General features: G+C 41.9%; 1 protein-coding gene across 2 annotated transcripts; it reads left to right on the forward strand.

The window, feature by feature from the left end:
* The first annotated feature begins 31,962 nt into the window (after positions 1 to 31,962).
* On the forward strand, positions 31,963 to 59,823 carry LOC111151770 (monocyte to macrophage differentiation associated). 2 transcript variants are annotated; one of them, XM_022509963.1, is made up of 7 exons: positions 31,963 to 32,224; positions 39,920 to 40,001; positions 44,295 to 44,455; positions 48,196 to 48,270; positions 50,206 to 50,307; positions 52,200 to 52,269; positions 57,910 to 59,823. In XM_022509963.1, the coding sequence occupies exons 1-7, from the start codon at positions 32,199 to 32,201 to the stop codon at positions 58,108 to 58,110; spliced, it is 717 nt and encodes a 238-aa protein (XP_022365671.1). In that variant the 5' UTR covers positions 31,963 to 32,198; the 3' UTR covers positions 58,111 to 59,823. The 2 variants fall into 2 exon arrangements, with proteins under 2 accessions (XP_022365671.1, XP_022365672.1); XM_022509964.1 differs by lacking the exon at positions 48,196 to 48,270.
* The last annotated feature ends 1,125 nt before the right edge of the window (positions 59,824 to 60,948 follow it).

The raw sequence follows: 60,948 nt of genomic DNA on the forward strand, positions 1-60,948 counted from the left end.
ATGCACTCCAAATATGGTACAAATAATTACTTTAGATTTTCCCCAAATCTAGTTTAGACAAATCTCTCTCCCTTTGCTCTCTTTCTTTGGCCTTAGGTCAGAGGTGAGATAATAATCTTTCTCAGTTCCTATATCCTATTATCCTTAGCCTATGTGAGGCCTCACTCCTGTTTAATTTTATTATATCTCACAATTTATTTTTTTTTTTAAGATTTTACTTATTCATTTGACAGACAGAGATGACAAGTAGGCAGAGAGAGAGGAGGAAGCAGGCTCACTGCTGAGCAGAGAGCCCAATGCAGGGGGCTCAATCCCAGTACCCTGAGATCATGACCCAAGCCGAAGGCAGAGGCTTAACCCACTGAGCCACACAGGCGTCCGTCACAATTTATTCTTTATATCACTGCTGTTCCTCTCTCCCCAGACTCTCTGTTGAAGGAGTTCACCATATGTGCTTAGGTGTATATAGATCTTTAAAACATATATAGTGCTGGTTTGCATATTTATGTGTTAAATATACATAAATGGTATTGTGGCATAGAGTGTGTACCGGTTCTCTTTCACTCAGCACTCTTTTAAAGATCTATCCATGGGGCGCCTGGGTGGCTCAGTGGGTTAAGCCTCTGCCTTTGGCTCAGGTCATGATCCCAGAGTCCTGGGATCAAGCCCCACATCGGGCTCTCTGCTCCACGGGGAGCCTGCTTCCTCCTCTCTCTCTGCCTGCTGCTCTGCCTGCTTGTGATCTCTGTCTGTCAAATAAATAAAATCTTAAAAAAAAAAATAGAGATCTATCCATAATGAGTTAATGTGTAGTCCTTTGTAACCTGTAAAGAACTCTACAAATATTTACTACTACTACCTCTAGAGGTAGTAATAATAGTGATTCATTCAAGAAATCTTTCTGAGCACCTAGTACGTTCTATGTACTTTGTTAAACCCTGCCTAGAGAGACATAATTTTTTTAAAAGACACAAATATAGTAAATGAATAATTGCATAATTAACTATATAAATATATAACTATATAAACATAAATATAAATATGATCATAGTAATCCTAAATTCATAAATAACTATGTGGTACGAGAGTTTCTAATAGGAGGTCCTAACTTTATCTTGAGACTCAGGGATAGCTTTTCTGAGATAGGGACACTTGAGCCAGTTTTTGTCCCATACGCTCAGGCTCATGAAAGACCCATTAAAAACCATATATATGTTATATATACCAAGTAGGTTTTCCATTTTTTTCCAAAAGGGAACATCTGAACCATAACAAAAACAACAAAAATCTAGGACTGAGCTTTGGAAAATTGGGTTTTCCAGTCGGGACTGCTTTGGAGGGATGAGTCAAACCCAGATGAGCAGGAGGCAACATTTAAAACTGGAATAATCAACAATGTAAGTCAACTTCTCATTCCATGCAAGTAGATGTCAGCAGCAGTACACCAGCATCATCAGAAGTCTGAATTAACCTCCTCTTGCCATACCTTTGTGACTGTGGTCTGTTTGTCTGCGTGGATGGAGGAGCAGTTAGAGACATAAGTAATAGAATGGCCAGACACAGGATTGAGTCATTCATTACTCTCAGCTTTGGTACTGGTGGCACCAAGAGGGGAAAAAAAAAAAAAATCTAAGTTCAGGAAACAGGACTAACATCCTCAAACTGACTAAGCAGCTTACACTGCATAAATTTCAATATAATATAACATAAGAAAGAGGGACAAAAGAGAAAAATGCATAACCTAAAAACAGAGCACATATCCAAGTATAGTCGCTCAGATAACAGGCAAATCCCAATTCTATTCCCATTAGCGTGGAGAGCAGTTTTTCCCTTTGGTGAGAAAGCCAGATAAAGATCTCAAATACTGTCAACAGGATTTTTTTTTAATGCAATCCTATGTAAACACTATTCTTCATTTAGAGAGCATTTGTGTATTTTCTAATAATGCAGACTTACTTGAAAACGGCCTGGTTGATCCTCTCCCAATCTCCTCCTACCCCATGAACTAATCTCTTCAACGTTGGGGGGAAAACACTTCAACTGCTTACTGACTAGCACGTCCTCTGGCTGAGGAAGTCTGAAATTGCAAACTGCTACTTAGGAGTCACCCAAATGTTTGATGTTTATTGGTGACTGAAAGATGAAAGATCATGGCCTATTCCAAATGCATTTTCAGCCTGTCAGTTTGCCCTTTTAATGGGTTGACATGAGTGGAGAATTAATAACAAAAATGAGTACAGGGGTGCCTGGGTGGCTAAGGGGGTTAAGCCTCTGCCTTCGGCTCAGGCCCTGATCTCAGGGTCCTGGGATCGAGCCTGCATTGGGCTCTCTGCTCAGCAGGGAGCCTGCTTCCTCCTCTCTCTCTCTACCTGCCTCTCTGCCTGCTTGTGATCTCTCTGTCAAATAAATAAATAAATAAATAAAATCTTAAAAGAAAAAGTTTAAAAAAGTGAGTACAAAGTGATGAATGTATCCTTAAGCCCCAAAGAGTCAACTTACATAATTATTGTTTAGTCTCACCACTTTGATTTGTTTGAATATGGTTCCCAGTAACAGATATTATTAAGCCTTCTTACTGTACTCAAGGGAGAAACAAAAGGGCACCTGGGTGGCTCAGTCATTAAGCATCTGCCTTTGGCTCAGGTCAAGATCCCAGGGTCCTGGGATTGAGCCCCACATCCAGCTCTCTGCTTGGTGGGAAGCCTGCTTCTCCTTCTTCCACTCCCCCTGCTTGTGTTCCCCTCTCTCGCTGTGTCTCTCTCTGTCAAATAAATAAATAAAATCTTAAAAAAAAAAACACAGAGAGAGAAAGAAACAAAATTAACAAGATTACAGAGCCACAGCTCTTAACCTCCCCTCTTTAAAGGGACTGCCAGTGGTTTAATAGCCATTTTGTTATTACATATCCACACCTACAAATCCATGTGGAAGAAAATAGGGCCCAAACCTTCCATCCAATTCTCCAAAGCATCTGTGGCTTCAGGAAAACTCAGAGTCACTACCCTAGATGTGGAATAAGTCATAGCTAAAGGCTACATGATAAATCATTAAAGGTGAAATGGCACTTCAAAGTCATATAGTTGGATTTAAATTTCTTTTTTTTTTTAAGATTTTATTTATTTATTTGACAGAGAGAGAGAGAAAGAGAGACCTCACAAGTAGGCAGAGAGAGGAAGGGAAGCAGGCTCCCTGCTGAGCAGAGAGCCCAATGCGGGGCTCGATCCCAGGACCCTGAGATCATGACCTGAGCCGAAGGCAGAGGCTTAACCCACTGAGCCACCCAGGCGCCCCTGGATTTAACTTTCTTATGCTTACAAATGAGAACACTGAGGCATCACAAGGAAAAGTGACTTGACTCTCATGCCAGATGGAATCAAGAAATGGGCCACACTCTTGTTGTGGAGGGTAAGCTGATGACTAGGAAAGAAGTATGGAAGAAAAGGAAGAAAATTACATTTGCTTGAGAGTGTCAAAAAAGACCTGATGTGGGATGTGGCCTTTGAAATAGTCTCAACTGGTACACTTGGAGAGATCTGGCTGGAATGGCCAAGATGTTAGCAGATGGAGTTATGAGTGTCACCTGGAGAAGAAACAGGAAGGTTAAGTTAGGGATGTGTGAGTCTAGCTGTTGTGCCCATGTGCCTCATACAGGACGAGAAAGAGTTGGGACTGGAAAAATAGGTAGATGGTGGCTCTATTGTGAGTGGCATCAGAGACCAGATGAGAACTTATGCTCCCTGCACAACCCGAGTTAAAGAATCCACAACGTAGGGGTGCCTGGGTGGCTCAGTGGGTTAGAGCCTCTGCCTTACGCTCAGGTCATGATCCCGGGTCCTGGGATCAAGCCCTGCATTGGGTTGTCTGCTCAGCAGAGAGCCAGCTTCCCTTCCTCTCTCTCTCTCTGCTTCTCTGCCTACTTGTGATCTCTGTCAAATAAATAAGTAAAAATCTTTTAAAAAGTAATTTTGTAAAAATCCACAAAGTAATTGGTAATTACTTTGATAATTGCCAAAGACTCCTTTAAATGCTAATATGTTCTCAGCTTTGGGAAACACTCACAGAAACTACCAGTGGGGTTATAAATCAGCACAATCTCTCGAAGGAGGTGGTTGGGGCACCAGCAGCAAAATGCTATGAAAGGTGCATAGTTTTGACGGGGCAGTCTTCCTTCCAGGAGTTTATTCTAAGTAAACAATAATGAATGTGCCCAGAGATCTCTCTCTAAGATTATCTTATCAGTTAGTAATTAGACATCACCCAATGTCCACACATAGGGGACAAGTTAAGTACATTATGGTCCTTCCTCTAGCTAGAAAGAAAATGATCATTAAATATCATGTCACAGAAGAGTGGTTAATGAGAAAATATTCGTGATAACTTGTGAAGATTTTTAATTTGCTTTCACTGTTTTACCTTCCCCATTGGATTCTCAAACAAGAAGCTAGAGGTTTTGAACTTGCCTGTGTGCCTTATCTGCATAGACTTTTCTGACCCATTTTGAGAGAAATAAAGTTGCAAAGCAGTTAAATGTACTATTGTCACGATTGTAAGAAGGTATGTAAATATATTTATATAGACTGAAATGTATTCATCAAAAAGCGAGTAGTGGTTATCCTTAATTGTGAACTTAACATTTAAAAATTTTTACTTTGTTTTCTAGGTTAAAAAAACAGTTTATAATAATATTAAAAGCAAAACAATATTGGTGCTATTTTTTAAAGAGGGTAATCCCTGAAGGTTGTTTATTTTTTAGTGATTCCTGACCCTAGCAGTTCTTTCTCTTCTGTAATGCATATCAAAATGCCATCAACACTCCGTTTCTCAGATCTTCCTATCTTCGTCTATTTAATTAGGGGCTTCATTTACTTCTCAGTACTCCCCCCCCACTTTGAGAGAGCATCTCTATAAAACCAATTGTTTAATATGAGTATTCCAAAGGCTCCCATCGAACACATATCCAACACCTGCTTCCTAGGAAAGTTACTTCTGGTTTTGTCAGAAGTTCCACTGCTGACCAGAGGACACTGAGGGAAGAGGAAGTAGGCTTGGCTCTAACTTGTGCTGATGTCCTTCACCTGACTTCTCGTGGCACAGGGAACTGAACAGATTATACCAGACAGCAGATCCTCAGGGTACCATGCTGGCAAATATTTCCTAGAGAAATCAGGGCTCTGCTACTGATCCTCAGATAGGGGGAAAATGCAGGTTTTTCCTACAGGTATCACCCAATAAAGATCTATCTCATTGTCGTGCTTAAATAGTCTTGACCAACTATTCTGAACATCAGTAGAGTTTACGGTTAAAGCCTGGGTACCTGCCATTAACAGTAGACTGGATAAAAACACTGGACAAATACTGTGCTAAATTCCCACATGTCGGGGGAGGAGGGAATGATGAGGATTCCCAGGGAGCTGGTAATGTTGTATTTCTTGTTCTCGGTATTGTTATAAGGTTTAGCTTCTAAAAATCCATTTAGTGTTCATATGTGCCCTTTTTGGTATATATGATATACTGCGATTAAAAAAAAAGTTTTAAATAAAATTTAAAAACCAACCTGGGGACCCCTACTGACATTCTCAAAGCATGTCCCTTAGTTGGACAAGTACCAAACTTTCAGGAGACCTGTAGGATAATTTATATGGTTTGAGGGGAGGGCCTTTTCAGAGTGAAGGAAAGCAAGAAGGAGAGTGGAAAACAGGAGTGACCTATATGCTTGAAGACCAAGTTCTGTGGGCTCAATTTTGAGGAAGTGCCCAGCTGGTGTACTTGGGGGCCGGGCGCGGTACGGGTGGGGAGAGCTGGTGACAGTGTGGGAACAAGCTTCCCATTCCCAGTCATTGCACAAGAAACTGGGATCACTGAGCAACTTACTTTTTCTCTCTAAACTTCAGCTCAACCAACTACAAAAGGAGGATATCTGATTTCACTAACAGTGACCTAAGGGCTTTGTCCTCTCTGGGGCTTTATGTTCAAGGAAACACATGAAGTGGTGGGGGGTGGGGTGGGGTTGGTGTAAGGCAGAGAACTAAACACAGCAAGGACTGACAGATTCATTTTTCTTATTAGAAAGCAAACATTGCTAGGTCGCTCTCAGGTCACCCAGAGGCAGGATATAGCTGAGTGATGACGAAGCCCACTTTCCAGAACAGGATGGCCACTATGTGAGCTGAGCACTTGGAGCCAGCTGAGCTGGAACCTTCTAGTCAGATGTTTCCCAGCAAATTCTTGGTGCAGTTCAGCCCCATTAAAAAGCCAACTACTTGGTCCGTCCAGCCTGTCTCCCCACCGGACAGTGTTAGTGATCTACGGGCCAAGGTCAGAGCTCCTACTTCTCCCCCCTGGGGGTTTTCCTTCCAGCTTCACCATCTAACCCAGTTCTATCACCAACATCGCTCTGCTCTGTCTATGCACAAAACCAGGCTTGCACACATGCATGTACAGTCTGGAATCAATGTGCTGTTTTCAAACAAACATGCAAAATGGTGGAGCTGTTGTGGAAAACAACACAGAGTTTCCTCAAATAATTGAAAATTAGGACTACCATATGATCCAGCAATCTTACCTCTGGGTATTTATCCAAAGTAATTGAAGTCAGGATCTCAAAGAGATAGCTGCTCTCCCTTGTTCATTGCACCTTTATTCACAATAACCAAGATATGGAAACACCCTAAGAGTCCATTGACCAATGAACACATGAAGTGTGATATATATGTTCAATGGAATATTGTTCAGCCTTGAAACAGAAGAATATCTTGCCATTCGTGTCAGTATGGATGAACCTAGAGGACATTATGCTAAGTGGATTAAACCGGTCACAGAAGGATAAATATTGCATGATCTCATATATGTGAAATGTCTAAAATGGTCTAACTCCAAGAAGCAGCGAGTATAATGGTGGTGACCAGGAGCTGAGAGGAGAGGGAAATGGGGAGTTGCTGTTCAACTGGTATGAAGTTTTAGTTCTATAAGAGGATGAAATTCTAGAGATCTGCAGAACAACATAGTGCCTACATTGAATAATATTGTGTCCTATACTGAAACACTTGTTAAGAGAGTAGATGTCAAGTTAAGTGTTCTTTTTTTTTTTTTAAGATTTTATTTATTTCACAGAGAGAGAGAGATCACAAGCAGGCAGAGAGGCAGGCAGAGAGAGAGGGGGAAGAAGGCCTCCCACTGAGCAGAGAGCCCTACGTGAGGCTTGATCCCTGGACCCTGAGATCATGACCTGAGCTGAAGGCAGAGGCTTTAACCCACTGAGCCATCCAAGCGCCCCTCAAGTTAAATGTTCTTAACACACACACACACATACACACACACACACACACACACACAAAGTGGGCAGAGGGTCAGGAGAAAACTTCTGGAAGTGATGGATAAGTTTATTACCTCGATTGTTGTGATGTTTTCACAGAGGTATGCACATGTTTAAGCCTACTAATTATATACATTAAATATGTATAATTTTTTTAGAGTCAAAGTTCAGATATTGTATTAGTTTCCTGCGCTGATGTAACAAATGACCACAAACAGTGTTTTAGAACAACAGAAATATATTCTTTCACATTCTGGAAACCAGAAGTCTGAAACCAAGGTGCGGGCAGGATCATCTCCAAAGTCTCTAGAGGGAGAATTCTTCCTTGTCTCTTTCAGCTTCGGGCATCTCCAGGAAGCCTTGGCTGTGGCCATATCATTCCAATCTCTGCCTCCCTCTGCTGTCATTTTACCACCTCCTCTTCTGCCTCAAAACTCCCTCTGCTTCTCTCTTACAAAGGTATCTGTGATTGCATTTGGAGTATAGGCTAAGCTCCTGCTCTCGAGTCCTAACTTAATCATGTCTTTTGTCATATAAAGCAACATTCAATCTTTTACCACATAAAGTAATACTCAGTTTCTGGGAAATTGGACAGGGACATATGTTTTGGGGGGACCATCGTTAAGCTTGCTACAGATATCAATTACCACTCCACCCCAAGTATGTCCTCATGCTGTTTTCAGATATTCATTCTTCCTCTCTGGACTCCCCATGCCAACATGACTTCTGTCTCTTTCATTTTTCCTTCATAGAGCCCCATAAAAGATTGCATAGGGGAGGTACTTTTACAACGAGTGCTGCTCCCACACAGAAATTTCTGGAAACCCTTCAGTAAGAGTATCCTGGGCATTTCCCTTACAACTCAAAGATTGGAAAATCAGCTAGACATCAGCTGATTTGCAAAGCAACAAAAAAATGTACTCGGCTATGCATGAAATGATCAGGGCTTTAGTCCCTACTCTGTACCAGTCTGTTTTATGACCAGAGAGGCAAGGGCATTTGCTTTCTAAAGAGAGGGGCCTAGCATAGCTGGCTTCTAGAAGTTCTTATTTCTAGGGGATTAGAAAAATGATTTTTCTCTATTCATCTCAGGTTCACTGACTGGGGTCCTGCAAAATGGAGTGGCAAAGACAGACTAACAAGAGAAAAACACAGCCATGTATTAGCACGTATATCACACATACTCATAGCAGTATGCAGTGATAAGTAGCTTAAAGGGGTTGGTTAGAATTGGGGCTTACACAGGGGCACCTGGGTGGCTCAGTTGGTTAAGTATGTGCCTTCAGCTCAGGTCATGATCTCAGGGTCCTGGGATCAAGCCCCTCGTCAGGCTCTCTGCTCAGCGGGGAGCCTGCTTCCCCCCACCGCCCCCGCCTGCCTCTCTTGTGATCTCTGTCAAATAAATACATAAAATCCTTGGGGCGCCTGGGTGGCTCAGTGGGTTAAAGCCTCTGCCTTCGGCTCTGGTCATGAGTCCCAGCGTCCTGGGATCAAGCCCCGCATCCAGCTCTCTGCTCCGTGGGGAGCCTGCTTCCCTCTCTCCCTCTGCCTGCCTCTCTGCCTACTTGTGATCTCTGTCTGTCAAATAAAAAAAATAAAAAAAAAAAGAATTTGGGCTTATATAGCATTTAACAAAAGAATACTAAATTTGTACTGAAGTGACAAGACAAAGGAAGAGAACTTTGTGTTTTTTGGGGGGCAAATTGTTAAAAGGTAACCATGTCGGGGGAAATGAAATTTGTTCTGTCGACACCTCTGGTGGCAACTGGGAACTGAAAAGGGCCTGCAGAGTTGTCTCCAGTGGTTGAGAATCACTCTGCTCTTCCTAGCAGAGGGGCAGGGCAGAAGTTTTCCTTGTGTCTGGCTTTTCTTAATTACGGACAGCTCAAAATAATCCTTATGTCAGAGTGGCATATTTTGGAATGACAAACTCTGAAGACCCTTCAAATTCAAGATTAAATATGTTCTTTCTCGGGATCCTATGAAGCACATATTTCTTCTAAGTTACAGAAGAAAAGCATAGCCCTTTGCCCCTCCTACCACAATGCAGAGGAAAGCATCTGCCCTAGAAAGAAGAAAAGAGTTGAAGCGAGATAAAAATCTTCCTTTTCCAGTCCTGATAGCCCAGATCTGAACACTTGAGGGTTTTGCAATAAGGAGAGTCAAGTTTCAAAGATCACTATCTCTGCAGTAAGCTCTGTTGCTGTTCTGGAAAGTTAACAAATCCTTCAGCTAACAAATATTCTTAGGCTTAGCGGCACATAACTGACTGGACAACTGTTTCTGTCTTCCTCCCGCATACTGCCCCCCTTCATCTCCCCTTCCCATATCCCAGCATATCCGAAGGAAAACTTCCTCCCATAAGTCATTTAAAGAGCCAAGCCATCAATTAGAGACATAGTAACAGAGGATCCCCATCACACTCCCTTGTGTAAATTCTAAGGAAATAAATGAACTTCTATAACCAGGAAAAAGGAAGGAAGTAACATTAACTAAGCACCTACTATGTATCAGACCTCTTCTGGTTATCTTATCCTCACAACAAGCCTGTGGAATAGATACTATCAATCCCTTTAAAAGATATGGACACACACACACACACACACACACACACACACACACAGGATATGGACAAAACAGCCCAAAGGGGGAAAACGACCTAAGTGCCCATTGCCAGGTGAGTAGATAAGAAAAATGTGGGATACACATACATTGGAACATTACTGAGCCTTAAAAATGAATGAATGCTGATCTGTGATACAACATGGATAAGACATTTAGACATTATGCCAAGTGAATTGAATCAGACACAAAGGGACAAATATGATATGATTCCACTTACAAGAGATACCTAGAATAGACAAATCCACAGAGACAGAAAGTAGGATAAAGGTTACCGGGGCTAAGGGGTGAGGAGAATAGGAGTTATTGCTTAATGGGTACAGACTCTCTGTTTGGGATGATGAAAAAGTTCTAGAAGTAGATTGTGGGCATGGCTGCACACGCTGTGAGTGTACTGAATGCCTCTGAACTATTCACCTACAAATAGTTAAAATGGTGAAATCAAAGCCACATATATTTCACTATAAGCCACATATACTTCACTATTGAAGGGGGGAAAAAAAAAGATTTGGAAACTGTGAGGTTAACTATCCCAAACCACACAGCTCTTTTAAGGGGAAGCCAGGGTTTGAAACTATGTCTGACATGTAACAAATTATCATGTGGTGAAAAAAAAAAATCAGTAGATAATGGTAAGACTGATCTTCAGACAAAGCAGAAACTGCAACAGAATTAACAGTAGCTTTTCGGGTCTACTCCAAGCTAACTTCCTCAGCTACATTTGTGTTTTTTTTGGATGATGACTAGGTGAATGGAAAGAATGTTAACACATCACTCTTTGACTATTACCTAACCACATCCTCATTAAGTCTCTGCTATGGATGACCTCGTCTGTTGTGTTAGCCCCTGGTTGTACCTCTGTTTGAACTTTGGGAATAATTAAAGAATGAAAAGAAAAACAAATATGGCTCATAAAGCCTACAAATCATGGTCTTCAGGAAAGTAAATATGGTGATTCCCTTTAGCCAGTGTCCGAGCCTTTTGAGAAGTCACTAGACTGTATAGCTCTTAAGCTCATGTTTGTCTCCCATCCCAGGGAGCTGACACAATACCTGTCCAAGAGCGAGATTTTGATTTTTTTTTAAATTAATTGAATTGAAATTTCAACCCCAAACCTGCCAGGAGACACTCTGTAGGACCAGCCTGGATGCTCAGTAATCCAAATTCTTTGGTGGTTGTTGCTATGCCCTCTCTACCACCATCATAACAAACAGATTAATTCTCCTTTTTGGAACCATGTCCTGGGCATGTTTATCAAAGGGCCACTGGAGAAGTTTTAAGTACTGTATCCTTTCCTGTAATAATAATAGCTAATGTTAACAGCCTGACATGATGTACCGACCAAAATAATACAAAAATGGAATACCCAACATAACCTATGAAGCACTGTATTTTTGCCTAAAATAGGTACCCTGAATCTAATGAGGTCTTTAGACTTAGTTTCCAATTTATGGGAAATATTCAAGGCAGAGGAATAAGTTAAAATAACACCACAAACAATTAGATAATGACAGAATGTAAGACATTCTTCAACACAATTGGCCTTATTTTAAAACATTAGTGCCATAGAAAGTAAAATGGGGAGGGGGCTGCTGTTCTAGATTATGAGAAACTAAAGAGATATAAAACCAAATACATGGTGTGAGCCTTCAACGGATTCTCGTTAAAAAAAAAAAAAAAAAAAAGAAGAAGAAGAAGAAGAAGAAGCTACAAAATGGGCAATTAAAATATCTGACTATGGACTGGAAGTTAGGTATTAGAGAATTATTGCCCATTTTCTTATGTGCGATCCTTCTTTTTAGGGCATGCATGCTGAGGTATATAGGGATGGAGTGTCATGATATCTAACCCTTATTTTCATGAGGTTTATATAAAAAAATATACACACATGCACACACATGCCTATGTGTAAGCAAAACAAATATGACAAAACATTAACAGCTGTTAGATCTGGCTATTCAGTTCTCAGGTGATCACTGTATGATTATCTCAAGTTTTCCATATATTTGAACATTTTCAAATAGAAATTTATTTTAAAAAATAAGCATCAAAATTAGGGAAAAAATTAGTTTGTATTTATTGAGTGTGTACTATGTATCCAGCAATGTTCTAAGACTGTATAGTAACAGCTCATTTAATCTCCAAAACAACTCCATGACACAGGTACTAATATTCTTCTCACGTAGTGATGAGGAAAATATTCATTTATACAGTACAAAACTCACAAGGAAAGAACATGGGGCTGTTTTCAAGGCCATTTCCCAACATGGCTGAAGTGAATTGTTTCACTTACAATAAATGCAAAAAAAAAAAAAAAAAAAAAAAACAAACAAAAAACAAAGACAAGAGGCAAGCTTGGAATGAAAACCCTCACATGGAATTCCAGATTACTGAGTGCTTTCCTGACCCAGGAAACTCATGTCTTCCTTTTTTTTTTTTTTTTTTTTTTAAATCCCTTAAATATTCATTAATGCAGCTATCATTGCTTCCATCTTTTAGGAAGCTGTGGAACAAAATGACCTCAATCCTGCCAAAATTTTGTCCAATTTTTCATTTAGGGGTCAACTCCTTCAGTTTTGATAGCAGGAAACAGAAGCAGTCAGGCCAAGGCTGTAACCATTTGTCTCACTGCAGCCTCCAACGGCTGTGGGTCCCTGGGCCCTTCTCTTGTGAAATGAAGAGTCTGGCCACAAAAAGCATGAGATCCTTTCCAAATAAGCCTTGCTGTCACCAGAGCTTAGAATAATCAGTGTTACAACCAATCTGTTTTATTTTGTTCAATTAAGGAAGTTTTTTTAAAAGTAAATTTCTCACAGAGGGGTACATTACTTCCCTTCTCAAGTTTAATGGTTCTATTTTAAAAGTGTTTTCTGTGGCCATCTCCTGACCTCTTTTTCATCCCACCAGTCCGTTTATCTGATAACCCCTTGTGAGCTGAGGCAGGAGACTGAAGATGCAAGCCCCGGGGGGTGGAGGGCGGCAGGGAGGACAGGAAGCATTTTAAAATGCAAGTCTGGGGGCGCCTGGGTGGCTCAGTGGGTTAAAGTCTCTGTCTTCAGCTCCGGTCGTGGTCTCGGGGTCTTGGGATCGAGTCCCGCATTGGGCTCTCCACTCAGCCGGGAGCCTACTTCCCTCTCTCTCTCTGCCTGCCTCTCCCTACTTGTGATCTCTCTCTGTCAAATAAATAAACAAAATATATTAAAAAAAAAAAAAAAAAAAAAAAAAGCAAGTCTGTCCCGCGGGTTAGAAATGGTCTGGCAGGTGAAGTTCAAGTCTCAACTGTCTTTACCTCCTCAGCTTGGTATTCCATGGAACTGTACTACGTAAACCTTCAATTACCTACAAGTTGGGCACAGTCAGATTGGTAGGTGGGTTTACAGGAATTCTGCTACAATCTATTGGGTCTCTAAAACTCTATCAGCCAAATAGCCTATCCATCTTCAGTTCAGAAAGAATGGCCAAACCCAACTCTGCCAAGTGGTTACAGGGTTTGGGATTTTAATCTTATAACTGAATTGTTGAAATTGGGCCCTGGGTTTGATTTCTACAAGTTTCATGCAGGTCTCTGAAGACCCCGTATTGCCTCTGGAAACCTCAAGGCAAACTGCAATGCATCTGAGCTTGCCAGAATTGGGCCATGAGGACACCAAAGCAGGAGGCTAAGTCCCATCCCCACCTCCGCCAACCCTCCACCCATCCTGCTGCCACCAGCCCTACCCAGCTCCCCCACGGAGAAGTCCCTGAACATTTTCTCACTTAGGAAAAGGTTTTTAGCAGAAGTAACTTTGCATTGTGATCGATCTTTCATCTTTATTTCACACAAACACTTTCAAGAACACTTTTTTTTTTTTTTTTTTGGTAAAGATTTTATGTATTTATTTGACAGAGAGAGAAAGAGCACAAGTGGGGGAACAGCAGGCAGAGGAAGAGGGAGAGACAGGCTCCCCACTGAGCAAGGAGCCTGATGCAAGGCTCTCTCTCAGGACCCTGGGATCATGACCTAAGCCGAAGGTAGACACTTAACAGACTGAGCCTCCCAGGCACCCCTCAAATACACTTTTAAGTAGAGGCATTTCAAATTTTCTTCAGAAGGGATTTCAATTTAAGGTTTCCAGTTATCTGTCCTTACTTTTTAAAATATGTAGTGTATCTGTCAACTTCAAGATGTAGCACTAAAACCAAGAAGCCCTCCAGGGTGGAGGGTGTGCTTTCATCACCATGCCTTACAGCCGTGGGAAACGGACCTTGCTCATTGCCAAGTGTGGGTGGGAACATGGAAAGAAAGGCCTTGTTCTCCTTTGATAGTGCCATCCTTGCTCAAAGGCCGACCCCCCTCCCTTTGCCCAGAACAGCCGCACCAGTATTTCTAAATCAGGACCAAAGGCAACAAAGTGTAAACTCTACATTCCATTCCTTCTGTAGGAAAGCTCTGTGAAAGTTCCCTTCTTGGAAAGGGGGGAAGGTGGAGGAGTGTGTGGGCAGCTGTCCCAGGAACATGGTTTCAGGGCAAATTCTCCTAGCTCCCCATGGAAAGAGACTTCAAAAGGCAGCCTGTTAGAGTAATGCGTTGTGTCCCAAAATGGGATCCCATGTACACTCTGCTACAAAACACTTCCATTTTTAATTGAGGTTGGGGGAAATGCATATTAGTAACTCTCTTGGAGATTCATGCTGTGCCTTGATGTGTTAAAGCCTACTATAAGGAAACCTATTTCTGTTAACAACGCAAGATTTCCGAAAGCCATTTGACCGTATAGTCTTTTTAAAATCTCTTGTAACACCTATTAACATCTGTTCTGAGAAGTACAAATTGGGAAATGCTGGTTTAATGGAAAATTGTGACCTTTTGCATCAGCAAATCTAAATGGGAGTCACTATCTATCATCTCCTTGCTGTGGGGCCTTAGGAAATTTACTTGACTTCTCTGAGTCTCTGCTTTGCCATCGTTCAAAATAAGTGAATAATTCCAACCTTACAAGGGCACTGAGGATGAAATAAGTAAAAGTGCGTGGCACCCAATGGGAGCCCTAATGATACCTTGTGGAATGCAGGTGGTGGTGCACTTTCCAGATCCCCTTCTGGAATAAAGAAAAGATTTGCTTTCCCCAGTTGCAAGGAATGCTGCCAGGAGGCAGCCCTCAGCTCTCAGACCTCTTAAGGAATTGTCTTGGCTGAGGAGAACCATCTGTTCTAAGGACACGTCCCATCCTCAAGGAAGCTGTGGAGGGGTGGGGGTTCCAAAGGTCTGACTCTCTTGCCCAGTTTTGGGGATGTCCGCTTCAGAGCTTCCCCCATTGGGTTGGCTAAGGCCTCCCTTGAGACTACATTGTAGCCTATCTTCTCCTTCTCCCCCGATCCTACTTCCATTTCCTCCTCTCTCCCGTCCCTTCCCCTCCACTCTTCTCTCTCTTACAGGTGTTAATCCAAGAGCAGTCCCTAATAAACCTTCTGTACCCAAATCTCCACTCCCTTCCTGGGGACCCTGTCAGCACCACTGTGATTTCAATAGCCCACCTTCCATCAGGACTTGGATGGCAGTAAAGAGAGGCATAGCGCAAAGATCCTCAGGAGGACCCAGATTCATGCATCTAATTAAGTTCCTTAAAAGAAATGCATCTCATGTCAAGAAAATGTCCTTCCCATAAATGACTCTGACAGGCTCCCCCAGGAAGCCAGGGGCAGACAGAAAATATTTTGGGCTTGGCAGGCCATATAGGTTATGTCATAACTCCTTAACTCTGCCACTGGGACATGGAAGCAGCCACAGACAATATGTGAGATAAATGACCATGGCTGAATTCCAATAAAAATCTACTTACAGACTGCAGACTGCATAGGGCCAGAGTCCATGCTTTGCCAACCCTTGCCCTAGACTCTTGCTATTCAAGGCAAGTTGGTTCTAGGATCGTCAACATCACCTTGAATCCTGCTTTAAAAAATGTTGACTCTCGGGCCCAGACCCAGAATTTCTGAATCAGAATCTGTCATTTAGCTAGATGGTCAGGTGATCTCTAATATGTTTGATTTTGCACAGCAATGCTAGATAGTTCCCGTTACGGCAAGGTCAGCGATGAGTGTCACCCTGAGCTGGTTAGTTTCTCTCTGTTCTATAATGACAGGGGACAGATTGGAACCCAGCCTGTACCAGCAATCTTGCAAAAGTATGCCACATTAGAGCAGGCTAGCTCCATGTCCCCCTTCACTGGACAAACCAAGTAAGTTCTGACTTCCCAGCTGGAGCCCAGGGGTTAATTAATATGAAGGACACACATTTATCAAAAGATCTATCTAATCGAGCTGATACAGAGAGAGGGGCAAGAGGAAGAAACCTTCTTATCTTTGAGGGAAAATTGAGTCAAGGAGATCATTCTGATTGTCAGACCCGAGAGCTCCTCCTCCTGATTCATGGAGTCCTGTTTTTCCAGTAGGGACTCTGTAATATTGCATTAGTCAAATGATTCTGCAACATCATTTAAATGACATAAAATGTCTGCTTGTGCCTGAGCATGATTCCGAGGGCGGACTTGTGCCAGCCCATCTGTGCCTCTGGAGAATCTATCCAGAATTAATTCTATTAGAAACAACAGGCTCGCTCTGGCAGGAGAGCTCTGGAAAGGGGATATAAAAGGCCTGTGTGCTAGAAGAACTGTCCTCATAAGGGACCTCACCGGCATAAAGGCTGATATATCTTCTCATTCCCTCCACTTGTGCCCAGAGATGCCTTCTACGCCGAACTTTACCACTGATTCCTCTAACACAGGGGTTGGCAAACTTTTTCTGTAAACGGCCAGATAGTCAAGATTTTAGGCTTTGTCAGCTCTAAGGTCTCCGTTACGACTGCTTGACTCTGACATCGCAGCACAAAAGTAGCCGTAGACAATCTGTAAATAAACGGAGGTGGCTTGTTTAATAAAGCTGTCTTTACAAAAGCAAGCAGTGAGCTGGATTTCACCAGCAGATTTTAGCTGGCTGATTCCTGCTCTAGCATCTGGTCTAGACTACCACTCCTCAAATTTGAATGTGCATAGGAATCACCAGGGTTATCTTGCTAAAATGCAGAGTCTGATTCAATTGATGAATGGAGCCTTACTTTTTAATGAGCTCCCACAGAATAGTGATGGTGGTGGTCTTGGAACCACACTCTGAGTGGCAAGGACTGAATACAGACCAGTAGTTCCCAACCTTGGATGTACCCTGGAATCACCTAGAGAGCTTCCTATCCTCACTCCCATCCCCGAATTCTGATTTCATTGATGTGGGCTGTGGCTGGAGCATCAGGATTTTTAATAGCTCCCCAGGTCATTTTGATATGCAGTTAAAATTAAGAACAGTGCTTAGCAGGTGAATGAACCGCTCAGCAGTTTCTTTGATGAACATTAAATTCACTGTTCAGATTTCTAAAATGGCACATTTGTTCGGAGTGAAGTTATCCCTTGAGGAAAGAAAATATCTCTACCCAAGAGAAATGACACTATTACGTGTAAAGCAAACAACTCCCCAAATTAGCTACAAAGGATTCAGTTTAGAGTACAGATGCATGGATAAGCCTTATGGAGTGGACAAGCCCCTTTCTCTCAGATTGGGGCAAGAAGAAAAACACAAGATTTTATAAGGGTAGAGTCTAAAAATTGAGGCATTCATGTCAACTGTTCTATAGAGGGAGAGATAATCACCCAGCAAACAATTTCTGAGCACTGAACATGTCCCAGGGAAGGTCACGTGCTGAGTGTGGGGAATGGTGTGAAGGACTTCGATACTACGATATCTCAGATTCGTTTCTAAGAACATTGGGAGAGAAGGCAGAGTGGGGGACAGACAGACCTCTCAGCACCATAATGGGCCAGTTGCAGTGAGAGACATTTTTCAGCTGATTGAAAGGAAGAATTTGCTGACAATAAAACTGTCCAAAGTTGTCACTGGCTCCCATCAGGAATGGTGAACTCCTAGTCAGTGGATGATTTCAACCACTGGCAAAATCAGCACTTTTGTCCACAAAACCTATGGATCAAGCTGAGCTGGGTGTTAGTAGTAATTTTGGTATTAGCTGTTACACGGCCAACCTTGGCCAACGAATGACTTGGAAATTACACTCTAAAATACAATCAAGTCTGTCTCGGTAATAACACCTGTCTTAATTATTTGCATTATTGATTCCCTCAGGATGGGAGAAAAAGGTGTGGCACACAGCTGCCGTACCAGGAATTGTACACAACCTACAAAGATTCCTACCTCATCGGCAGAGGTAATGTATCTCGCACGTGAGCATTAATCCCTCAAGTGTCGAGTGGTGGGGAAAAAAGGGGGGGCTGCAAACTGCTTGCGACAGATGGTAAAGTGGCCGGCGGAGCCAAGAATTGAATTCAGGGAAGGGATGTTGAACGGAGCAACAGTTTAAAGTCCTTCCAACTCCAAAAACTCAGTGATGCTAAGAAAACACCCATGCTTCCATTTGTTCTTTTGGTTTCCAAAGTAAAAGTTCCATATGAGAGGGAGAATGAGTCACTGCATAATTTATTCAGGGCCTGAAGTCCTTTGGGGAATTGCTTTCTGGTCTTCAAGGCAGGAATGTCTGCACTCAGCAAAGCCCCCCACCCATCCCAAGTCTGGGTAAAGGTTGCATTTTTGATCTCTCAGCTGCAGAAAAAGTTCTCATATAAATACCTAAGTTTCCCCCGTCTCATATCTTCATGATTATCAAAAGTGTCACCCTGTACATAGCTTGCAATACAGTATTTTCCTGAAAGCCCAGAATTGTTGTTGCTAACGGGAGGCAATGTGACAGAGTAGTATGCCCCCGGGGTGGGGGGTGGGGGGTGGTTGTCAGGGATCAGTTTTATGGTGTTCTAGGTGGCCACCTTAGATAAATTGCTTTCTGCTCAGTGCCAGCCTCATCGTAAATAAAATGAGGACAACAATGTCTACCTCAGAGGGTTATCATAAAGACATAACACAAGTCAGTTACTTAGATTAGCACCTGCCAAGTACAAAGGTGAGTACTCAGGCTATGTTAGCTATTACAGAATTCCCATGTTCTAGGAGGTAGAAGAAAGATCCGCTTACATGGACACACTTTAACAACACATGTGGCCAACAAAAGAACATAAAACAAAACCAAAAATGGACAGCGGGTATTTAATTACTTCTCTTTTAGAGGTTCTAACTGTTCATAAAGTGAAGAACCAACTTTTAGACTTGGCCTCAAAGTCCTTCGTGGCTTGATGCCATTTCTACACATACAACACATTCTTCTCCTTAAGTCAACAACTTACACTCGAACCAAATCAGACCACTAACTGTGGTCCCAATGGGCTCCATATCTTCCTGTTTCTGAAAACGTACTCATAATATTTACTCAACCCCAGGGGTGCCTGGGTGGCTCAGTCGGTTAAGCATCTGCCTTCAGCTCAGGTCATGGTCCCTGGGTCCTGGGATCAAGACCCGAATCAGAGGGAGCCTGCTTTCCCCTCTCCCTCTGCTTGCGTGTCCTGCTGCTTGTGTGTGCTCTCTCTCTCTCTCTCTCTGTGTCAAATAAATGAATAAAAGCTTAAAAAAATATTTATTCAACCTGTATGTCATAAACTTTTTACACACCTTTGCTGGTCAGTATCTCCCCATCCTTCATCATCCAGGCTAGATAAAACTTGCTTTCAGCAATGTCCACAATAGCCAAACTATGGAAAGAAACTAAATGTCCATAAACAGATGAATGGATAAAGAAGATGTGGTATATATATATACACATATACAATGGAATACTATGCAGCCATCAAAAGAAATGAAATCTTGCCATTTGCGATAACGTGGATGGAACTAGAGGGTATCATGCTTAGCGAAATAAGTCAATCAGAGAAAGACAACTATCATATGATCTCCCTGATATGAGGAAGTGGAGATGCAGAAGGGGGTTAGGGGGCTAGGAAAGGAATAAATGAAACAAGATGGGATCGGGAGGGAGACAAACCAAAAGAGACTCTTACCGTCACAAAACAAACTGAGGATGGCCGGGGGGAGGGGTATAGGGAGAGGGGGGTTGGGTTATGGACATTGGGGAGGGTATGTGCTATGGTGATTGCTGTGAAGTGTGTAAACCTGGCAGATTCACAGACTTGTACCCCTGGGCTAATAATACATTATATGTTTATAAAAAATAAAAAAAATTTAATAAAAAAAAACTTGCTTTCAAACCTCAGCAGACAGAATGTATCTATTCCTCTCTGTGGTGTCTTAATGCTTTATGGCTCCATTACCATATTGGTTTAGAATTATTTGGTGAAGTCCACCCGGTTTTAAGTGTCTGAAAAGACAGAAATTGCTCCTTATTCATTTTTCTATCCCACTCTCTGACCCCACCCCACCATTACCACCTTTGCAATAGGAAAGCACATAAGTGGAATGGAACTTGGGAAGAATTCCTAAGGTGCCCAAGTGGGGCAAGAAAAAGGAGATGGCTATAACCCAGGGGCTGTGAGCGCTTATTAAAATTGGATATTTGATGTCTGAGAACAAATTTTTCATATACTCAATATTAAGGGTTTTTTTAGGTGCTGATCACACCCATCTCCCTTCCAAAAGAACTGCCCCCACACCTCACAGCCTCTGATGAAATGGTTCATGAGGCAATTGTATTTGTTCTACCATAGTCCATCCTCCAGCCCGAGCTGATTGGATCAAGGCAGTCAATTCATAGAAAACCTATTTCCCTGTGGTCTCAGGAGGCAAACTGAGCTCAGCCAATGGCTCTTTCCAGAGAGAATTTCAAATTGGGACTTGGAAATACTCAGCCGGGAGGGGCGCCTGGGTGGCTCAGTGGGTTAAAGCCTCTGCCTTCGGCTCAGGTCCTGATCCCAGGGTCCTGGGATTGGGCCCCGCGTCGGGCTCTCTGCTCACCAGGGAGCCTGCTTCCCTTCCTCTCTCTCTGCCTGCCTCTCTGCCTATTTGTGATCTCTGTCTGTCAAATAAATAAATAAAATCTTTAAAAAAAAAAAAAAAAGAAATACTCAGCCGGGAGCTATAAACACCAGAGTTGCTATAATAATAACAACAACATAGCCGTATTTATTGAGCGTGTACTACATGTCATCACTACGCTGGATGTTTAAGGACATTATCTTACTTATTTCTCACAATATCCTATAAGGTCGAGACCTCTATTTTCGAGATGAGGGAACTGGAACCAGAGAAGTTAGGTGGTAAATCAGGAGTCAAACTCCAGCAATCTGTCTCTACAGTCTGTGCCCCTGATCTCTGTGCTGAAATGTTTGTGTCTCCAGGGCAGGGCAGGATGAAATGTCCTGAAGACCCAGAGTTGGGGCATCCCTTTGAAGGTCACCGGCAAGATATGGAGGAAGCTGAGCAAGTCAGCCTTCCGAGGAAAACACAGAAAGGGCAGCAGGACCAGCAGAGAGAGCTACATAAATGAAAGATCGCGAAGCCACAGAAAGACCTCATTTCCCGGCAGCTATAAAATTCCCAGGGGCTTGGCAATCCTGTGTTTCCTGCCTTAGCATTTCACGAACCCGACTGCGGATGTTAAATTGACCTTTGAGTGAGCTGAATCAGTTGGGGCCTCTGTGCCATGAACAGAACCCCATGCACGTGTTCAAAGTCTATGCCACCCTTTTGAAAGTTCAGCCTGCGGACTCAGAGGTCACACTCGTGGACTGGTCCTCCCCCTAGCTCCGCTGCCACCCTGCAGACCCTCTTGCTCAGGAAAGAATTCCTGACTCACAGTCAGATTTGGTCAATAAAAACACAGGACACCCAGTTAAACTGGAATCTCAGTTAACAGCAAATAATTTTTTAACCCTGCCACCTGGTTAATGGTGTGACCTTGAACTGGTCCTTGATGTGTTTGAATCTCAACAGCTTCCTTTAATTAAAAAAAAAAAAAAAAAAAAGGGGGGGGGGGAGGGGCTGCCAATAACAAAACATTTGTCCTGCCTCCTACTTCAAGCCAAGAGTGTGGCTGTGGTTTACCTAAGATAGAGTAGGTGAAAAGGCTGTGCAAACAGGGGGCATTTTTTTTTTAAGCCTCGCATTCCTTAGGGCTTGTGTGTAAACCCTGGCTTTTATCAGTGGCGCTGCCTCAGTCAGTAAAGAGAAAGGTACTGTTATCACCATGGTGTTTCCCTCACTCGTGTCTCTGTTTACAAAGTCACAGGTATTGCTAGAAAAATACATTTTTTTTTCAACCTCAAGGTTAAAAAAAATCCAACTGAGGAAACTTGAAGATCAGCTTGGCTTTATTATTCACAAATCGGCTAGCAAACAGAAAAGAACTCCACCAAGCTGGAGAAAAGGAAAGGCTTTTAAACGTGGAAAGGGGGCTCCAAAGGGCAATTATTAGCAAAGGATGAATTGTTTCAGCCACCGTGTCCCTTCCTCACGGGGGATGGAAAGGATCTATCAACAGGTTATCTCACTACTGCTGACCAGGTAACTCCACGTTGACTGGTTAAAGGTTACATTCCTAGAGGGTTAAAAATGCAATTCGGTTAGGTATTAAGTCTTGTTTTGCTGTGGTGGGGGTTAGCATAAATAACTCCATTTGGGGTCCAGCTGCCTCCTTTTTAACATCACTAATGAGTCAGCTCTGGAAGCATCAGTCTCTTTACCAGTAAGACAGATCTATTTTTCCATGGCTCTGTTTACAGCAGCAGCAGAGACGCTCTCCTGGGCTGACTCTCCACAGTCTTGGCTCTGAGTCTTTCCATGTTTCTCTGCTTTGCCAAACCTTATCTGCCCTGCCAGCTTGGGCCTAGATGGCCCCCTTCCCTATCCCTCAACAAGGATTGTGATTCCTGTTCAGGGGATGCTTAACTATTTGTTTGGGGAGAAACTTGCGTGGCAACAAAGACATGGGCCAGATGGATGGATGTTAGCTTGAAAGTCCAGGCAACTATGACACTCCCTGATACCGTTAAGTTTATCAGATCCAGAGGGGTTTTAAATATAGTTTGGGTGTTGTTTGTGTTGGTTGTTGTTTTTTGGTGGATTTGTTTGTAAATGAACCATGTCTCCCTCATAAATATTACTTTGTGGGGTTTTCCCAACTTCAGAAAGGCTTAGTGTCTCATCAAAACCACAGAACTCACTAAATCATGGTCTTCCTATGTTGTAACTCACAGAGACATGACCAACATTTCCTACAAAGAAATTATAAGATAGCTGATGCTTTTGCTTTATGAAGTTATGGAATGGGAAGGACCCTGGGGGAGGGGTGTGTGGAAATCCTGAGATGGGGTTGACAAATGAAATACAGAAGGCTGAGTTGAATTTGAATTTCAGATAAATAACGAATAAACAACCCATATTGCATGGGACAGACTGATACTACAAAATTATTTGTTGTTAACTGAAATCTTTATATTAAAAAGATTTTATTTATTTGACAGAGATCACAAATAGGCAGAGAGGCAGCCAGAGAGAGAGAGAGAGAGAGAGAGAAGCAGGCTCCCTGCTGAGCAGAAAGCTCCATGTGGGGCTCGATCCCAAGACCCTGGGATCGTGACCTGAGCCGAAGGCAGAGGCCTTAACCCACTGAGCCACCCAGGCGCCCCGTTAACTGAAATCTAAATTTAACTGAACAGCTTGTATTCTTATTTCCTAGATCTGACAACCCTACTCAGTTCTGGCTCTTTCAACAGGTAACATTTAAATTCTCCGGTCCTCAGAATCCTCTGTAAAATGAGATAGCTGAACAAGATGAACCCTGCATCTCAATAATGATGTAATTCTATGACTCAGATACTAATAAGCAACCAAATGTGAATCTTGGGTGAATTATTTCAACTCTAGGAGGGTCAATTTCCTCATCTTCAGAATAAGGATGATGAAGTCCATGTTAGATAGACACCTGCAGCCAGCTCCTGCCTGTGTCAAGGACAAAGCCCAACATTGGTTGAAGAGGTGAAAACAGATTTTCTGTAGTAACTACTGACAGAAGGGGAAAGAGCTGAGCTGCATTCCGATCTTTGCAGAGGTGGCTGGGCGTTTAAAGGCAGAAGGTGGGAGGGGTGGGGATGGGGGAGCAATGAGCGCTCCAGTAGAGTCGGGGCGGGGGGGAGTGAAAAATTACGAAGCGTTGGTTAGTGTAAATGCGATTAAACCAGAAGTCGTCTGCAAGCTGGCAATTACTGGAACGAGGATTCTATCCTCCCTCAGAGACTGGGAGACAGAGGCCCGATCCTTCCTGATGGTTCCATTTCAAAGGAATGGCTTTCAGGTCTGGGAGACTCTCTTGAGTGTAGGAAATACATATACATCTCAAAGGGACAGAGGACGGATTTGCAATTGTAAATTTTTTTTTGGTAAATGCTCTGAGAAAGAGAGGTCAGGGGCCTGTGGTCAGTGTTGGCTAGAACCAAGGGCTGTTTATTTTGACAGCCCTGAATTTTTCCAGATAGGAACTCAATGGGGGACTGGGTAGGGGCCTTTAGAGGTTGCTCAAGCTTCTTGGTGCAGAGGTTTGGGAGGAATTCTCACCTTCAAAAGCGCTTGGCATAGGAACGTGTGCTTAAAGAATAACCATTTATTTACTTATTCAAAATACTGTAAGATCATCTATAATCAAGATGTAGCCAACCAGAATTTCTTATTTTACAACTCACAAAGTTTTGGTGTAGAAAAAGGAATAGGAAACTTGCTTAACTTGCTTAAAGTCTTAGGCAATTGTTGGCAGGCAATAAACATGATGTAGTTTTTTTATTTTTTATTTTTTTAAGATTTTATTTATTTGAGAGAGAGAGAGAGAGCACAAGCAGGGGCATGGGTAGAGGGAGAAGCAGGCTCCCCACACAGCAGGCAACCAGCCCTAGATCAGGACCTAAGCCGAAGGCAGACACTTAACTGACTGAGCCACCCAGGTGCCCCTTTGCTGCTTAAAATGAATTTTACTTTTTTACGAAGGTATCTCGTAAGGCTAGTCATCAACATCTTTTGTTGACATGGAGTTGGCGGTCTACAGGCACAAAATACACAGATTTAAATTATTCTAGAATTTGTACCATATGTTAGCTCTCAGCTTGCCCTCCTTCGTTTAGTCCCAAACAAAGATTTCTCAGCTTCTGAATAGGTCAGGGTACTATATTGATTTAATTATACCTATAGTGAGGCAGATCTCAGCTGGGCCTGGGGAAGAGTATATGTCCTATTTTTGTTTCTCTTTTGCTCATTAGATTTCTATTTTTTTTAAGATTTTTTAAAAATTTATTTGACAGATCACAAGTAGGCAGAGAGGCAGGCAGAGAGGGAGAGGAGGAGGAGGCAGGCTCCCAGCTGAGCAGAGAGCCCGATGCGGGACTTGATCCCAGGACCCTGGGATCATGACCTGAGCCGAAGGCAGAGGCTTTAACCACTGAGCCACCCAGGTGCCCCTAGATTTCTATTTTTAAATAGTATTGAATTGTGAGTTTAATGTAATGTTCACAGAAGCAGTCATGGATGAAACTGTACTCCTCTCTGAGTTTTCAGAGTTCTGCATTCTACAAAGAATCCTTCCGTCCTTCTCAGATGTGTTCCTTTTTCTCCACCCCCACTGGTATGGCCTCCATTCTGTCCTTCAATGCTTCTTGCCTGGATTATTCTCATCCTGTTTTAACTGGTCACTCCACTTCCAGCTTTACTCAGGGTCTGCCGGGATAACTTATATATGACAGAAATGCAAAATTAGAGTGGTATAAATGAGATGGAAATTCATCCCTCTCACACTTAAAATTCTGACTGGCATGGCAGCTCTGGACCAGTGCCATCGGGGCCCAGGCTCCTATCTTACTGCTCTGCTATGCCACATAATCCAAATGCCTCTTTCATATCTACACTTCACCCTGTGGAGACACGGAAATTGGTAAAGGGGTGGTACAGTGTACCTTTAAATGTGTAACCCAGAAAATTGTACTTTCAGCTCACATCCCATTGCCTGGAACTTAGTCATATGACCCACACTTTGCTATGAGGCAAGCTAGAAAATGCAGGCTTTACTCTGGGCAGCCATGTGCCCAGCTTATAAATTGGGGTTTCTGTGAGCACAGCTAAAGAGGAGAAGGATAATCAGACCGTAGCAGCTAGACTTGTGGAGAGCATAGCTAACATACAGAGTTGCTGAATCACCATGTCTTACACCTGAAACTAATGCAACATTGTGTGCCAACTCTATTGCAATAAAAAACTTTCTAAAATAAGTAACAGAATCTTAAAAAGAAAGAGAGGAGAAGGCTGTAGAGTGGCACTGTCCAACACCATAGACACTTACTTAAATTTAAATAAATTAACATGAAATGAGAGTAAAAATGTAGTTCCTCAATGCACTCGCTACATTTCAAGGGCTCAAAACAGCCTACGTGGCTAGCTCTTATGGTATTGGACAGCACAGATAAGGAACGCTTTTACCATCATCGCAAGTTCGACTGCATGGAACTGATAGAGACAACCAACATTCTCATCCATACCCCTCCAAACAAATGTTATCACAAGATCTTCCTAAATACAAAACTGATCACCTCGTTTGGATGTTTGAAGTTTTTCAGTGGTTCTCTACTGCTTGCAGTATGGACTCCTAATCTCCTTGGCTTAGCACAGCAGCACTTTATTCAATCCCAACACTGTTTACCCCTCCACTCCTGTCTATACTTCCCCACAAATGCCTTTCACTTGCACCATCTGGAAATGCAGGTCTTCCCACATGGACTGCTTTTGCATTGGCAGTGCTCTCTCCTTTGAATATCAGTATCTTTATTGCTTAGCTTACTTACCCCCTCTCATCTGATCATTGGGTACGAAGTCCTAGTGTCATCTCCTCTTAACCCCCCCACCCAGCTTCAATATTATTAGAGATTTTTATTATGTGCCCTAAATCATCAACAATACTCCATCATAGCACTTAACACAGTGAATAGTGATTTAAGATCAATTATTTTTCTTTCCCACTACCTGGAGGTTCTTTGAGGCTAGGGCATCTCATACAACTTTGTATCGGCACCTCGCTACACTAGACTTTCAATAAATGTGTGATAAACGAGCATAATAATTTATTTGTTATTTTCAAATCTTTCCCTTTCTGTGTCTTTTAAAGAGGATAGCTCTCCATGAAGACCCTTCGTTTTGCTTCCATGGAGTGACTGTTGGAGTTGCTAATGACAGAAGCCAAAAGAGAAAGACCTAATTTCCTTGCATGAGAATATGTACAGACAGACCTTCTGGGGGTGGTTTTTCCCCCACTGGTGTAGAAAAAAAAATATGTTGGATGGGAAAATGGCGATGTTTGGGAGAAAAAAAAATGGCAGCTCCCATGGGATGTAGGGCACTGGAGAAACAATGTAGGGCACCTTGGTGGCTCAGTCATGATCCCGGGGTCCTGGGATTGAGCCCCAAGCCAGGCTCCGTGCTCGGTGGGGATCCTGCATCTCCCTCTCCCTCTGTCTCCCACTTTATGCTCTCTCTCTCACTCTCTCTCCATCTAAAGTGAATAAATAAAATATTTAAAAAAAAAAGAGTGATACACAAAAACTTTAGTAACAGTTGCCATTACTTGTCTGTGCTTTTAGGGAATCATTCAGGTCTGTGTTTCTTCCAAGTAGAAGAAATTGATACAGCAGATGCAAGGGCTTGTCCAAGGAGGTCCAGTTGCTTTTGGTTTACAAATAAATTAATGACACTAGGTCTGGACACACTCCCGTAGCAGGTGAAGTTTCAGAGCATCGTCTTTCAGTGTCTGCAAGTTTAGAAACGTTCACGGGTGTTCACACCAGCATACTCTGCTTTTCCTCTTCGAAAGAAGTCATGTTTCATCTCCATCAGCATTTTCTATTTGTCAAGAACAAATAGAATACCATGATGGGGTACGGAGGGAAAAGGAACCGTGGTGGGGGTCAGAAAAACTGGGCTCAAATAGTGACTTTTTCACGTACACTTACAAAATTAAGTAACTCACAAAGCCTCTTTAGGCTTTTGCTGCTTTTTAAAATAGATATGGCATTATCTCCCTAACAGGATGGTCTTAAGGGTAAAATGAGCCAGTACCTGGAATAGTTCTAGGCACATTAGGCACTCAGAAAGTTGACTCTGGAACCATTGTAAACCCACCTTCCATGTGGTCCAGTCTCTAAAAGAAATCACTTTCAAATAAATACAACTGAACAGCTGAGAATAATTTTTTTGAAAATTGGGGGAGGATTCTAAACTTTACTTGTTGGAAAATATCAGAGTATCCAACTCATACTTTTAGCAAAAGTTTAGCATAAGTTTAGCAAAACTTCTCACAATCCCTTTCCTGTTCTTCTCATATCCCACAATTCTCTGAACCTTCTCATTTTGCTAAACCCCTCCCCACCTCACAAAATACCTTTACCGATACTCTGAAGATTAGGAAATGTTTTCTCCTCACTCAGCTTCATCATATAAATCAATATAGCCTGTCTACCTAAATCCTTTCTTTCTCCTGGATCTCTCCTTCTTCCCTTTGTTTTCTTCAATTATTTTCATCAAGGAATTCCAGGAGCTGGGCATGAAAGGGACAGGTATTCCTCAAAGGTCAGGTGACTTTTGTATTTGCTACCAAATATCACAGACTGGGTGGCTTATACACAACAGAAAACTTTTTTCCCCTCCAGTTCTGGAGGCTGGAAGTCCAAGGTCAGAACTGCCAGCATGTTTGAGTTCTGGTGAGAACTCTCTTCCAGGTTGCAGACCGTTGACTTCTCCCTATGTCTTCACATGGTGGATGGGGCCAGGGAACTCCCTCAGGCCTTTTTTAAGAGGACATTAATCTCATTCATGAGGGTGTTGATTAACCTAATCACCTCCCAGAGGCCCCCATCTCCTTATTTCATCACATGGAGCATTAGGATTTCAAAAAGATCAATTTGAGGGTGGAGGGGGTCCACAAATATTCAGACCATGGCATCAGGGAATGTGGGCAAAAGACCAAGTAGGAAAAAGACAGTATTCCTCTCTTTGGCAATGTCTGGGAGCACTGACATTTTAATAATTGCTCTACTTTGTCATATTGGTAAAGAGACAGATTGGAAGCCAGTCACAAAATAAGACTTGCAATCAAAAGTTCTGCAACCTTCCTGAGCATCTGCTGAAATCACTGTCTTGAGCAGAGTTGTTACTTTCTGGCTGGGCAATGGCAGCCAGAGCACTGGGTTCCAGGTGCTTCCTGGTATGGTCAGCATCCTGCCCAGAAACTCGGTATCCCTCAGGAAGCAGAGCAGGTGTTCTCCCAAGAGATTCCTCTGTAACTGGCGCCTGGTCCATCACAAATCCTTTCATCTAGGCACAGTCTGTGCCCATGTAAATGTGGGCCCACCATTTTGCAAAAAGAACTACGTCTCTGAGTTCAACAAGAATGTCGCATCCTGGGGCGCCTGGGTGGCTCAGTGGGTTAGGCCGCTGCCTTTGGCTCGGGTCGTGATCTCAGGGTCCTGGGATCGAGTCCCACATCGGGCTCTCTGCTCAGCGGGGAGCCTGCTTCCCTCTCTCTCTCTCTCTGCCTGCCTCTCTGTCTTCTTGTGATCTCTCTCTGTCAAATAAATAAATAAAATATTTAAAAAAAAAAAAAAAAGAATGTCGCATCCTGCTAATGCAGAAAAATCTTCATTTTCTTCCCCTCCCATAACACTAATCTCTAAGTTGAATCCAGTACCTCTTTTCTGCAAACATATTTGGGATTTGTCCTCAGAAACAGATCTAAATGGAGATCTTACTAAAAAAGAAAAAAAAAAGTAGCAGGTGTTTACATAATTAACTCAAAACTGTTTCTTGTGATTTATTTTTTTAAAGATTTTATTTATTTATTTGAGAGAGAGAGAGCACAAGAGCACAGGAGGGAGAAGCAGACTCCCTGCTGAGCAGAGAGCCCCATGTGGGGCTGGACCCCAGGACCCTGAGATCATGACCTAACCAGAAGGCAGAAACTTAACCGACTAAGCCACCCAGGTGCTCTGTCTTGGAAATTATTTTTATCTTTTGAAGATTGCTTTTACTTTGAGGGATGAGTTTTACCAACAACAAGGCTGATTTAAATTTGTGATCATATTGCTTAAACAAGCCACTTTCAGTTAATGTTCTTGCATTTCTGTGGAAGAGACACTGGAGGTGAAGGATTTTATTCTATCAATTTAATCTGATTTTTATCTTGCTCATTTTCTTCTCTTGGGTAAATATTATTCACATTGGTGTTTCTAAATCCAGGTGGCCTCCCACAAATTTCCCCATACTAACCACTTCACATCTTTGTTCAAGACGTTCTCCTCTTATAAAAGGCTGCGCCAAGTCATATCCATCATCTGTTTCAAAATCTACCTCCAGACTTCCTTCTCTTCTGCACCTTTTCCCCTAATTAGCCTTACAACATTCTGAAAGCCTCTTTTCTCTGTATATTCCTGAATTGTTTATAGAATGTGATCTGGCACCCATTGATTTGTTGTTTTTTTAAGCCTTCTTATGCTATTTCATATTATTATTTTTAATCTATTTTTATTAGTTATTTCCCACTGTCACCCATTTATCTGCCCAGGGGCCAGATAGAACAGATTAGTAAACTTTCAACCCATGCTCTTATTTCTTACTTGATGTAGAAAAAAAGTTTTTGCTTTTGTTTTAAAGAGACATACTACTTAAAAATCCTAGGAGAGGACATCTGGGTGGCTCAGTTTGTTAAGTGCCTGCTTTTGGCTGCTGTCCTGATCCCAGGGTGCTGGGATCCAGCCCCACATCCCGCTCAGCAGGGAGTCAGCCTTTCCCTGTGCCCCTCTGCACCTCCCCCCAACCCTTGCTCTCTCTCTCTCTTTCTCTCTCTCACAAAAATAAGTTAATAAAATCTTCTAAAATCCTAGGGAGAGGCAGTGTGGTGTACCAAAATGATCGGAGATTTTAATGTTAGACAAAGCTGGGTACAAATCCTAGATTTGCCTTTGGCAAATTTTTAAACTTCTCAGCTTCCTTATCTGTGAAATGAGTAAGATAATGTCTATCTCCTGGAGTTCCTGAGGAAATTAATGAAATAACCAGGGAAACCACCTCCCAGTTGGAAGATGTTCAAGGAAAAGGAACTAGAATTCTGGGTGAAAGAATTTCCAGCTTTTCAATGCTTCACTGCACGCAGAGTGAACACTCCCAACACGCTGGCCTAATAGCCCCTTAGAGTCACCAGTTTGAGATGTGGGAGGCTGGGTGTGGACTGGCTACCTGGAGGGGAGCACACCTAAATTCCAGGAGTGATAGGGAGAGAGGATCAAGAAGCCGCCTGTCATTCACTCTCCTTTGGATGTCTCTTGCGGCAAGCCCTCAGGGTTTAAGTTTAGCGACAGGACCCTGATTCACTTCAACTGTTTGGTTTATTTGGAAGGTGCTTAGATTAAAAAAAAACAAAAAACAAAAAAAACCAAAAAAACCGGAGGGGACAGCAATAAACAGATCCCAGTGGAGGACACCCCCATTTGTGGTTCTCACTGGATCTCGGAGTTTTCTTAGTGATACCAAACTTTTCTTATGGCAGACAAGGAAACGTTTTAAAAACCACCCTGAAGCCTCGGACAATAACCTAGAGGAGCGGGCCCTCAAAATGGTGAAGGAATAAGTGAACGGGGCTATGAATAAATGAATGGTGAAGAATGAAGGAATGCCACACGGCGGGGGCTAGAACGCAGACCGGAGCCCTTGTTTGCTGCTGTCGTGTTCACAACTGCTTTTAAGAGTCTTGGCCTACCTCCTCCTTTGCAATTTCTCTGGCTCGGGCCTCTGCCTCTTCAGGTTCCATCGTCCAATTCCACCCCTTCAAAGAGTGCACCGCCTTCCCAGCCCTCTCCTCTCTCCTAGCCCCGCCCCACCTGACACAAGGCTCCGCCCCCTTCGCTGGGGCTCTGCGGGATGAATGGCAGCGTTGCCGCCGCGCCGCTCGGGGTGCTGATTGGCCGCCTGGCTCGGTGACGCGCTGGCGGCCGCGGGCGCACGCAGGCGGGCGGAGCTGGCAGGGGTGGAGCCGGGCTCCGGGGCGGGGCGCGGGAGCCCGGGGGCGGAGGAGCCGGGAGGCGGGAGGCGGGAGGAGCCGGGGCCGTTTAAGCGGCCTCCCTCCCGCCCCCAGCCGCCGGGTCTGGCCCCGGCCCTGTCCCGACCCCCGGCCTGGCCCACTCAGCCTTGCCCTGCCGAGCGGTCCGCCGGGCACACGGGCGGCCTCCGGAGCAGCCCAAGCCGATGAGGGCCGCGCGCCCTGCCGCCGGCGCTGACGAGACGGAGCTCCCGGCCCCCGAGGAGGAGCGGAGGATCAATGCGGTTCAAGAATCGATTCCAGCGGTGAGAGAGGGATGGTGCCCCTGCCCCACTGCCCGTGCCGGCAGCGGGTCCCAGATCCCGCCTCGTCCGGAGTGGGTCCCGGCTCCTCACCTGGTTCCATCCCCCCCCCGCGGATCCCGCGCCTTGGCCGGGGACCAGCTCCCAGGGGATTCCCCGCCCTGTGGTCCCTGGGCGATCCCCTTCCTCCGAGGACCGTGATCTCATGCGTGACCCGGGTTCCCAGACCCCGAACCCCGAGCCTGCCCTCCTTCCAGGGGATCCCATTGCTCACCCGACTTCATCCTACCTACCCCATCCCGGCAGGGTTCGTGCCTTGCCCTGAGGACCGGAACCCCAGCCCCAGACGCCGACTCCGTTTCCTCCAACCCTGGCTTTGGCCTCCACCCCTTATCCCCAGCTTGGGGGTCTCCCGGGGCGCACAGAACAGGGGCCGGGCAGCTGCTGCGCCCTGCAGCTAGATTTGTCGTAAAACGGGGTGCTGGGCGTTTTAGTGCTTTGTCTGTGATCGGCCCTAGCAACAGGGAAACTGAGGCATGCTCCGCTGGTAAATTTAGCCTTTCCTGGCCAGGTCCGGGCCTTGCTAATTCTCCAAGCTTGCTGGTTTAGCGTCCAAGGGCGGTGCTGTGTTGGGCACTGCGAAGGGACAAGTTAGTATTCGGGTGGTGAGAGCTGCTGTTGAGGAGCCTGTGTTAGGAAATGAGGAGGAGGAACCTAGGAGGTGCCACCGGAAGGTTGGCCAGCAGCTCATTCACTGGAGAGCCGGTGGGAATGCCAGCCTCGGGAAGCACGGTGGCCTTAATCCTGGCTCGGGTCTCTGACATTTAGCAATGGATGGAGGCTGGCCCATGGTTCTGAGAGGAAGCTCTGGGCTTTTTTTCGAATTCTTCGTTTTAAGTGGGTGAAAGTTCATCTCCCCTATGTTTCACTCTCCATCCTTTGTCTGAATCTGTCAGCCGTGGCCCCATTCCCAGACCTTCACTAGCAGGCAAGCTTGGTGTGCAGTGATGGGGAATTTGAAAGAAGAAAAGGAATGCATGAAAATTTTCCAGGGAGGTTATTGTTGAGTTTTTAGATACTGCCTTTTATTTCAGAATTTCAAACTGCACTTTTTTTTTTCCCCCTTTCCAACCCCCTAATCTGTTTGATGCTCACTCCCCATTATGCTTCTCTCATTCCTCCCCTGGTCCCAAAGGGTAAGGAAGCCAAAGATGCATAGGAAGAGTTGGGGTGGGCCATACCATTAGAAGGGTGATGAGTTTGAAGACTTGGATTAACTTAACGGATATTGCTCATCATTCAAGAGTGTTGAATGCCTGGCACTGTTCCCTTGGTGGGATCATCCTATCAGTGCTTCTGAAGGCAAAAAGGAATCATGATGTCTGGCTTTAGAACATGAAGTCAGGGGGCGCCTGGGTGGCTCAGTGGTTAAAGCCTCTGCCTTCGGCTCAGGTCATGATCTCCGAGTCCTGGGATTGAGCCCCGCATCGGGCTTTCTGCTCAGCAGGGAGCCTGCTTCCTCCTCTCTCTCTGCCTGCCTCTCTCCCTGCTTGTGATCTCTCTCTGTCAAATAAATAAATAAAATCTTAAAAAAAAAAATAAAGAACATGAAGTCAGGAATGAAGGTTAGAGGGGCCTTAAGAGAGAAAGTAACATGCATTCAAGTATGATTGGTAAAGCCCTATGCATGTGGTTTGTTTGATTTGGTTTTACTTCTTTGAACATCTGTGCGCTTCCTGTTTTCAGAGAACAGTGGCAATATTCTGTGAAATTACCCTTCCTTATTTGATTGAATTTGTATTTCTTTCCTATCCTATGAATTCTCCTCAGGAAAGGAAAAAAAAAAGGCTTTTTACACAAACGTTAAAACAATGTTAAGGGAAATGGGAAACAAAAACCCCCCTTCATTTCAGATCCTACTGTCTCAGCTAATTGAACTACTTTTGTTGGATGCTCATCTACCCAGTCCTTATTATCAGTGTAGTAATGTAATTTTGTGCTCTACTTCATTCATTTAAAGATGAAAAATAGAGGCATTTCTTTTGGTGTGGCACAGACTTTGTAATCTTCTCGGTGACTGCACAGTATGAATGGATATTTAACATTTATTTTCTTCTTTTTTTTTTTTTTTAAAGATTTTATTTATTTATTTGACAGACAGAAATCACAAGTAGGCAGAGAGGCAGGCAGAGAGAGAGAGGAGGAAGCAGGCTCCCCGCTGAGCAGAGAGCCCGATGCGGGGCTCGATCCCAGGACCCTGGGATCATGACCTGAGCCGAAGGCAGAGGCTTTAACCACTGAGCCACCCAGGCGCCCCTAACATTTATTTTCTTGATGGCACCTACACCCACCCTGATTTTCTTTGAAGACTGAATGATCACATAATTTCTTGTTTTTCTATTATGGACAAAATTGGAAAGCTATTTCTCAGGGTGACTTTGAACTTGGACATAAAGCCTGCAAATACAAATTAACTAAAAAAGCCCTTTTAGTGTATTGTACAACATCAGAATGTTGGGAGTACTATTAATCATATCTTCAAGGCGTGTTCCTTATATATCTTTTGAGCATTCAGAAAAGTTATCAGCAAGTATATTATAGAGAAACTAGAGAGAGGGACATACTGTCTTTGAATGCATGTGTTATTTCTGATAGATTTATCAAGAGTCCCTTGAAGAGCATTTGATTGCAGTTAGAACATTTCATTAGGCCATAGTTTGTGGCTATGTCTAAATTACAAGAAATGGACACCTTGCTGGTTTGTTCATAATGGAAATGTGGTGGTCATTTTGGCTTTGGATAAACTTCCAGAATTCTGCCATTTCTGCAGAGAAATTTAGCCCACTGTCCTAAGTGGAGGGCTTTATGCATGCATGGCTTCTCAAAAAGTTTAGGATGTGAAAAATGCCACTGGGACACAGAGCATATTTTCTCTTGCTTTATCCTTTCCACATCTGAGTCTGCCCCCACACCTTCCTCTCCCAGAGTCATTTTCTCCCTATCACAGCATCCCTGACTGACTGGAATAATTGCTAACATTTATTGAGTGTTTACTTGAGCCAGCCAGTGGCTGGGTATTTATGTATTACTCATCTCTTTCTCAACTGTAACCCTGGAAGACAAAATTTTATAGCCATTTAATAGATAAGCAAATAGGGTTAGAGAATAAAAGAGAACTTGCCACAGTCACATGGCTAGGAAAGGACAGACCCATTTCAATTCAATTTCCTGTCCCTCTCTACCACCATGCTGCCAGTTCACCTTTGACTGTCTCCCTGCTTACACAATATCTTGTACACAGCTCTAAGGCCTGGGACCCACAGAGCTTCTACTGTATGGTGTCGGTGCATTCTCATTTCTCCAGCCTTGCCACCGAAAATCCAAGGAAAAGGATACTCCTTGATTCAGAGCTCCAGCCTTGAGACCACTGGTTAGCTTCAAACTGATTATGTGATATAAAGCACCTTACTCTCCCGAGTTAGGAAGTCTTCCCGGACTGCCTGTTGCCTTTTTAAAAACATGTTCTTAGAGCACTGACTTATAGGCATGGGATAGTCTTCTTATACACGTGCCTTCTCTCTTATTTAATAATTAAGTTAAATGTCGTCCACCACTGTCACCCCCTCTGGCAATGGACACTTTTCCTGAATACCATGCTCCCTCAAAAACTGGCTAATAATAAGGTGCTGTGTATAGGGGTTGGCTTATGTTGCTCCATCAAGTGCTGTTGAAAGAGCCCTGGAATATCCATGGTCTTAGCCTTTAAGAATTTTCTTTTCATGAGATTCAAGGTTCTTTTGGTGCTAAGATTGCCTATTTCTCTTTGTTACATACAGAACCTCTTGGATCCCGAGTGAAAGTAATTGACAGCGAGATATCTCTGGGTTAAGATAAAATAGTTAAGCAACAGGCAGAATTTCTATCTTTCTGTTCATTCAACACTTACTTATTAAGTTCTAGCAATAAGCTGGGTATTGTGCTTGGGACTGGAAGTGAAATCGTGGCCAAGAAGGCCTTCAGGGAATTCACATCACAGTGGGGAAAGATGCAATTTTAAAAATACACAAATTGAAAAAAACTTTTTACTTATTCTCATAAGGGCTCTGGTAGGCTGGGGAGAGCTGAAATGATACTTTGGGTAGGATAGTCAGGAAAACCTCTGAGGAGGTGACATTTGAGCTCAGCCTGACAGGTGAGGAGAGTTGAACCTTCTGGAGAAAAATGTTCTACGCAAAAGTAAACAGCAAACACAAACATCCTGAGCCAGATGAGACCTTGGTGGTTTGAGGAGCAGAAAGGAGGTGGTGTAGCTAGAGGGTGGAGAGTGAGAGGAAGGTGGCTTCCTGAGGCTGCCGAAGCAGTGGGGGCCCAGCTGTGGGCCACTTTGGGAAGCCAGAGGCAGGTTTTAAGCCAGAGTTGGGGTGTATGCTGTGATCTGGTTTTCATAGAGACTGTTGTGGCTGCTGAATGAAGAGAAGTCTGTATGGGGACAAGCAGGGAGACCAACTGAGAGATTTGTATTCATGTAGACCAGAGATGTCAGTGTCTTGATGTATAAGGTAGGGTCTGTGGAACTGTAGAGAGCTAGGCTGATCTGGAATATATTTGGAAGTAGTAATCTTCCCATTGGAGAATGGGGAAGACCTAGAAATCAGGGACAACTTCTGAGATTTGACCTTGGGTCTTAGAGATTTGCTGGTAGGTCATAGATTTACTTTCAGAAGGCACAGTGCTTTGGGCTCTCTGTTCTTTCTCTCTAGAGTTTTGAAATTTTGTCATAGGGGATTGGGGGTTTAAAAATGCCGGGTAAGGGGAAGCAAGATAGAGTGTCAAAAGAGAAAGCGAGGAGACGAGTGAACAAACCTGACTAAATAATAGTTCTATGAGGGGCGTCTGGGTGGCTCAGTTGGTTAAGCATCAGAGTCTTGATTTTGGCTCAGGTCATGAACTCAGGTCATAAGACTGAGTCCGCTTCTGGCTCAGTGCTGTGCATGGAGCCTGTTTAAGATTCTTTCGCACTCCCTCTGCCCTTCCCCCCTCAAAAACCTAAATAATAGCTTTATTAAAGTGTGTTTTCCATACCCAGGACTAAATTACCTTCCCTCAAACCCTGTAAAACCTGCTGGATACTCTCTTCTAGCATCAGATAACCAACTGTTAGGGTTACTCCTCCTTAGGTAGAAGCGGCTTCCATAAATGGGTGCTGTTTTCTGTAACACTTGAGAACCCTTTTCATTCTTTTTGGGGGAAGAGAAGAGAATAGAATAGGTTCAGCGTGTGGGAGTTAATTTGCATTTTACTTCTGCTTTTCCATTTAGGTTTTAGGAATGATTTCTTCAGAAGGCTGTGTTGGAGGCTTGACTGCACTGTAAATTTCTCAGCAGAACACTTGTGTGGTGGTTTTTGACTGAGCCCTGGACAGTGGTGGGCTCCTCGAAGACTTGCTCTTCCCTTGCCTTATTATGGGAATCTCGCTCTGGCCGTAAGAGACTACCTGAAGTCACATGGGTGGGATATTTTTCTCTACAACTTATGAGTTTATTTTTACTCTGAGTGATTCCAGGTGGGCAGGGACAAGGCTGTCACAAACATGGCCATCCAGCTTCTTAGCTTTTGGGAGAAAATGTGAAAGTCTATCCCTGTTGCTGTGTAATGGGTTGACTATTTTTAGATTGAGCTGCCAGAGATATAAATTGCTATTTTAGTCTTCAGCCTGGTGGTGGGTAGACAAACCTTACTTACTGTAAGGAGGAGTAAGTACCCTAAACAGAACACTCTCAATTTAGGAGTAAGTACCCTAAACAGAACACTCTCGATTTAATCCCCCTCTACCATTTTGGAGCCTTGCTCTTTACCCTTTAAAATTTCTAATAGGGTATGCTACTTATAGCTCTGTTGTTATGTCTGGGGGTGATGAGGTAGATCCTTGAATGCTTGGGATGCTTTTAAAGCATTCTTCTCAAGAGTGCAGTTATTTTCCTTTTTACTAATAAGCGCTATGTAGCAATACTCTCGTCCCTTAGGAAATTAGTAAAGTTACTTAAAGGATTAGCAGGGGAGAAAAGATTTATTTTATCTATGTGCGGGAATAGCTTGGATAAATTCTGAAGCTGTTAAATGTCTATTTCTCTTAAACAGTTTTCAAATCCATCTGGCAAATTCTATTCAATAAGATATATTCTGCACACTAGTTAGATAACTAACCCATTGGTTGTCCAAGTGAAATATCATCACCGTGCCAAATTCATTCCCCATTGGATTTTCTACCCAAACTCTCTATACTAGGTTGAATGAAACTGCCATTTTCTTTTTATTTATTTGCTCTAAGCATGACATGACTTATTTATAAGCTCTAAGCATGATCCCCTTTTAATTCAGGGAGAAAATGCTAGTCTTTTGTTCCTAAACCGGGCATTGATTAGGATGGCTTGACCATGTGCTTCAGACCAGCTCTGTCATTTGGTTCAGCCTGGTACTATTTTTCATCATAGTAATTATAAGATGTGACTGGTCAGAACTCGTTGGTGGCAGATGACAAAATCTCCCTCCTTTCCCCCATCTTAAAGTAGTTTAAGCAAAAGGATAATTTCTAGCGCAAAGCCTGCTGCCATCTTGCAGGCTCCAAGCACAGGAATGTAGTGGGGCCTCCGAGACCGATATGCTCTGGGAGCTTTTGCACCTCTCTGTTTCTCTGCATCTGCTTCTTTTGGGCAGCTGCTTCATCATCTTCCTGAATGTACATCTCCCCTTTTTCAGAGAACAGACTAAACCAGCATCCCTCATGAAACATGGCATGCGTGAGGGCTGGGTTTCAGAGGATCCTCACCTCCACACTGAAGGAGAAGAATCCTGTTCATATCTTCAGGTCCCATGGTATTCATGGTTTTCACTGTATTGCTACTTCCACAAAGTTGGCCCAAAGGGAAGTGTGGAATGTGGGTATGTGTCTATATGTATAACCAATTTTGATATTAGATACATACACACATTTGTATGTATGTATGAACTTTATAGCCAGGATATCACGTACTAGTTGTATATTTGGATTTGAAAGCAAACTGTTTTAACTCCAGAAGAATGCAGGTAAAAACAAACCTCTAGTTTAGGTGGCCTAGAGGTAGCCAGGTATCATTTATTTAAACTGTCTGGTGCTGGAACAGGTAATGCAATATAGGGAAACTAGTTGGGCGGGCCTGCTAATTGTGCAATGTAGGGTGTAAAGATCTCCATGTATATAATGCTTTATAATTTTGAGAGAGAAAACTGAAACCTTGCTTTGTATTCCTTTTAACTGAATGGTAGTTACTGGCATTTGTAAAGTTTAGAAAGATTGTCTTGCCTTTTTTCCCTGAGATTTAAGATTTGGTTGCGCCTTTTTTTATTTATAATTTTTTTAGCATGGGGGTTATGAGCTGAAGAAGGTGGGTATGATTGATTGCTGTTTGCTTCTGATTGGTAGAGCTTTCTCTTTTGAATAAACTGAAAGAATACTTAATCCAATAAACTAGGGCATTTGCTTTTGGATCATGGCTGTTAGCTCAGTTTACACCTGTTGAGCAGCTTTGGTCTTGTTCCCGTAACTAGGGGTTTCCAGCAGCCTCCTCTTAATTAGAATAGGCCAAACAGTATTGGCAGCCTTCCCCATTGTTCTTTACGTCCTTTGAGCGTGTCTCATGTGATATCTTTTTGTTTGTCCAGGTTCATGAACCACCGGGCCCCAGCCAATGGCCGCTACAAACCAACCTGTTATGAACATGCTGCTAACTGTTACACACATGCAGTGAGTATACATTTTCTACCCTTTGCGTCCTTCCCAGAGGGCTCTGGTGGGAGGAGCAGCCATTATCTCTAGTACCCTCAGCCCAATTAGTTAGATGTATCTATCTCTGTGACCTCACCTACCAGGGCATCGGTGCTGGGTCATGTTACCAGAAGCTCTGTGAGCACATCAAACCCTTCGAATGCTCTGCCAGCTCTGTACATCCTAAACTGACGCTCTGACAAGATCTTCTGTAGAAGAATAGTTAAGTGCCCTAGTTATAGGAAAATCAAAAAGACAACTATTTATGAGGAGGACTGTCACCTCTGGAATGAAGTGAATCACCTTTTCAAGACAGTCAGCTGTGTTCATGGGCCAAGGAGAGTTCACAGTGTTGTTGAAAAGGTGTTTTTTCTTACCAAGTGATTCCTTGAAACAAGTAGCCACCCCATCCTCATCTCCATAGAATCCACTGCTTTTCAGAGCAGATGTTTCTGCACATTGTGGAAGAAAAAGCTGATTTGATCCCTAATTCTTAGTGAACTTTTTTCTTCCTCATAAAAGCAAAACATGCTCATTGTAAGAAATTTAGAGAATACTGAAGAATATATAAGAAAAACAAAACCACCCAGAAATAAATTAATGCTTTGGTGCATTTCTATTTGCATGTTATGTTCATGAATATGTATTTTCAGATTTTTTTTTTTAAAGATTTTATTTATTTATTTGACAGAGATCACAAGCAGGCAGAGAGGTAAGCAGAGAGAGAGAGTAGGAAGCAGGCTCCCTGCTGAATAGAGAGCCCAAGGTGAGGCTCGATCCTAGGACCCTGGGATCATGACCTGAGCCAAAGGCAGAGGCTTTAACCCACTGAGCCACCCAGGCACCCCAACATTTAGTGAGACTTTAGAGGGAAGGGAGGTAGCTGCTATAAAGCTGAAGATCAGAAAAAGAGGAGGCCAACTTAATTCTTTCATGAAGAGTGTTTAGAACAGGCTAATGTAATTATTTTAGACCGTGTTAGTACATATGTCATTATAATAAAATTTGCTTGAATCCGATTGTGCTTTTTCATATCTTTAATCTTCTTCCCCAAAGAATAGTTACAGTGTTTTCTATAAAGAATAATGATGCCAAATAAACCCCTAATAAACTGGGTTCTAATAGATTCCTTTATAATCTAATAGAACAATGCCATTTGGTCATTCCTTAGCATAAATCAAACTTTATGAAGCATCTGTGTTATGTATTGTAATGGTGTAGTTCAGATAATAATTATTAATACTCAAACATCAACCTAATTTATCACTGCATGTCCTTTTCCCTTAGGTGCTAAAAAGACTTTTATTTAAATAATTAATATGCTGGAATCTTGCTAAAGGGAAAAATTAGTACCTGACATGCCTGCCCTGGATTCCATAAATGAGCTTCCATAATGAAGTTCTGGAGTAACCTCTCTAGTGGACAGTCTCCCTGGACCCATGACTGAGATTCTTGGGGACAGGAAGGATTTGGTGAAAGTCTTTATAGACTTGAGCTGACCCGTCTTTGCCTTAGTGACACACTTATGTGGAGTGAACTTTCACCAGAGGGTCAAAATGTTTAGAGTACCAATATGGACTAAAGAATGCATGGCCTAGGGGTGCCTGGGTGGCTCAATCCTTAAGCATCTGCCTACAGCTCAGGTCATGATCCCAGAGTCCTGGGATTGAGCCCCGCATCGGGCTTCTTGCTCCATGGAAAGCCCGCTTCTCCTTCTTCCACTCCCCCTGCTTGTGTTCCCTCTCTTGCCATCTCTCTCTCTGTCAAATAAATAAAATCTTTTAAAAAAGAAAGAAGGGAAGAAAGAAAGAAAAAGAGAGAAAGAAAAGAAAGAAATAGTGGCCTAATTTGATTGTCTTTGATACCTATCAGACTATCCATCTTTTATTCTGACCAGATACTGGACGAATTTAACACCTAAAAGTAAAATTACTTCCAAAAATAATTGTCCACAGGCCCATAAGAAAAAGTTTTATGTCTGTATGTGTGTATTTAAGTCTAGGGGAGGATTAAGATATAAGGAACATAGGGGTGCCTGGGTGGCTCAGTGGGTTAAACCTCTGCCTTTGGCTCAGGTCATGGTCTCGGGGTCCTAGGATTGAGCCCCATATCGGGCTCTCTGCTCAGCGGGGAGCCTGTTTCCCTCTCTCTCTCTCTCTCTCTCTCCCCGCCTGCCTCTTTGCCTACTTGTGATCTCTCCGTGTCAAATAAGTAAATAAAATCTTAAAAAAAAAAGATATAAGGAATATAAAAATTTGAGTAATAATTTATGTGGCCTCTTCTTTCACTCATTGCTCCAATATACATCCATTATTTTTTCTATTTACCAACTACAAAACACTCATGAAAGTTATGGGTCCAGTGCCATGATAGTTTCTGTACCACTGACAAATGAAAGTAATCAATGAAATGTTTGTTACTTAGCATTATGTTGAATACTTAAATGTAATAGTTTGGCTATTAAGATGCACAGGTCACCTTTAGGAATATTATTTGCTGGAGACAGACTTGAATGATCCCTTATCTCTTCTGGGTATGTCATAAGTTAAGGAATACTTGTATAAAACAAGAAAAACTGACAAAAACTCCATGTTAATTTTTTAGAACAGAAAATGTCATCTTATTAAACTTACTAAACGGTATCCTGATTTTTTACTTTCAGAGAGCGGTAAGATTTCTAAAACAGACAAAACAAAACAAAATAACTTCCATCATCATTTCATTAAAGAGGATACTTTAACATGAGAAAGTAGAAAGGACATAGTCTCAAAATAAATTAAGTTCTGTCTTATGAAAAACTTACTTTATTGTCATTAATTTTCTCATATCGTCTGGGTCAGTGAAAACGTCAGCATTTGAAAATTCAATGCTGATCTTATTTAGAGATACTTTGTTGCAAGAGGGCAAAAGTAGGTATTGGGGGGAAAAGATAAGATTGCTAAAGCTTTCTTTCTTGGCAAGATATGCTTATTGTAATATCTAATAAAGTAGTTTATTTTTATTGAGGATGTTTATTATTATAAGATGTTTACCACTGTTCAATTTTACTGTGACTAAAACCTTCTCTAAAAAGATGAAGTCTTTGGGACGCCTGGGTGGCTCAGTTGGTTGGACAACTGCCTTCGGCTCAGGTCATGATCCTGGAGTCCCGGGATCGAGTTCTGCATCGGACTCCCGGCTCCACGGGGAGTCTGCTTCTCTCTCTGACCTTCTCCTCGCTCATGCTCTCTCTCACTCTCTCTCAAATAAATAAATAAAATCTTCAAAAAAAAAAATAAAATAAAAAAAATAAAAAGATGAAGTCTTCAAAAAAAAGTTTACTAGTGATACTCATACTCATATGACAGACACTGAAGTCTGTGTGCCTGGGAAGTAACTATGGTAGAGAAGCAAAATTCTCTTAAGATTATGGTCTCTTAAAATTACTTGAATAGGTGAGAATGGATTACCCTTGCTTACTTGAAAGGTGCTATTAAAAATAAATAATTGTTGGGGCGCCTGGGTGGCTCAGTGGGTTAAGCCGCTGCCTTCGGCTCAGGTCATGATCTCAGGGTCCTGGGATCGAGTCCCGCATCGGGATCTCTGCTCAGCAGGGAGGCTGCTTCCCTCTCTCTCTCTCTCTCTGCCTGCCTCTCTGTCTACTTGTGATCTCTGTCAAATAAATAAATAAAATCTTTAAAAAAAAAAAAATAAATAAATAAATAAATAATTGTCACTTGCTACTAGTTCCCAAATTGGTGGAATGTATAGATCCAAACTAAAAATCAGAATATGACTAGACAGTTAATTTTTGTGTATGTGGTATACATTATAATACTTCTTGATTCTATTCATTCACTTAACCCTTTGCTGAAATACTGAGATTTCAGTAGTTCAGGGGGGAAATAGGAAAGAACATTTAAAAATAGGACCTCCCTACAAAATTTGGGTACATGCTTGGCATTTGAATATTTTAAGTACCTACTTTAAATCACATGAGAGAACAGGGTGAAATACATTCTTATGTAATGAAATTAGGATAAAAAATATCTGCTTTGCCACCATGGAGTAATGTATCCTGTATCGTGTACTTGGATACCCAGTGGTGGGTATGGTTCCTGGGCCCTGAATGGTACTTGCTGTCACCACTGTAGCCACCGACCACTCCATCCCCGAGAGGCAAGTGTTTAAAATGATCTTTCTAAAATTGTCCCTGGGAAACCTATGTATTTTTAACAAAGGGGGCAATTTCGCCAAACCCAGGGTATTTACTCTTGTTTGTCTTTCCCTTAGTTCCTCATTGTTCCGGCCATTGTGGGCAGTGCCCTCCTGCATCGGCTGTCAGATGACTGCTGGGAAAAGATCACTGCGTGGATATACGGGATGGGTCTCTGCGCCCTCTTCATCGTTTCCACAGTATTTCACATTGTGTCATGGAAGAAGAGCCACTTAAGGTACTGTGGATGGCTTGTTAGTTTGCCTGATCAGAAGAGCAGACTCAGGGTAGCCTCCCCTACTGGCATGTTTCAGTCAGGTTGAAGCTACAGAATAGACAGACATTTTCTTGCCCTGTAGACTATAATGCTATGCCATTATAGTCAAGACATTTCCAATGGATTGGACAGACTTTGAGAACCCCCTTATGTATCTAAGAAAGCCGGCCTTTCTCAAAAGCCACCAGCAAAACCACACTGCTTCCCCAGGACTTAACATCGTAAAATCCTGAGACCTGGCTTTTAATGTTGTCACACGTAGGACCTAATAGAGTGCAGCAGCTGTGGGGTAGTAACAGAGCACACTGAACTCGGAGTCAGCCCAGCCCTGCCGCTCTGGCTTGTGTAAGTCACCTGACCCCATGGAGCCTTAGTTTCTTCATCACTAAAATGGAAATAACAGGGGCGCCTGGGTGGCTCAGTGGGGTAAGCCTCTGCCTTCAGCTCAGGTCATGATCTCAGGGTCCTGGGATTGAGGCCCGCATTGGGCTCTCATGGGGGAGCCTGCTTCCCCCTCTCTCTCTACCTCTCTGCCTAGCTTGTGATCTCTCTCTCCCTCCCTGTCAAATAAATAGATAAATAAATAAAAATCTAAAATAATAATAATAATAAATTTTAAAAAAACATGCCCAGTGTTCATAGATAGGTGAATGAGATAACTCATGCCAGAATGATTTGAAAATTACAAATGGCCAGGATTTGTCATGTAAGGTTTGCTACAGTTTAGGTGTACTGGTTTGCAAAGTTCAGCTTTCAGAATTAAGTCCTATGTATCGATTCAAACAGAATTCACATATTAGCTGTCAGGTACTTTCCAACTCAAAGCAGGCTCGCTAGCCTCCCAATAAGGACATAAAAGCATTCCGCCTTTGAGTGAGGGATTAATTTGGGGGGAATACAAAAGGAGAGGCACACCATTTAGTTGCTGATAGAATACATTCGGTAGAACCCAAAAGTGCAGAATTTCTTTTTGTAAAAGGAGGATTCAGAGCAAACTTAGAGTGTTTTAAAATAATAGAATATATCTTTTGGTTTTACAAAATGCCCCCCCCAATCTCAAATAATTCAAACAATCTAATATTAAAAAGACATGTGTTATTTAAGAACAGGGTTTAGGATTCATGAGAAGATTATTTGTCTCCTTACAAGTAGAATCATAGTTTAAGAGCAGGAAGGATTCTTAGGGGTCATCTAAGCCAGATCCCTTAATTTTCACCTGGAGAAACTGAGGCTCAGAAATGGCTTGTCTTGCCCAGTCAGTGAGACTAGCAGAGTCTGATCATTCCTGGACCTCTGACTCCCAGTCTGGGGTTTTTCACCCACACCCTTCTCAATACTGCTTATAGTTCCCAGCCTGCTACCTGTGCCTATAAGTTCCTTACCGAAAGTAAAACCACAGCATTGGATCATGAGGGCTTGCTGGGGCGTATTCATAAGAGAGCCTCAAAAGTACCTGCCTCCCCAGAACGCACTGTCACAGAGACCAGAGGCCAGAGTACTTCATTATCTTCCTGGCACAATCCAACGCTTGTGGTTGCCTCGGCTGACTGGGCTTTGATGTCTAGATTTCTGAATCAATAAAGAGTTGTAGATGCACACTTCGGTATTCAGGGCCTCCCTCCCGGGGGCTAGAGAAGGTGTAATAGAAACCAGGCTCTCTTGAACTTTGAAATAGTACTGCTAGAATCAAGCTACATGTGGATTTTTGCCCTGCATTACTTTTTTTATATTTCCAAATATAGCCTTATTTAGAAGCAAGGGAATGGGCATTTATTGAGTACCTACTGTGTGCTAGGTGTTGTGCTAGTGAACATGTGGCTACGTGATCTCATTTAATGCTCACACATACTCTATGATAGAAATGTTGTCATTTCTATTTTCCCTGGGAGGGAAGTGAGGGTTGGAGAAGCCGGGGTGGATCTTGAATAAAATTATAGGTCTGACTTTACCTGCTCTAATGAGTGCATAGCAGTCTAGAAAGCTGAATTAGAAAGGCCCCAGACCTGGCTAGGAATCACAATCATCCAAAGAGTTTTAAAAAATATAAAAGATTCTCTTCCCTCCATTCCCTACCCCATGTTTTAGCCATTTTAAAAATTATAATCTTCTGGACTAGAGTTTATGACTCTGTTTTATAAGCTTCCCAGGTGATTGTGATATGCAGTCAAGTTTGAGAAGCATTAATCTAGTGTTTGCTTTTTTAGACCTGTGACCTAAATTGTTTTCACTTCACTATTATATGACTAACAATAACCGTGACTAAAATGTCCTCTGCTTGCTTTGGGCGACACTGTATATGTGGTGAGGGAAAATCTAACACTAATCCTAAACCAAACCACAGCTATGACCCCTTGGACACTGAAAATGGATTCAAAACGACGCAGTGCATTCATACCACTAAATCACCTCAGTAAAGTGCAGATTCTGTCTAACCCACTGTCTAATCTGTTCACCTCCGTGAGCCAGGTCTTTGTACACTTCCTAAATTTTCAGTTTTGGAAGGAGGAACTCACTTAGAAATCCAGGTGGTTATGTGCTTGCAGCAAATGAGCCTTTTTGTTTTGTTTTGTTTTGGTTTTGGTTATTCCTGTTCCTACATTAGTTTCTGAATGTCCTTTATTATAACTTATTGTATCCACTAAGATATTTAAAGTGAGAGCTTCTTTGAAGACATTCTAAGATGAAGAACTAATTCATTCCCTGAACTGTGTGATAGGGGTTGAGGGGTGGTCTGCCCTCAAGGAATTTCATTTTTCTGTTACATTGAATCTAAGAGAAATGGAAAACATCAGCATAGACAGATTTTGTTTGTTTATTTACATGGTAAATATCATACGTGTAAGCTTAAAAGTAATGTAAAATTTCTCATTGTGGCTTTGTATTATTAAAAAATAGCTGTGTGGGGGCACCTGGGTGGCTCAGTGGGTTAAGCCTCTGCCTTCCGCTCAGGTCATGATCTCTGGGGTCCTGGGATCGAGCCCCGCATTAGGCTCTCTGCTCAGCGGGGAGTCTGCTTCCCCCTCTCTCTCTCTGCCTGCCTCTCCGCCTACTTATAATCTCTCTCTCTCTCTCTCTGTTAAATTAAAAAAAAAAAAAATAGCTGTGTGAAGATGTATGAAGATGTGGTTCATATATACAATGGAATATTACTCAGCCATCAGAAAGGATGAATACCTACCATTTACATTGACATGGATGGAACTGGAGGGTATTATGCTAAGTAAAATAACTCAGAGAAAGATAATTATCATATGGTTTAACTCAAGTGTAGAATATAAGGAATAGAGTAGGCGACATAGGGGAAGTGAAGGAAAATTGAATGGGAAGAAATGAGAGACAGAGACAAACCATAAGAGAATCTTAACTCCAGGAAACACACTGAGGGTTATGGAAACAGAGGTGGGTGGGAGGATAGGGTAACTGGGTGATGGGCATTAAGGGGGCATGTGACATGATGGGCACTGGGTGTTATATGCAACTAATGAATCAACTGAACATGATATCAAAAATTAATGATGTACTCTATGTTGGCTAATTGAATTTAAATTTTAAAAAATAGCTATGCGACTTTGAAAGCCAAGTTATAACTTCCCCAAGAAACTAGAATAGGAATGGAAATACAACATGGTGGAGTGAAAAACTATGCTGCCAGTCTGAAAGTTTTCTAAAAACTTTGCCTAACTTGTTTTTCCCCCCAATAGGACAGTGGAACATTGTTTTCACATGTGTGATAGAATGGTTATTTATTTCTTCATTGCTGCTTCTTACACTCCATGGTAAGATACTATCTTTCTATTTTTGAAGGTAGTGTTTTTGGGATAGAATTTCTGTCCTTCTTTCCTTCCCTTCCTCCTGTCCCTGCCCCATGCATATACCTTACCCCTGTCCCTCCAACACACGTGAATACATGTTTTTTGTTTTTTAACTTGGGTCAGATTGCAGAGTTTAAGGGAAGAATGTCACTGCTGTTCAGAATATATATCTGGTATTGGATTGTTTACGACAAAGTGCCAGGAACTTGTGTGTAGGTAGCACACTCACTTTTGAAATATGTCACCTTTGGCTTCCATGTTCTTTCTGTATACTGCTGCTGCTCACAATACTTGGACATCTAATCATTCAAGTGGAAATGCTATAAATACATATGAGGAAAACAAGCTCACTTTGATCTACAGTTCGCTTCACAGCACAGTAGCTACTATATATGGAGTGTGCTTCTCATTTCTGTAGCTGTATGAGTAAGAAAACTAATTAGTTAGCTATTTAAAACACCTAGTATTCTGGCTCAGTGGGTGGAGCCTGCAACTCTTGATCTCGGGATCATGAATTTGAGCCCTATGTTGGCTGTAGAGATTACTTAAAAAAAATAAAACTGAAATTCTAAAAAATAAAATACCTAGTATTCTGTTCAATTTTTGCTCTTTTTGCCCTTTTGGTAGAGATCAGGTAGAATCTTTTGTTGCCTGGAAACCTCCGATTATAGGAACGTTAGAGTCCTTCTATTAAGACATGGTTATAAACACTCAGAAATTCATTTTGTGCCATCAACTGCAGTAGTCACTAGAAACAGCAGGCCTCTACATTCTGACTTACACAGCATCCATCATTAAAAAGAAAACTAATTATCTTTTGGAGTAAAAAAGTGTGTTCTCTCCCTAATACTTACAGCAGTGCATTCTATTGGAGAAAGAACACTTAACAGGCTTTTGGAAAGTATTCCCTGACTTAAAATAAGGAAATAAAATTTTTAAAAGCTCAGGAATCAAATATTACAGTAAACAACCTGTTCACATGTAGTTTTCAATAGGTAACTGGTACCTTCTCTGTTTAAAAATAATAATTTTATAGTCATAGTCAATCAGAATAACATTTGGGTGTTTTCTGATAACTTTTTTTTTTTAAGATTTTATTTATTTATTTGACACAGAGAGAGAGAGAGAGAGAGATCAGAAGTAGGCAGAGAGGCAGGCAGAGAGAGAGGGGGAAGCAGGCTCCCTGCTGAGCAGTGAGCCGGATGCAGGGCTCCATCCCCGGACCCTGAGATCATGACCTGGGCCGAAGGCAGAAGCTGAACCCATTGAGCCACCTGGGCACCCCTCTCATAGCTATTCTCAGTATGAAATGAGTACAGATGAATTTGCAGCATCTTAAAATTCAAGCTTTATAAGAGCCCACGGTTAAATTCTGACAAAATGTCTTTCATAACATATGTTGAGCTAATTCTTCTCATGTTCTCCCTTGGCAGAGATACTGGTAATGGAGATACTTGGTCTGTATATTAGGTATCTGCTGTGGATATGTGATCCTGGTTGAGGATTCTGTTCAGGGTTTTTTCATTAAGCTTTGTAAGCACTCTGCTCCCAAATATATTATCAGAATTAAGCTGATTTGACAGCAGCTGCCTAATAAGGAAAGTCGGGCATCACAGGTGTGGTGGGACTCACTTCTGCATATCTCCTTTTAGCTGGTTCTATTTTTAAACGATGTTGGAACTAATTCTAAGTCTTAAAGGTCAACTGACAATTTTATCTTTGAATTATTAATTTTACCCAAATTGCCTAAATACCTCCATGGCATGTTGAATGCCTCATTTTCCTGGTTTTATGTTAGCACTTGCTTCCCCAGTTTTCAAGCCTAGAGGAAAACAAAGGCCCTGTGAATTCCCTTCGTTTATCACTTCTGTTCTTTGTTGTCATGTTTACATTTTTTAGGTTAAATCTCCGTGAACTTGGACCCCTGGCATCTCATATGCGTTGGTTTATCTGGCTCATGGCAGCTGGAGGAACCATTTATGTATTTCTCTACCATGAAAAGTAAGAAAAAATAATTTACATTTGATAGTTTTAAAATTAACTACCTAAAGTTTATCGACATTATAACACAATTTGCTTTATATTTGCACTTCAGAATAGTAGAAATACATAAATAGAATATATATTGCTTTTAACAAGTCTTTGAAACCATTTGGCGTTCATTACTGGTAGACAGATTGCTGTGGGAAGAGCTGAATGGCACATGTGTGATAGGATGCATTTGAGGGACAGACGGACTGCCATTTTAGTCAGTTGGGTATTACTTGACATCCTCAGGCGACGGGCCTTATCAGCAAACTAGCCTTATCCTCTGTGATTCATACTTACCACATGAGAAAAAAAACTACTTTTCAAGCTTTCAGTGAAGACTGAAGACAATGATAGTTCTAGAACAACATTTACCTAAGTAGCAAACCAGAAGACGTCCCAAACTAGGATTCTCTGAGAAAGGGGATATTTGGAAGAGCATGCAAACTCTTAATATCCTAACCGTGGGGCACATTTTTTAACCCATTATTTATAGTTCATAGCCATAAGTATTAAGCAATATAAAAAGGAAAGCTTATTGAAATTTAGCATCACGGCTCTAGAGGAGATCTTCAAAGTCATCTATTCCAGCTCCATGCTTAAAAAAAAATGAGACCATTTAGGATGTGCATCAAATTAGCGATTCATCTAGAATTAGGACCCAAGTGTCCTAGTTCTTACTCCATGGCTCTTTTCATTATTTCACATGCCTGAATTTGAGAAACTCACAAGCATGAAATCATTGTCCTTGAGTACAGTTTATTAGTTTATCTATTGTCATTGGCAGAATGGCTCTATGAATTGAACATAATTTGTGTTTATCACAAAGTATTAAATTGTTTCCTCTTTTCAGAGGAAAATGGCAATTTTCAGTAACTTCTGACTTTGAAATTCACTTAAATATATTTTGACCACAATTAGCTATTCTGAGTGGTGTTATATAGTATATATATAAATCCGAGGGAACAGTTTGCTTCTTGGGCTCAAACCCCTAACTTGTACCCTTGGATAGAATAGAAAGTAAAGTAAAACAGCTATCTTTTCTCCTTTTACAGGGCTTCTTTTACACCAATCCTACAAACTCATTCTTCCCAGTTCCCTGATAAGATTACTTCAGAGTGAATTCTGGAGTATAAAACACAGAGAATGAGATGAGATTGGCCCTTGGCCATTTGGGTTTGGACAGATATTAGGGAGTGCCTAACTCATGCCAGGTACTATGCTAGGCCTTGTAGATCTGAACATAAATAAAACTTGGCCCCTGCCTCCAAGGAACTTAGAACCTATGATTAGGCAGAAATGTAAGCTGAATTTTAGTGTATTTTAGTATCTTTGAATTTTCTTAGCATTTTCAGACATTCTGTAGCCTAACACGATGAGTCTTACAAGTCAGAGTTTGTGCAGATGCAAAATAAAGAGACAAAACTACATGCCCTTCATTCCTTAGGGCTACCATCCCTTTGCCACTGATAAACCTGGCCCCACGCAGCATCCCTGTCCATCTTCATAATTTCAGTTTCTTGTAGCTGTGGATTGGACTGGTGATGAGGACAAACACTCCGGGATTGGGAAGGGGAAAAAAATGCATGGGGATTGGATGTAATAGTAACACTTTTGGTAGCAAACATTTTCCAAGTCACATGTTGCATTTGATGCCATTTCAGTTCTGTAAGAAATGCTAATTAATTGTGACTCAACTACAGTATTTTAATTAGAGGCCTAAGGGTCTCCTACTGGGAAAATATATTCATTGGAATAGTTGGAGAGTTTGCATTTCTTTTAAAAAAAAGGGGGGGGGAAGCTGGTATGGAAATAGTCTAAGTACTGTAGGGATAGATGCAATTAACTGCCTTTCTATCCTGCAGGTATAAGGTGGTTGAGCTCTTTTTCTATCTCACAATGGGGTTTTCTCCAGCTTTGGTGGTGACATCAATGGTAAGAAATGGTTTCATAATTTTAACCATTTTACCTTATTTCCTTTTAAATTGTGGGAACTCTTCATTTGTGCATAGATATGATATGTAGTTTTTCTTTCTGAAGTAATGACATCGCCATTAACTCCGAAGAAAAAGTATATAAATAACAAAGTGCCTGCAATCTATACTAGCTCCTGGTTGTAATTTGGAGAAGTTCTATACTAAAGTGTGTTTGATAGTATGTGTTGCTTTTGGATAGCCCTTCTGTTCACCCCACCCTTCTCCCAAAGAGGCATGAGGTCACCGGCTGATAGGCATTTTTGCCTGAATTGTTTAGTGTCTTAACCATAAATCCATGAAGGAGGGTAAATTTTTTGATGTCTTATAATGAAAAACAATAAACTATGAATTATTGACTTCTTTAATCTTAAGAATTAGAAGGACCACAAGAGGTCAGTTGTGTCAACGTTTTATTTAGTATTTCCCAAAAGTCTTCACTCTTTTCTTTCACTTGCTTTTAAGTCATATATATCTTTTTTCTTTTTCTCAGGGAAGTGCTTTTTTTTTTTTAACTTTGCTTGAAAATTTCTTTTGAGGACTTTATGGGTGGAGATGTAACATTACCTACAGTAGGCAGTCAGTATGTATGTTTTGAACTCCCTTTCAGATTGAATTGCTGTTGAGAAATCTGTGTGTATCTATCAGTCAGTCTGAAAGAAAAGCATATCATTATTGCTTTGTGATCCCATCCAACTGGTTACTTTGTGCCATTAGCTTATGTAGGGCCATTAGCTTCAGTGTCTTAGGCTCTGCATTTTTTTGGCATTAGCCACTGTGTTAATTAAGGAACTCATAATGTGTCTAGTTTGAATTCTTTTCTCAGTCTACAAAGGTCAGAAGAATTGTACCTATAATTTCATCCCTGTGCCTGTGAGCTAAGAATGTATATAGTCCCTACCCTGGTCACAAAAATACGTCTAAAAGGTTTAGAAGTTAAAGGTTTGCTTGTTTTTTTCAGAGGATAGGTCTTATGAGAATGTGTCAAAATATATTTCTTTAAGGTAAGAGCTTTATGATAGCTTTAATAATTACCTAGCACCAAAAATAAATATAGTTTAGTTGGTAAAGGCAACGGAATAGTGAAAGGAAGGTGGTGAGTGATGGAAACAAAATTTGCCTTAAAGGCCATATAGTTAGAAGGCAATTCAGGACACCCAAAGCAACATAAGCAAGGTTTGTGTGTGTAGGTTACTAATCATTAGAGTAGAACATCAAATTCCCTTGGGGTATCATAAGAGCAGGTTTATCCAGTATTTTTACTAGCCTTAATCTTGGCATTTTCACAAGTTGTACATAGTCGGTGACTAACATTTATGATAATAAATGATAATCCTCACATTTCCCCCCTTTCCCCCTCCATAGAACTTTTACCAAGCAGGAACCTACAATTCATTTTAAATAAGAAACTACCATAAAGTTTTATAATGTCTTTGGGAAAAGCGTAGGCTGCCATGGGAACACATGACCCAAGCACCAGAGGAAATGATGTTCACACTGATTCATAAAGACAAGAAAGAGCCTAGGGATAATGAGGATGATGCAAGTAGGATAGGAAAGAATATGGCATGAAGGAAGCCCTGGAGAGGGGGAAAGCACTAGCACCTTTGAAGAACTGAAAAATAGTTCATTGTTTGGAACACAAATGTGTGTACCTGTTTGAGTGTGCCTCTGTGCATGAGGTGGGTAATTATGCAAACAGCATAAGTCTTGTAATAAAGCTGGAGAGCTAGACAGAGACCAGATCAAAAAGAACCTCATAAGCCATCGAACTAACAGTATGACTGGACACTCAGAGCTTTGATTCTGGTCAGATTATTGGGCTATCAGAGACTCTTCTTCCTAAAGAATGATGAAAAACTGGCAAAGTATTTGAAACAACTGTCTTTTGGCACTGGACCACAGACACAAGACTGTTCCTTGAGGGAATAGAAACCAAAAGATGAGCTTCAAATTTGTCCATTTTCTCCCTGGGTACACTTTCCAAACTGCGACAAAAGAAAGTAAGCCAGAGAGCAGCAGTCAGGGTGGAGGAAACAGAAATCAGTATTTTAGCTACTGAGCCTGCTTCAGTTTGGGGATAGGATTCTGGAGAAAGGGGAGCTTCACAAAGAAGTGTCTCCAGAAATCTACAAAGGGGTTTCTCTAAATCCTTGCCCAAATATTACACTGAATCTGTGCAGGGCAAGACTCTGCATGCCCTGGCTGAGAGTGGCTCTTGGACAGCTATGAGATAATGGAGAGTCTGGAGGTGTCTGGTGCTGGAAGAGATCAGAGGCCAGCCAGACATAGTGGAAAGACCATGCTGAACAACTCGGGTGTTCAACTGAACCTAGCAAGTCAACCTCCACACCTTACAAGAACTACTCTAGCTCTAGAGTGAGGACTGCCCTGGAACTGCCATAACAAAGCCCAGAAACAGACCTGGAAAGGATAAAATTGGTCCTCTGTACATAAACTGCCTACCAGAACAGAACTCAACATTACTGAAAGGAAGACAACAAAATTTATACTCTAACACCTTGGCATCCATTTATCCAAACAAATATTACTAGATAAGCAAGAAAATGTGACACCACACACCTAAGGAAAAACAAGTCAATAGAAACAGATCCAAAGATGACAGAGATGTTGAAATTAGCATGTGAGGCCTTTAAAACATAATGAGTGAACAAATGAAGAATCTCAGAAAAGAAATGGAACTACAAAAAAAGAACTGAGTGGAAATTCTAGATTTGAAAACAATATGTATTAAGAAAAAAACTTTTTGGAGAGGTTAACAACAACTGGATTCTGCAGAAAAAAAAGATCAATGAACTTGAAAATGCATAGACACGCTAGAAACTGGGAGAAAATATTTGTTCTATATTTATCTGACAAAGGACATGTATGTGGAATATATAAGATACTCCAAATGAATAATAAAGAGCCAATCCTATAAAAATGCGTAAAACACTTGAACAGACATTTCACAAAGAAAGGTACACACATATCTAGTAGGTCCTTGAAAGAGTCCTCAATGTCATTAGTCATCAGGAAATGAAAATTAAAACCTCAGTGTGCTACCAGAATACACCCTGGAGAATTACTAAAATTAAAAAGACAGCACCGAATTCTGGCAAAGATGTGAAATAACAGGAACCCCAACTCATTGTTGGGGGTAGTGTAATATGGTATAACTATTTTGGAAAACTGTTTAGCCATTATAAAGTTAAACATAAATTTATGACTCAACAGGTACTACCCAACAGAAATGAAAACCTCTATCTACAAAAAGACCTCTATAAGCCCCAGATGGAAAGAACTGATAAACAAATTATTTCAAATAAATCAAGGGAATGCTAAATAATAAAAAGGAATGATTGACATAGATAAGACATGCAGGAATCTCAGAAATACTATACTGAGCAAAAAAAGAAGCCAGACACAAAAATAGGTGTACAGTATGATTCCATTTATGTGACATTCTAAAACAGACTTAGTCTGTGGTAATTGTAGCAATAAGAACAATGGTTGCCTTGGTGGAAGAGACTGCACAGAATTGGGAGGGGTATTGGGGTAACTGTCTCTCTTGATCCGGGTATGGGTTAAATAGGTGTATGCATTTATCAAGATCCATGATATTCACTTAATATTTATGCATTACACTCTGTAAATTAATCATCAATTTAAAAAATGACCCATTTCCTCCACCTCACCCCCCAAAAAGAGAATATAAGTTCAGGAACGAGACCACCTTAGTTCAAATCCTGATTCTGACACTAAACACTATGTGGCCTTGAGCAAATTATGTAATCTTCTCTGCTTAAGTTTTCTCATCTGTAAAGTTGGGATACTAACAGAACCTAATTTAGGGTTGTGAAGATTAAATGAGTAAATATATGAGTACACTTCGGACAGTTATTGGGGTAGAGTAACAGTGTAATGACACACGTAATGAAGAAAACAGGTTTTGTTCTAGGATTAATTATGTTCTGGTTCTGTGAAAGTTGACAAGTTAAATATGGTGTCTTAAGGAACTGTTAACAGAATGTACGTCAGAACCAACCTCTATACGTGCGTTGGTCTCTTGCTTATTATTTTAGTGGGAAGAAAAAAAAAGTGTTATCTTTTGGGCAGTGACCAGCTCTATGGCTTTGTTCCGGTTACTTCATTCCTCTGGTTCCACTGTCTTCATCTCTAAAATAAGGAGGTTTTGTTATGTTAGATGAGTGACTTTTTACTGTTTGGGAATTATATGCCCCTTTGAGAATCTGATGAAGACCTAGAAAAATTTTAATTAATAGATATCAGTTGCTTTGTAATCTTTAAGAAATAATAAATGTGTAGTATTTGTGGGGTTTTTATTTTTGATCAAAATCAGTCTGGCTAACTTTACATCCTATAAAAGTTAAGGAGAAACCTCTTAACAGTTGATTTGGGTTGGCTCCTTCCCCATCTTTTGATCTTACAAAAACAGTGGGGGCTTACGTGAACTTTGAAGAAAGTTCCCTACTTGTGGCTCTACATCCTCACGCCTGGTTCTTAGCTCGTGGTTGTTCACTGCTGCTGCTGTCAAGGTGCATGGGGGCCCATTCGAGTTGGTGGCTGCATAAGGGCTTTCCCATGCTCCCTGCTGGACCTGGCCGAAGTCTAAGGCTCCAGGGCTCACGAGCTTGCAGTTGCTGGTGCCCAGGCCTCTGGGACACCCACACACCCATCCCCTTCCAGGACTTGCTACAGTCTGGCTTAGCTTTTCACCACCCTGCAGAACCTGAGACCTTTCTATTCCTAGTCCTCAGGAATCCAAGGGACTGAATTGTTCATCAGCCTCCTAAGCCCTGCCTCTCTGTTCCTTTCCCCTCATTCATACATCCCAGTTTAATTTTGAAGATGGGCCTGGGTCTTGGAAAACCAAAAGCAGCCTAAAAATTCTCTTTTTTGTGTTAAAGCACATGTGACTGTGAACTTCCTCCTGAGCTAAGAAACGCCTAGGCTCACAGACAAAAAGGCCTGGCAACCTCTAGAAGGTCAGGAAGTAGGTTATCCTTGCGTGCTGTCTGATCTCCGAGGTCACTTGTAGCTGTGATTTGCCCGTGTCAGCCATAAGGGAGCTCTAAGCTCACACAAGCAGGGGAAGTCTCAGAAAAGCAATCAGTGTAGAAGAGTCTGAGGAGGATAAGGGAAGTGAAAACCCGGTCAGAAAACCCTGTTGGAGATGTCAATTAGAATTAGAAATGCGGTGGTGTGGGCGCGCCTCAGAAGGGAAGAAAGCTCTTAAAGGAGAAGAGGAAAACCGAAGATTGCGCTTTCTTAAACTGAACTCCCGTGTCTGGATGTGACTGCAGGCAGCTTCAGCATGGCGTCGGTGGATGAGCGGAGTGTGCTGCTTCTGCTGTGGGGCCTGTAGCCCAACTGCTCACTCCGCTCAAGACGGCCAACCCCTAAAGGTAATCCAGGTTGACTGATGAGGGATTTTTTAGTTCATGTTTACCGATCAGGATGCTGTCTGCGGCTCATTGTCTAGAAGATCAGCGGACTTTGGGGGAATTGCAATGATCTCTTTAGTTTGTCACCTCAAGAGTAACATCAAAACCTCTTTCTTTTTTTCCTCTGTTGACAGAATAACACTGATGGACTTCATGAACTTGCCTGTGGGGGCTTAATTTATTGCCTGGGAGTTGTGTTCTTCAAGAGTGATGGCATCATTCCATTTGCCCATGCCATCTGGCACCTGTTTGTGGCCACGGCAGCTGCAGTGCATTACTATGCCATTTGGAAATACCTTTATCGAAGTCCAACAGACTTCATGAGACATTTATGACCAGTCTGTACTAGGTCTCGAAACCAGTATTATTTTAATTATGGCACTTGGGGAGTGGGGTAAGAGCTGAAAGTTGCACAGAGGAAAAAAAAAAGAAGACAACAGCACTGACTTTCTTTATATCTTTTGAATATAATTACTGTGAAACTATAAAAGCTGTGTTCTGGAATTTTCCCCCTCACAGCAGATAAATAAGGTAGTGAATTAATTATTCATTCCATTCCACTATCATGAAGGACTCTGGATAGACTTGGCCAACCGATGTTTACAAAACAGAATTTTGTATTTTAATTTTACAGATTTTACTACATGATTTTTCTAAATTACTAGGTCAGGCTATAAAAGTCAGTGCAACGACAAAGCTTCCTTTATAAAAGAAAATTGTTTCTATCACTTTCCCATTAGCTGTGTGAAGAATCATGGACAGAACTTACACTACTTTTACCATGTTTCATCTTGGCATAACATGGTTATTTTTTAAATAGAAATTTTCATTTTTTGTAAATTTTTAAAGACTATTTCATTGAAGCGCATCTCTGCGGTTCCTCATTCACGTGAATTTTTGCAGCAAGCTGTCAACATTCCACAAACGAACAAACATTATACCTCTTCTGATAGTTTTATTAAGCATAGAGAAATTGCCAATTTTTAAAAATTGCGGTTTTCCAAACTTTTCTGCCAACCTCTGACTCTGAATTCCATGCTGCTTTGGGCCATATACTTGACCTAGTTTGGTTTACCAGTGATGGAAAAGTATTTTGATATCATTAACTTTTTCAAAAGATTCAACTTTTTCTCTATGCCTTTGCCATGTTTTCTTCAGGATCTCTTTCAGCAGTGGATGAGCATTCACATCTGTATTCTGATGGTATTACTGGAGTGGTCATCCACTGAAGACTCCTGAAGAGTGTTGTGAATTACACTGAGTAGTGGTATTGCCTGTTTGGTGCCCGTCGGGTTAAGTCATTGTCACTTAGCTTAATATTATCTGTTTGATGCTTGTTTTCAATTGTGGAATTAGATGCACAAATTCACATTCCTATCTTACCCCTGTATCTCCTGATAATAATTTTTGTCTTTTCCATAGGAGAATATTTAAAGCATTGTTTGACAGATAGAAACTCATGCATCTGTAGTTCATGGGTTTTATCCTGGCTCAGTGGAGTGGTATTTAATATATTATTTTTTGGTTTGCCTTCAGTGTCTAATATTAAGATTAACATGAGCTGCATTGTTTATTACTCTCCTGTTGGTGTTTTAATAAATGAAATAACCTTGCCTTTCGATCCATGCTGATACTGTTTGCTAGATTTGGGTTTGATCAGTGAAAGAATTGGCTTGACGACACATTTAGGCTTATTCATTGAAATTTTGTACTGATGTGGCTTGAAAAGAGAGTTTATTTTGGGTGTGCATATTTAGAACTCTCTGATTTGGGTGAATTACATGGGAATAAAGAACAGAAGAAGTGGTATTTGCTGGTAAATTCTTAAATAGGCAAGGTGCCCAGTGATAACACCAACCAGACCACCCCTATATCTGCATGATTCTGAACATCCTGATGCCTGTTATTTTGTGTATATTCTGTTTTTAATATATTAACTTTTGTGGATTCATTTAAAGTCTGCTCAAAAGTAACACTGTTGAAACCACCAAAATGTATGTAAAAAATTGTGCTGTAGACTAGAATAAAATTGTTACTTGGATTTGTTCCACTGTCTCTAAATTAGATGACTGTGAAGATGAGAATGCATTTTTGAGAGCTTGAGCTCATCTAGCATTGTAATTTGTATACTAGCCGTTTTTTGTTTTTTTTGTTTTTTGAGAAATCAGGATAGAGAAACAAATGCGCCCTGTCATCTAGAACTTTCTAGTCCATTTTTTAATAATTGAAATGCCAGGGCCAGCTCAGACATTAAAATCAGCATGTTTTCGGTTTAAAATATGTTAGTTGGGGCCTAAAGATTGTAACATAAATGATGTATCTTTACCAAGAGAAGCCTTTTGATTTAGTTTACAGAATATACTGTAGGGCTGAGATTACACAATTTTATATTGGCAACCAGACACACATCGTATGGCAAACAAAGTGAATGTTTGATGTCATTCTCCCCTCTTCTACAGTGCAGAAAGCAGATTCAGAGAGGTCTGCCTTCCTCCAGAGTCAGGGAGCTGGGACAGGAATGCAGGTCACCATATACACAGCTGTATTTTCAAAGTCAGCAATAACAAACCAATCAAACTTGAACTGAAAATTCATTCAGCATGGATGTCAGTTTAGAGCCTCAGTAAACCCTCAGACAACCCTCCATCAAACCCAGTTTTGAAGATGGAGTGTCTTAAAGCATTATTATTCCCTATAATTCTGTCCTCTGGTCCACCCGGGTAACCTCACCTATTTTTAGAGCATCTGCCCTGTGCTCTCACCTTCCTGATCAATAACTTCAGCCTAAAACTATTTCCTTTTGTTTTTTTTTCCCTAAAACTATTTTCTAAAGACCAGACCTCTCTTATCAACCGCCCAGATGCCCCTCAGCACATTTCGCTCCACCTATCCCAGATGGAGTTCATGATCTTTCCTTCTTTCCCCACCACCAAGCCTATTTCTCTGAAGTTCCCTCTCTTAGTTCAGGCCATGGCCAGAGCCTCCCATCCATCCTTGATTTGTGTCACACTCAAATCCAAGCAGTCGGCCAGAGCTGTCACCTCTGCCTCAGTCACAAGACCCTGACCTGCTTGCTCCCCCCTTCCCTTTCCCCCCACAAGGCCCTACAAAGCCCTAGTGAACAGCCCTCAGGCTGCTAAAGCCACCTCCACCATATCCCGCCACTGGGTATA

The sequence above is a fragment of the Enhydra lutris genome, unplaced genomic scaffold (assembly GCF_002288905.1).
Source record: "Enhydra lutris kenyoni isolate GAN:26980312 unplaced genomic scaffold, ASM228890v2 scaffoldscaffold26, whole genome shotgun sequence".
NCBI classification, from domain to species: Eukaryota; Metazoa; Chordata; class Mammalia; order Carnivora; family Mustelidae; genus Enhydra; species Enhydra lutris.

Bases quoted from the DNA above. Each gene is read 5' to 3' on its own strand.
- LOC111151770 (XM_022509963.1), top strand. From the start codon at position 32,199: ATGCGGTTCAAGAATCGATTCCAGCG. The intron at 40,002-44,294 runs GTGAGTATACAT...TCTTTCCCTTAG, and splicing joins CTAACTGTTACACACATGCA to TTCCTCATTGTTCCGGCCAT. The intron at 44,456-48,195 runs GTACTGTGGATG...TCCCCCCAATAG, and splicing joins TGGAAGAAGAGCCACTTAAG to GACAGTGGAACATTGTTTTC.